The 60,948-nt window shown below is 36.7% G+C and overlaps 6 protein-coding genes across 6 annotated transcripts; 4 read left to right on the top strand and 2 right to left on the bottom strand.

Annotated features, from left to right (window-relative positions):
* Positions 1 to 18,450: 18,450 nt before the first annotated feature.
* On the top strand, positions 18,451 to 19,323 carry LOC110708523 (F-box protein GID2-like). Its single transcript, XM_021886659.1, has one exon. It carries the CDS (start codon positions 18,597 to 18,599, stop codon positions 19,152 to 19,154), a length of 558 nt encoding a protein of 185 aa, XP_021742351.1. The 5' UTR covers positions 18,451 to 18,596; the 3' UTR covers positions 19,155 to 19,323.
* Positions 19,324 to 19,455: 132 nt separating this feature from the next.
* LOC110708522 lies at positions 19,456 to 20,949 on the bottom strand. The gene is made up of 2 exons (XM_021886658.1): positions 20,473 to 20,949; positions 19,456 to 20,384 (listed from the first exon to the last, which is right to left on the bottom strand). Exons 1-2 carry the CDS (start codon positions 20,937 to 20,939, stop codon positions 19,793 to 19,795), a joined length of 1,059 nt encoding a protein of 352 aa, XP_021742350.1. The 5' UTR covers positions 20,940 to 20,949; the 3' UTR covers positions 19,456 to 19,792.
* A 55-nt stretch (positions 20,950 to 21,004) lies between these two features.
* Positions 21,005 to 23,160, bottom strand: LOC110708903. Its single transcript, XM_021887127.1, has 3 exons — positions 22,663 to 23,160; positions 21,138 to 22,559; positions 21,005 to 21,028 (listed from the first exon to the last, which is right to left on the bottom strand). The coding sequence occupies exons 2-3, from the start codon at positions 22,050 to 22,052 to the stop codon at positions 21,005 to 21,007; spliced, it is 939 nt and encodes a 312-aa protein (XP_021742819.1). The 5' UTR covers positions 22,053 to 22,559; positions 22,663 to 23,160.
* A 2,111-nt stretch (positions 23,161 to 25,271) lies between these two features.
* Positions 25,272 to 27,174, top strand: LOC110708521 (60S ribosomal protein L36-2-like). The gene is made up of 4 exons (XM_021886657.1): positions 25,272 to 25,416; positions 26,419 to 26,523; positions 26,647 to 26,846; positions 26,963 to 27,174. The coding sequence occupies exons 2-4, from the start codon at positions 26,422 to 26,424 to the stop codon at positions 26,991 to 26,993; spliced, it is 333 nt and encodes a 110-aa protein (XP_021742349.1). The 5' UTR covers positions 25,272 to 25,416; positions 26,419 to 26,421; the 3' UTR covers positions 26,994 to 27,174.
* Positions 27,175 to 30,330: 3,156 nt separating this feature from the next.
* On the top strand, positions 30,331 to 32,374 carry LOC110708520 (protein MAIN-LIKE 1-like). Its single transcript, XM_021886655.1, has 3 exons — positions 30,331 to 31,529; positions 31,610 to 32,035; positions 32,119 to 32,374. Exons 1-3 carry the CDS (start codon positions 30,777 to 30,779, stop codon positions 32,257 to 32,259), a joined length of 1,320 nt encoding a protein of 439 aa, XP_021742347.1. The 5' UTR covers positions 30,331 to 30,776; the 3' UTR covers positions 32,260 to 32,374.
* A 1,255-nt stretch (positions 32,375 to 33,629) lies between these two features.
* Positions 33,630 to 37,706, top strand: LOC110708519 (50S ribosomal protein L20-like). The gene is made up of 3 exons (XM_021886654.1): positions 33,630 to 33,775; positions 35,170 to 35,390; positions 37,241 to 37,706. The coding sequence occupies exons 2-3, from the start codon at positions 35,205 to 35,207 to the stop codon at positions 37,424 to 37,426; spliced, it is 372 nt and encodes a 123-aa protein (XP_021742346.1). The 5' UTR covers positions 33,630 to 33,775; positions 35,170 to 35,204; the 3' UTR covers positions 37,427 to 37,706.
* The last annotated feature ends 23,242 nt before the right edge of the window (positions 37,707 to 60,948 follow it).

Here is a 60,948-nt window from a genome sequence, read left to right as displayed (position 1 = left end):
GTTTGTTAAGGAGTGGAAAACAATTTTTCAAGGGTGGAAAATTTCATCCTTAATGATGGAAAACATTTTCCTTCCAAAAACTAGGGAAGCCACATTTTCCTCTCTCCTCCTTACCTCTTTTTTTACTTCCCTCTCATTCATCCTTACATTTCCACTCTTATTTTTTTTTATTTTTCTTGGACTTTTCTTGTATGCAACCAAACAAAGGAAAACTAATTTTCAATTGTGTTTTTTCTTAAAAATATGTTTTCCATGAAAACTAATTTTTCATTGAAAATGTTTTACATCAAACCAAACGGGGCCTATAAGCGCTACAAGCTTTCCAAAATGAAAGTTCTCTTTAGAAGATACATTCTGTGTATCATCTCTTGTACTATTTGAGCATTAGATTGTGGATTCCTCCTTTTAATAAATATATATTAGAAAAAGTCAGTGTCAAAATACTACTTAAACTTTTGTAAACACGTGCTATCATTATTGAAACTTAATTAGCTTCTTTGATATAGGTCATTACATATCGACATCTCTCATAATACATTATACGCTACAGTGAAATAACAACCTATTTTTTTCATCATTTATTAACAACATTTCTCCATCATAGAAATTTTAGCTCTTATATCATAACTAGAAGAGCTTATAAGTCTTACTTTGTAATCTCAATCTAATTATTTTACGAGCTCAAGACACCATATTATATTATTATCATCTCTTATTTAGAAGAACAAATACAAATCAAGAATTCTACGTACACGAGATTTTATAAAATAGACCTCGTGTGACTTATGACAACAATTATGTCTTGATAGTTGAATACAGGAACACAATCTTAAGTGGGTACACTTAACCAGGGGTGAAGCCAGGAATAAAAACCTAAGGGGGCCAAGAAACGATAAAGTTAACCAAAAAAAAACTCATAATGGAGAGTCGAACTTGAGACCTCCCTCTCCATACAAAGCTTCAACAACCAAGTAGGCTATCACTAATTGCTATTTATAAGTGACTTTAGGGGAACCAAAATACATATTATATACATCACCACTTGGGGCAATTGGGTATGGTGCAAGCCTCCAAGGTGTGACTAGGAACTTGTTTGGTTCAATTTATTTTAAACTTATGAGGACTAATAAAGCTATCTTATAATGTGAACGATTAGTATTAAATAAGTTAAAATAAGGTGAACAAATATGCTCTAACGTTACTTCCTCCCGATCAATTTGTCAATTTTGTTTGAAATTTTATAAAACCTAATGCAAATCATGAAATGTTGAAGATATATCTAATAACATCTCATTAGAAAGTATACAAGAGAAGAAAATCTTATGTATAGTAAATTGATTTATTTCAAAATTTCATTATATATATATATATATATATATATATATATATATATATATATATATATAAGACTCCTTTGGAAATGGATGAGTAAATCAAATGTCAATGAAGGGTTTGATTACTACAAGTCTACAACGTAACTCTAGAAGAACTACAATTACAGCTACTAATTGGTACTGTAATAAAAGTATTTTTGTATCAATATATCATGATCTATTTTATGGTCCTTTCATTTAATATTGTTATATCTTGTGTGTGTTCTGTTTTGTTTTTCTGTCATCTTGGATTCTTTGTTAGTTTCTTGTAGTGTCCTAGACAAGATGTCTAATACGGATAAGCAAGTATCTTTAGTTTCATATGTTATTGTTTTATTGTTTGGTAAGTCTTGTACCTGTCTAGCCATACGGTGTGGCCACATTGGTTTTTAATCTTTATATGTATGAGTAACCTCATTTTTTTCATAAGAGTAACTTCATATGTCCATAAAAATAATCCAAATTTATCATACGATCTAATAAAATCAAGTTATTTAGAAATAACTCAAATAAATAACCCTATTTGTTAATTTGAGTAACCCCCTATTCTTTTGTTTTAAGAAATGAAAGAATAGTTCCACATTTATGAGAAAGTAACCCATATTTCTCATTTAAGTAACCTATATACGTTAAGGTAACCCAATTCGCTCAATCGTGACCCTTACTACTTAATTAACTGTCATATATTTGATTATATGAAGTGACCACACCATGTGACTAGCCACCTATAAGAATTTGGGTTTATTATTAAATTATTTGTTACAATATACGAAATATACTTTTAAACAATTTTAGATTTTATGTTATATATTTTATTAACATATTACTACTATTAGAGAAGATAAATGTTAAAGTTGTATCTCAACATACATATTTGATTAAAGTGTAACACTTTTTTTTTATAGAAAAAAAAAATAGGGAAAGTATATACTAAAATAAAATACCCCTTAGATTTTGTCTTGTGCAAATGCATGGGCTGCACCGGCTAAGAGTCGGGCCTATATTTCTTTATTCCAATTTTGTCAATTTTTGTAATTTTATCATCTAATAATGGTCTACAACTAAAGTACATAGATATTTTAAAATTTGTGTATTTTTCCTTTACATTATTGATAATTAAGAATAAAAAAAATTGCTGAATAGTGATTTTATAGCAGAAAAATACAAGATCTAAATTGCATCTGAAAAGGAGACGGTTCAATAAATCTCAAAGTACTCTGGGATTTGGCATTTTAGGTTGAGCTGTTTATTTTCAATATTCCAGCTTGACATGCATTATTATTTATTTATGAACAAGATAAGTAACCTGTCTTATACTCACTACTTTGGTGTTTTAACGTGCTAAATTCCAAGCCGCCCATTTTTTATTTTTATTATCGACACATCTCATAATCACACATGTATCAATTATATCCAAGCTTATCAATGAGATTTTTTCTTTTTTTATTTTACTTTTATTGGTTTATTGCAATATTAAAAGAAATATTACACAAAATATTCTTTTTCATGATCTTAATTACTAGTTGAATAACTTTTGTATATATTCGGTGTACAGTAATTTACTATACATATTTTATATCGAGGGTCACTTTATATTAAATTCAGGGTCACTTTCACAAATTTTTAAGTAAAGTTTATCAATAAAGCATAGGAAAAATACACTTTAATAATCCCAACTATTGCCGATTTACCTAAAACAATCCCAACTAAGGTTTATTTTTTAACAATCCTAACTATGCACCCAGTTTTCCTCCAACAGACCCATCCGGTCAACACCAAGTCAATGACTTGCTGTAACAGGTAACCAATACACGTGTCAGCACATGATTGGTCTAAATTAAAAAATTAAAATAAAAAAAAAAAATCCTCACAGCCACCACCCCTCCCTTACGCCACCACGAAACACTAGGGGCAACCCCCAGCCCGTCGGGAAATGGTCGGCCATCTCCCCCGACCCTCGAAAATGGCCGGATGGCCCTTCCCAACCATAAAAATCACCGTCGCCGGCCCATTCCCACCCCCAAACCACCGAATTCGACCTCTAAAAACTCCCATTCCCAAACCACTGAAATCGACCCTTGAAAACAACCTTCCCACCATAAAAAACGACCGTCCTCCCTTCCCCAACCCCCGAATTCGCCCCCCTAGGAGGTTTCGACTTTCGAGGGTGTAGGAAGGGAGGAAGAGCGACATTGATTGTTTTTTTTTTGTTTTCCGGCGAAAGGGGAGCGAAGGGAGGAGAATGGTTTAGGGGGATGAGATGGTTCAAATGTGTGTTCTTGGGGGGTTTGGAGGGTCGACCGACCATTTTAGAGGGGTTAGGGAGGTAGTCGGCCGGTGGCTGGTGGTTTTAAGGGTTGTCTTAGGGTTTCACGGTGGGTGAAGGGAGGAGGGGGTGGCTGGCTGGCTGGGTTGGTTGATTTGGTTTTTTTTTTTTTTTTGAAGCTGATTCGATTTCTCTATTTTTAATACTTTTGTTTTTTTTAAATTAAGCCAATTATGTGATGACATGTGGCATTTAAAAAACAATATTTTTTTTACCCTTTTAGCAGGTAACCGGTTTTTGGGACTGTTGGAGGAAAACTGGGTGCATAGTTAGGATTGTTAAAAAATAAACTTTAGTTGGGATTGTTGTAGGTAAATTGGCAATAGTTGGGATTATTAAAGTGTATTTTTCCTAAAGCATAAATACTTTGTAACTTTTACTTATGTAAGGGTAATTTTTATTCGAGAAGGTTTTGCGTGAGACCGTTTCACGTGAGTCCGGTTATAATGCACACACTCATCCCTACCCACATAAACTTTTAAGCTAATTGTCATTTTAGCTTCAATGGCTAGCTAATAACTTACTATTTAAATTGATCACACCTCCTTAATTTACGTTAATAAATTTCATTTTATTTATCCTAATTTGTTTTATTATAGCAACTTTTTTCCAAGCAAATTGACTTGACAAAGTTAATAATTTGATTGACCAAGCTACTAGCATTTTCTAGCTCCAATGGTTAAACTAGTAACTACTAGCTAGAGATTATCTAATATTGCAAGCGAGTCCCTAACTACAACCATTAGAGTTGCTCTTAGCTTATTTAGTTGTGATTTTGTAGGAAAATTGTCTTAGCCTTCAACTCCTTAATCTTATACGTGAAACAAGGTATACATGCCATGAATTAAAGAAACGTAGTAGGGTAGGAAAGAGAATTTAATTGCACACAGACGATGTTCTTGCAAACACTAGGATTAGATTAGGAGTATTGAGTTCATGTCTTGGCTAAATTGTTAGTCATACTCATATGTATATGATGTGATGTTTTCTTAGTTGTTTGGCAAAATTAAGTATAGTGGACCTATTGACCTAAACTCGTTGTTAATTGGGTTGTACTAGTACAAATCATGGGAATACATGAACGAAAGTTTACATTATTCAATCATTTATGTATTTGTCAATTGTATATATCTATATGAAGAATCGTAATTTAAACCCAGGAAGATGTGCTAATGTTCTCATAATTAAGTATGCTCTTTAAAAAAAGTATGCTCTTTAAAATAGTTAAAACTAAGGGACTGTTTTGTTCACCTTAATTTCAGTTCAATCTATTACATCCCAGAGGGGCTATAATTGGAGATACCATTTGATTAGGGGATTTTGCTCCCACCAATCGGAATGCGCCAAGTGGACCAATCAGGTCCTGCCAAGTGTCTCCTAGTTGGAACTGTCAGGACTTGCCACGTGGCACGCGCTTATTCGTCCACCTTGGACCTGTTATGTCACGACATGTGGCATACTCCATGCCTAATGGAGAACCCGGCCACCCAGGCCCAACTTCCGAGGGAAGCCCAATCAGCCCTAGGTTTACCTAAACCTAGGATGGACACGTTTCCCAAGGTTATAAATACCTCCCTTAATCCTCATTAAGGGGACACGCGAAAAACATTACGGAACACACTAATAACCGGCTGATCTCGCTAACAAAGCAGATTACCTACATTAAACACTCTCACCTAGAGAGACCTTATTACTTTAATTTCCGCATTAATTACTCCTTAATCAGGTACTAACTTGACCGTTGGAGGCGGAGCTCACAGGAGTCTCCGTTATTTTGCAGGTACAGGCGTCCGGTTCCAGTCTCGGAATTGTAACTCTCCCGCAGGACATCAGAAAACCCCGAAACATTTGGCGCCGTCTGTGGGGAGAGTACTTCAGAGATGGCATCCAAGTCTGTACCGACTCCTGAAGAGAGGCGTCCCCTAGACGACCCTCAAGTTCAGTCGGACCATGACACCGAAAGTGAATTTGAAGTTGAAACTCATACAGATTCAGACGGGACCCTAAGGGCCCGACGTACCCGTCATACCGAAAGGAGGGAACGGGAGCATCTTCAAACAGGAAGCGAGCCAGCAGGCGCACCGCCTGTTCGGCAACAGCCGACTGATGGGTTTGCTCCCATCACAAGGAACGAACTCATGACCTTCATGAGGGACTTCAAGGGAGAGATTCAAGAGTTGATCAACAAGAAGTCGACTGCTCCAGTCAAGGAGCAGTCAACCAAGAAACCCTCCACTTCACTGAAGAGGATGTCAGTTCAAGGGCGAGAGGCGACTCCTCATCCTAAATCTAGGAAGCGGGAGCCACCTGCCCTTGATTTCACAAAATTCCGTTATCCTACAGGAAATAGGAAATCGGTTCGTCATATTCAGGCGGACGGGTCGAAGCAAACATTCACAGATGCTCGGCTACTGCTAGAGCAGAAGAAGAGTGACCGATTGTCAGAGTCGGCCTCTACTTCAAACTTTCAAGACAGTTTGCGAAATGCCTCGATGAGGCATACTCAGTCGTACCATGAGAGTCAGTGAGGCGGCACCTCCCGTCAGTCCGGCTTTCATAGTGCCCAGGCGGTACCAAACTTACCATTTGTGCCGCAACAACAGTATTTTTTGCAGCCACCTCCATTTGGTGGACCTGCAGCAAAAAAAGTCCAACCTATGGACTGGCAGCTACGGTTGCTTAGACTTGGTGAACAGCCGTCGGCCTTCTCCAAGGAAATTACTGAAGCCGCTCAGCCGACCAAAGTGAAAAATGTACTAGTAGGCGCCTATGACGGCACTACTAACCCAGAAGACCATCTGATGGCATTCACCAACCTGATGTACCTTCAAGGGTTGGATGATCCCACTTGGTGCAAGTGTTTCCCAGCGACTCTCAAAGGAATCGCACAGCAATGGTTCGGCAACCTGCCGACTGGTTGTGTAAATAGCTTCAGGACGCTTGCTTACTTATTTGCCTCCAACTTCGCCATGAACATCCCTGCGAAGAAAACGACCCTTGATTTGGGAACAATTCAGCAGGGCGAGAAGGAGGGGCTTCGTTCTTACATCAGGCGATTTAACCTGATGAGAATACAGATTCAAGGGTTACCGGATGAGGTAGCTTATACTGACTTTTTCAGAGGTCTCAAAGACGGGTCTACCTTCAAATTTGATTTGGTTCGAAAAAGGGTGGCGACTCTTCAAGAGGCCTTGATTGAAGCAGAAGCCTATATACAGGCGACTGATCTCTGTACGATAAAACAGTCGGACAGGAAAAGGTTCGACAAAAGAGAAGGACGACAGAAGCAGTCGTCTAACAAAGATGAGAAAAGAAAAGAGGTCTGGGCGGCTGATTCCTCTAAACAGCCGGCCTAGAAAAAGAAAAAAGAATTCAAACCATACTCCCCAAAGTATGCGTTTAACAAGGATAACCAGTTTATCCTAAAAGAAATCAAGGGACGGATCTCAATTGAGAAGCCGGTCCCCATGAAGGGTTCTGCAAACAACCGGAACCAAGATAAATTATGTGCTTATCATGATGATGTTGGTCATCACACCAATGACTGCATCAGTCTCATGCGGTATCTAGACCGCCTGGCTGAACAAGGTGATCTTGACACTTATGTCAAGAAATCTACGGGGAACACTTCCTCAAAAAAGCAGTCGGCCAAAAAGCATCAGCAGGCCGACAGCTCCGATACAGATGATGCAGTCGTCTACACCATTGCAGGCGGCTTCTCAGGAGGCGGCCCCACTATTAGGGGCAACAAAGATAATATAAGGCGGTTAGATGTAAATTCCGTTCACCAAGAACGGCCGTCCAAATATACATTTCCTGAGATTGTCATCACTGAAGAGGATCTAGGAGGGGTAAGGGGGCCGCATGACGACCCTCTCGTTATTGAATGTAAAGTGGCCAACCAGAGAGTTGGCCGAATCCTCATAGATACCGGGAGCTCCTCAGATCTCATCAGCAGCAAATGTCTGTCGAAACTGAAATATCAGACTGACTGCATACATCCGGCCTCCCACCCTTTAGTAGGGTTTGGAGGAGGAGTCGTCCACCCACTGGGACGAGTAGATTTACCCATTCGCCTGGGCGAAAAAGGGGAAGGACGACACATGGTAGTCCGGTTCCTAGTAGTAGAGGAACTCTCGGCCTACAACATGATTCTGGGTCGACCAACCCTGAATAATTCCAAGGCTGTTATAATCCCGTCTCTTATGTTGCTCAAGTTTGAGAGGGATAATGGAACAGTCGGCTCCCTAAGGGGAGATTAGAGGATGGCCCGAGAGTGCTATCTCTCGGATGTCAAGCCCACTGTTATGGCCACTGGGTCAAGTGGTGAAAAAACAGACCTTGACAATGTCAAGGAGAGTGCGCCTGTTCAAGAAGCAGGCGGCAAAAAGAGAAAGGCGTCCCAGACAGAGTCCGCAAGAAAAGCAAGAAAATAGCAATCATTGGCAGAGGAGCGGCCGGATGAGTTCCGCCCTCAGCCGGCTTGGTGAGCATGCGGACCTGATCTTAGACGACTCACATCCTGACCGAACAGTCAAAGTTGGGACGACTGCTCTGAGAAACCTTGGTGTCGACTTTCACAACCTATTGAAAGAATACAAGGACATCTTTGCATTTGAAGTCCATGAAATGCCAGGCATTAGTCCTGATCTGGCGGTACATAAACTCGCCGTGGATCCGAAAAAGAAGCCGGTACGGCAAAAGAAGCGGAACCATGGCGAAGAAAGAAGTCAGGCGGCAGCCGCCGAAGTTAAAAAATTACTTGATGCAGGGTTCATTCGGCAATGTTACTTCCCAGACTGGGTTGCAAATGTGGTGCTTGTTAAAAAGCCGAATGGCACCTGGCGAATGTGTGTAGACTACACAGACTTAAACAAGGCGTGCCCCAAAGACAGTTACCCTCTGCCTAAAATTGATAACCTGGTCGACTCAACAGCCGGCCATGCCTTGATGAGTTTCATGGACGCCTATTCTGGTTTCCATCAAATTCCCTTATGGAAGAAAGATCAGGAGAAGACGGCCTTCGTCACTGATCAGGGGTTATACTGTTACACGGTCATGCCGTTTGGTCTTAAGAATGCCCCGGCTACCTTCCAACGAATGATAAACACTGTGTTCTTTGATCAGATTGGGAGAAACGTCGAGGCATATATTGATGATATGATTGTCAAGACTAAACTTCAGAAAGATCATCTGTCGGACCTCCGAGAAACTTTCGCCACACTCAGGCGGCACCATGTCATGCTCAATCCCAAGAAATGTGTATTTGGAGTTGAGTCTGGGAAATTTCTCGGATTCCTTATCAATCAGAGAGGAATAGAAGCGAACCCTGAGAAGGTGCAGGCGGTCATTGACATGCAGTCGCCTCGTACCATCCGAGAGGTTCAGAAGTTAACAGGTTGTCTGGCGGCCTTGGGAAGATTTCTAAGCCGATCAGGCGACAAATGCCTATACTTTTTCCAGGCAATTAAGAAAAAGGCAAGGTTTGAATGGGGGCCGGATGCTGAGGCCGCCTTCCAGAAATTAAAAGTTCACTTGCATTCCTTGCCGAGGCTGGTCAGCCCTTTGCCCAAAGAGGTTCTCTACATGTACCTGGCCGTCTCTGATCATGCGTTAAGCGCTGTTCTCCTTGCTGAAAGGGACGGCTGTCAGCTCCCGGTCTACTTTGTCAGTCACGTACTGAAAAATGCCGAGTTGAGGTATCCCCTAGTGGAGAAATTTGGTCTTGCACTCTTCATGGCTGTTAAAAAATTGAAGCCCTACTTCTTGGCACATACAGTCGTCGTGTATACAGACCAACCTATCAAGCGGCCGCTGACCATCATGGAGTCGTCAGGCCGAATGATCAAATGGGCCATAGAAATAAAGAGCCTCGAAGTTACTTTCGAGCCTAGAAAAGCAGTGAAGGGGCAAGCCTTTGCTGACTTTATTGTAGAGATGACTCGTCCTCCTGACTCTCAAGTTCCAGACCAAGTATGGAAGGTATATGTGGACGGAAGCTCTACTTCAAATGGTTGTGGAGCAGGTGTCATATGTCAGTCGCCAGAGGGCGACAGGTTCGAGTATGCTCTACGCTTCAGTTTTCAGGCTTCAAACAATGAGGCAGAATATGAAGCTTTACTAGCCGGGATCCGCATGTGCAAGGCGGCAGGGGCAAGAAAAATAGACGTCTGTTCTGATTCACAATTGATAGTGAGTCAGTACAATGGCGAATACGAAGCAACCCATCCGGCCATGATCAAGTATTTACAGGCGGTCCGACAAGCAGTCGGCTCCCTTGAGGATTTCCATCTGATCCAAGTGCCGAGATCAGAAAACAACCAGGCGGATGCACTGTCAAAATTAGCATCATCCGCCTCCTCTGATACTCCTCGAACTGTTTTTTGGGAAGTAATGGAGAAGAGAAGCATCGAGGAAAACCCTATTGGAATCCTAGACAGAAGCTCAACCTGGATGGATTCAATCAGGGCATATCTGACAAACGGTACACTGCCGGATGATCCTCAACAGGCGGCAGCACTGAAAAAACGAGCCACCTGTTTTGAAATGATAAAGGGAGAACTTCACAAGAGGGGGTACCTTCAACCCTTCTTAAAGTGTGTTACTCCAGAAAAGGGACGAGAGATACTAGATGATCTTCACTCTGGTTACTGTGCTTCTCATATAGGTGGTAGGATGCTTGCTCAAAGGGCAAGGCGGCAGGGCTACTTTTGGCCTACTTTGGAACCAGATGCAATGGAGATGGTGAAAAAATGTGACAAGTGCCAAAGGTTTGGCAAACTAATTCACCGTCCGGCTACTAACCTCACTACCATTCACAGCCCACTACCGTTTGCTAAGTGGGGCATGGACATTCTGGGTCCATATACGCCTGCTACAGGCGGAAGGAGGTACATACTTGTTGCCGTCGACTACTTCACTAAATGGGTAGAGGCGGAGGCTGTAAAGGGAATCAAGACGAAAGATGTAATTTCATTCATTTGGAAAAACGTCATCACTCGGTTCGGAGTTCCCATGGTTTTTGATAATGGTCCCCAATTTGAGACGCTTGTTCTCAAAAGCTGGTTGGGTGATCAAGGAATTGCAAACTACTTTGCATCTGTCGGCCGTCCACAAGCAAACGGCCAGGTAGAAGCCTTTAATAAAATCATCTCAGACGGTCTCAAGAAAAAGATTGAACGAGCAGGCGGCCTATGGGCGGATGAACTACCACATGTTCTCTGGGCCATTAGGACGACTGAAAAAGGGGCGACTGGAGAAACTCCATTCCTCCTAACTTACGGTGCGGAAGCTGTTCTTCCAATAGAACACTACGAGCCGACTCTTCGAGTGATGCTATATGACGAAGAGGCAAACTGGGAAGCCATGCGCCTGGCATTAGACTCACTTCCTGAAAAGAGGGGCAATGCTGTCTTGCGCCATGAGATCTATCGCCTGAGAATGACTAGATCATACAACAAAAAAGTACACAGGCGTCCACTCAAAGTAGGGGACTTTGTACTTAGAAAAATGGAAGCAGTTGGTAGGGCTAATGAGTCTGGCAAACTAACTCCCAACTGGGAAGGACCCTACCGAATCTATGAGGAAGTCAGGAACGGTACCTACCGTCTGGAGACACCAGACGGACAACCGTTGCCTCGAACTTGGAATATAGATAATCTTAAGAAATATTTCTTTTGAATGATGTAAATAGTCAAGAGCTACTTAATAAAAGTGCACTTGCTATTCAATTTGTACTAAGAGGGGCACGCTTACTAACAAACAGTCGGCTACTCTCCATTGAGTTTTTCACTCTATCTTCAGAGGGGCATGCCGTCTGTACCTTTACAGTCGGCTACTCTCCATTAAGTATTTTACTCACAATACTTGGCTAAAAAGATTAGGGCCTGGCCGACCCTGTGCCTAACAGGCGGCTACCCTCCTTTTACTTAGCACCTACGTTCACCAAGAACTTACCAAGGCCACAGGCCGAATGATCAGACCAGGCGCCAAGCCAACTGATCAAATCTACAAAACTAATACGACCTGTCCCAACATCATAGCAGGCGTCCGACGGCATCCATTCGGATGAAATTCGTCGCAGAGAGCAGCTCCCTTTTGGGTGGAACATTGTTCTATAAACTAATTACACGACACCTATACGACTGTCCCCAAGGGCAACCACGTAGCCGTTTTGAGACAAGGATAACTCTATCACTAACCAAACCAGTGGTAGCAGTTGACATCTGAGTCAGATGACCGCCTGTATTACTTGGGATAAATACAGGGGGTACCTATTGAGTTAATAGCCGACAAACATTGGCGAATCAAGGGGTCTAACCGGCTTCGCTGCCTGGTACCTCTACTTCTCAAACAAAAGTGACGGCGACTGAGTAACTCCAACGTTATCTCATAAGTCACTCCCTCAAATTTGGTATGGAACCTGAAAGGTTTGAGTCGTCCGCCTGTTTTTAACAAACAGGGGCACTCAAACCCCTATTCCTACTAGGTAACCTATTGAGTTAATAGCCAACAAACATTGGCAAATCAAGGGGATCAGTCGTCCTCCGCCGCCTGGTACCTCTACTACTCAATCTAGATTGTGACGAAGACTAAGTAACTCCTATGTTAACTTAATAGTCACTCAAACTTAGTATGGAGCCTAAAAGGTATGAGTCGTCCGCCTGTTTTAACAAGCAGAGGCCCTCAATCACTACTCTTGCTAGGTTAAAAAATTATGAGTTAAAAGCCAACAACATTGGCAATAAAGGGAAACAACCGGTGTCCGCCGCTTGTTTTCTCTACTACTCAATTCCTTGACGACTAGGTAATACTTTATTTACTTGGTCAGACCACTTTCCTACTTGGTTAAAATTACAAAATGACAGGCCCGCCTACCTAAAAAGGATCCAGACAAAATAGTTCGAATACCGATTGGATAAATGGCCGACTGATCGTCTATCCTGGAAACAGACAACCAGTCGTCCAGGGGCATAGGCGGCGTACTAACTATCTGTACCTGTCTGCAACGTTCGGCCATATAAAACAGTCGGTCTAGTAAACAATTGGATATTAGATATGGTATACTTAGACAAATTTGAAGCAAAACAAAAATTCATTAAAAATAAGCCGGTCATTAAAGACCAGCAAAATATTCAAAGCCCCGGCCCCCTGGCCGGGTAAATACAAAGCAAACGGCACGCAGGCCGTGGAAAGAATACATAAAGCTTAAGAAGGGGGCAGTTCAGTATTAGCAGTTGTCGCCTGGTCAGCACTCTTCTTGCTGGACTCGGCTTCAGCTGCATCCTTTTTTGATGCCTTACCCCCAAGCGGCACAAGCGCCACTACCGGCTCCTCCTCCTCCAACGCTTCCCCCAACGCCTCTTCTTCAGCAGCCGCCAGGATCTCTTGATTATATGTATCCGAACACTGGCGGTACGTTCTTTCCCAAGAGGCAAAGTCGGCACTGGGGAAGAGGCGGCCCCAGGTCATGCGCTGGATTTGAGCGGAGTCTTCCATCATCTCCCGGACCAGCTCTTTCTTCTCTTGCTCGGCCTTTTCCGAGAGCTCTTGGGTAAGACTCTTCTCCTGGGTCACCAGGCGTTCCTTTACGCTGGCCAAGGATTTCTCCATGGCTTCGTAAGAGTACATTTTCAGGCGAAGAGGTTTCAGCTCGGCCTTGAGATTTGTGATGGTCGCCTCCAGCTCGTCATTCTTCTTCTGGGCCGCCTCTAACTGAGCCCGAACAGCGGCGGTAGCCTGCGCCTGATAATAAAGAATATCAATGGTCAGTACTTCATTTTGGGCAATTTGAAACATTGCCTTATCACAGTCGGCGGCCATAGCTTTCGCAGCCTTTACCTCTTTGTTTTTCCGATCAAGCGGCTTGCGAAGGCCGTTAACTCGGAGTAGGGCCTAAGTAAAAAAACAAAAAAAAAAAACAGGCGTCAGTTTCCAAACAAAAAAGAAAACAGGCGTCCAGAAAATTCAAATACTCAAAAATATGCTAAGTATACCTCAGCAAGGACCCCTGCAATCCCGTCAAGGTCAAGGGTGCCGACACCCCTGACCGCCTCCCTTTCAGCCGGAGGAACTGCCCTGATCATAGACTTGTCCATCTCTACCAAGTCAGGCCCCTGGGGGCCGGCTGCATCAAGCATAAACAAACGGATTAGACTTAGTAAAAAAAAGAGCAAGTCTAAAATTTACAAGGACAACTTCATACCTCTAGGCGGCCCAGTTGGAGCTTTAGAAGAAGTGGCCGGCTGTTTCTCAGCCGCCACCTGTTTCCTGGCAGAACCAGGAGAGCTCCCAACAGTCGTCTTCCGGGCCTTGGGGTCCGGCTGTTGGGAAGATGAAGCTCTTGGAGCACCCGTCTAAAACAGAAGAAAAAAGTCAGTATATGCATAAACACTCCAAAAAGAGGGTGAAAGGTTCGGAGCTCACCAAGGGTGCCCCCTTTTTGGGGGAGTCGGTTGAAGCTTGTTGCATAATAGAGGCCCGCAACATGGCCGCCGCAGTCTTGGAGGCGGTGATTTTGCTCATGGCGTCAGCTGCAAAAACAAACAGCAAAGTTAATAAAAGATAAACAACAAATGTATGGAACAACAGAGTATTCGACAGGCCGACTACCTCTTGAGCACCGACTGCTGAGGCCACAGGCGGCCAAAAAGTACTCGTCATAGAGCCACTTGAAGCTCGGGACGCAGTGCAGGGGTACTTGCTCTCGTACCCCTGAAGTAGAGTCGACCCTCGACTCTACTTTAAAGAGTCCTTTGTCAAGGATCTCTTTCTTAGCCTTGGGGGGAACAGGCGGCATGCTACGGCCGCCTGCAAGAAGGGGCGGATTCCTGTTCCACCTATTGAAGCGCTTGTTCTGCTCAATGTCAGAACTCTCAATGATGAGGAAGGTGCTCCGCCAGTCCTTCCACTTGTTTTCTTTACCTCTCGTCATGAGGTAGCCCCTGTGGCTTGTCAATTGATACCAGCCGGTACCGCCTGACTTAGGGGTCCGGCTGAGATAGTTCATGTGGGCGAAAGCCTCGAAGCTCGGCTCCACCCCGTGCAGTTCGCACCCGGCCACATAGCCGAGTACGTTGACCCAGGAGTTTGGAGCTAACTGCCATAACCCCAACTCATACCCATCCAAAATCCGCTGAACAGCCGGATGTAATGGGAAGCGAAGCCCTGCCTTGATGGCCGCCTCGTAGCAGCCAAAGCAGGAGCTTTCGTAACTAGAACCAGCCGGCCAGACGACTGTGTCTTCTGGATCCGGCACAAACACTAGAAAATCGGGGCCCATGGTGTGGTTGGCAATAAAGCTCTCCACTTTCTCTTGCATGGCTGTGATTCGGCCCCGAGGTACCGTGCAGTAGTAGGGGGTATTTAGCTCTCGGTAAGAGGCGGATGGTTCCGCCCAATTGTCCCCCTTCTCAATTGTGTGAGAAAGTCTCGCCTCTTGCAGGCGGCTGTTTTTCTCTTCTGTACCCAAAGAAGCATGGCCAGAAGAGCTTGACGAGGAATCGTCCTCGGACGAGTCTGAAGAGGACGACTCCTCCCCTCTCCCGGAGGGGCCCGCCTCCTCTCTTTGAAAAGGAGCAGATTTGTTAACTGTTAAATTGGAAGGGGTCACTATGACTCCCCCCACAGAATTGCCGGCATCCAGGCCGCCTTGTCTCACTTCAACATCTGGCGCCTGGTCAGATGTTTCACTAATCGGCACCCTGTGGGAGGAGCCGTCTGAATTTGAGATCCTAGCTGTCTTTTTCGTTCTGGCCATCCTGCTCTGCATAGACACAGATACAGTCAGACTTTGTATAAAGGGCAAAGATGGGTCCGGAAAAGGGCAGGCGGCACTCCTAGTCCTAGATTCAGCCGTCCCCGGTGACCGGCTGATCACTAACCTAGGTCGTGTCGTGTGCTTCCGTGGTGCCATTTCAGAAAATAAAAAGAAAATTAAGAGTAAGAGAACTGAGTTACCTGAACGAGTGACGGTTGATGAAGTTCTGAAAATCCTGTGTAGTCGGCTTGTCAGAACAGGCGGTAGGCAGAAAAAGTCCAAAATGTCAGAGCAAGTTCAGGGGTCCGAATGTTCTCAAATAGTTCTCAAAGTGTGAAAATGACTCAAGGCAACTCTCCCTTATATAGGCGAAGTGAGAAGGCGAAGGGTCACTTCCAGAATTCAAAATTTGGGCGGGAAAATCTCTCGTCCTTTCGCCGACTAACACCTGTAGAAGGTCGTCGCCCGTTACTGTGCGACACCTGTCACAGGTAACACGTGACCAGTCACGTGCCACCTGTGAGGGGCAAATGATTAGGGGATTTTGCTCCCACCAATCGGAATGCGCCAAGTGGACCAATCAGGTCCTGCCAAGTGTCTCCTAGTTGGAACTGTCAGGACTTGCCACGTGGCACGCGCTTATTCGTCCACCTTGGACCTGTTATGTCACGACATGTGGCATACTCCATGCCTAATGGAGAACCCGGCCACCCAGGCCCAACTTCCGAGGGAAGCCTAATCAGCCCTAGGTTTACCTAAACCTAGGATGGACACGTTTCCCAAGGTTATAAATACCTCCCTTAATCCTCATTAAGGGGACACGCAAAAAACATTACGGAACACACTAATAATCGGCTGATCTCGCTAACAAAGCAGATTACCTACATTAAACACTCTCACCTAGAGAGACCTTATTACTTTAATTTCCGCATTAATTACTCCTTAATCAGGTACTAACTTGACCGTTGGAGGCGGAGCTCACAGGAGTCTCCGTTATTTTGCAGGTACAGGCGTCCGGTTCCAGTCTCGGAATTGTAACTCTCCCGCAGGACATCAGAAAACCCCGAAACACCATTGTTTCTGGTACAGAAGTTCCTATAAAAATGGGAAATGCCCTACCTTTGACCGATATGCCCTTAGGCACGACCATACATAACATAGAAATCACACTAGTTTCGATAAGTTCATTTCAGTAGTTCAGTTCAATTCCAATCAGTTCAATTTAGTTCATAATTTCCTTCTCTCATAAACAATTCATTTCAGCTTTATTCTCAGTTCAGTTCAGCTCCAATCAGTTCAGCTCCAATCAGTTCAACTCCAATCAGTTCATTTCAGTTTAGCCTCAATCAGTTCAGTTCAATTTGGTTGTTTTCAGTAGTATATCTGAACAAGCCCTAAGATTATTGCCCAGAAGCTAATGTTAGAGAAGAAGAAAAAAACACAACACATTAGGGATAAAAAAGGCTTGAAGGCGTGATTGAAACTTAGTTTTCCGCATTTTGTACATGCAAATTATATTAGTACTTGTAATTAGGGATGTTCAAAGTGTGATATGGACCACACCAAACTGCAATTTTACGGTTTGCGGTTTGAAAATTACGGTGCGGTTTCCAAAATATTTTTGATCAAGCCGCACCGCAAACCATATACCAATTTATACTATTTCCTTTTTTTAAAAAAAAAAAAGAATTTTATACTATTTCTATTAAAAAGTATTTAAAATAGCTTAAAATTATAGTGCAAATTTTTTACTATTACCTAATTAAAAGTTTAAAAAAAGTTTAATATTTAAATTATATATTAATAATCACAAAATAAAATAAAAAGTTTTTTTTAAAAAAAAATTATTTACAATTTTTTTTAAAAAAGTGCCTTAACCGCAAACAGCGCACCGCACCGCACCAAACTACATTTTGCGGTGCTGTTTGAAAAAAGGAGTTCAAACCGCAATTTTGCGGTTTGGGATCCAAATCGCACTGCGAACACGTACCCCTACTCGTAATATACTATCACATTCATTTTCTTTTATTTGCCCCATAAATCTATATTATTATTGATAGTATATAAACCGATCTTGAGCCTTAACTATTAGCCTAAGCTTTTAGTTTGAGATGGTCCTTTCACAACTATGTTTACTATATCCATTGCATCACTAGCTAGTATTGTTTATTAATTTGAATAATTTCCAACAAATCCACTTGTACAATATTTTACTCTATTCAATTTAATTCTTCCTATACTAACCCGTTAAATCAAAGCAATTTTTAAACAAAGGACTCGAAGTTTTTTTGGATGAAGGTTAGCATACCCACCTTTTTTTATTACTTCGTATTATATACTACGTACTACGGAGTACATATTTTGCTCATTTAAGCACAATGAATACTCGTAAATGTTAATACTACACCATTAATAGATACAATCGATTGTATGGTACCATGGTGCATGAGGTAAAGATAGCACTGAGCCAAGTTGGAACGAAGCCTGGCACGTCCCAGCACGGAAAAGGCATGGCACGACACAACACGGGCACGAAAAAGGCAGGGCACGACACGAAGCTGTTCGTGTGGGCCGTGGGCCACCTTTATTTAGAAGAAGCATGATAAGACATGACACAATAAAACATGCTAAAATCAATGCAATTTTGCTTAGCATGCAGGCTCGACATGATGACGCGTGGGTCTGGGCCATGCATGGGCCAACTTTTCGACAATTTCGGTTCGGCCCGACCCAACCCGAAAGTCATAAACCGGGCATAGCTAATTGAAAGCACGTGAGTCTGACACGAAGCACATATGGAGTACTAATCTACGGAGTTTCTGTACGAATACTTAATTAATCAAATTTGAAAAAAAAAAATTGATTAACTCAGGGCCTATTTTGATTTACTGAACATGAGAGAAGAAAATTAGAATTTGAACTAAATTGAAAATAAATTGAAGAAAACAGCACTTCAATAGTTGTCTTATTGTTGGAAAGTTGAATGACCGGAAACGCGTGAGGTGGGTTTCCCTCTCACCTATGCCCCCTCTTTTCCACACAACCCACACCCCCTTTTACTCTCTCTCTCTTCATTTTCTCTCTCCTCCCTATCTCCTCACCTTTTACTCTCCTCCCACCCAACTCAATCCAACCCACCATGAAACGAGCAATGAACTCCGATTCCAATCCAAATCCCACCACAACCCCCAAAAAACCCAAATTCATCCCATTAATTCAACACCAAATTCAACAAACCACCAATCCCAATCCCAATTCCGATTCCGATTCCGATTCTCAATTCGCAAAACTCGACGAAAACCTCCTCTACGAAGTATTCAAACACGCCGACGGTAAAACCCTAGCCACAGCCTCATGCGTAAGCAAACAATGGAATCGGACTGCTCAAGATGAACGATTATGGGAGTTGATCTGTACTCGTCAATGGAGTAATAGTATTAATTATAGTACTCGTCAACTTAGATCTGTTGTTCTTGCTCTTGGTGGGTTTCGTCGCCTTCACGCGCTTAATCACGCAAAGACCGCCCCGGCTTCTTCGAGCTCTGCTCAGCCTATTCTGCCTCCGTCGAGTGCGATTCCGGCGCGTGCTGTCAAAGGTGGGAATAATCGGTTGGGGAAGGATGAGGTTCATTTGTCTTTATCTCTTCTTTCTATTAGATTTTATGAGAAGATGAATTCTTCTAATAAACGACCATAATTTTATTTTGATTTGTAATTTGTAATTTTTCTTTCTATTTTTAGGGTTTTTTTTTATGCTAAATTGTTGTTGTTTTTAGATTCTACTATGAGGAATAAATAATGAATGTAATGAGTTTCCTTTGTAATTTGAGTGTTGATTTAATTTAATGTATTTGTTGATTGGAGTATTTTTTTTAAAGGTGATTATGTTTAGTTTGATATGGATTATGGAGTATGTAACAATCGACCCGGATTTGGTTGTCGGATTGGTAGTTCAAATTACACTATCAAACGTGAAAATTAATTCCGGATAACTAATTGAGTACTATGCTGAGCAGATGACAGGTTGTGGCAACCTATGTTGCACGGATACCGACACGGACACGATACGGACACGGGAAAACGGCAATCCTGAAATAGGGGACACGGGTACGGCATATAACAAGGCATATAATATATCAAAAAAACGAGAATTTGACAACCTATTTAATAAAACACTAAATAATTAGCCTCAAAACACACAATTTTGTTAAAACAAGTAAATAAACAAAGTGTACGAACGTAGTCTCATACATATCAAGAAACCATCAAACCAAATACATGTCTTAATAATAGTTTTACAAATCATAAATAAAATAAACAAAAGTACTAATAGTTTCATTCTTCACCATCACCAAGTACATCATCAAAAATCATATTCTCCATCTCGGGTTCATCAAGTGAGAGCTCGGCCATCTCTAGAATACCAACCTCTCCTAGGTTGTCATGCTCATCTCCACCCACATCCCACAACTTAGATCTCCCCTTAGTGTATTCTTCACTTCTCCTAGAAAGTAATCGAAGGTTGTTATGAATGTATACCAAGTCTTGAGCACGTTTAGGAGTAAGCTTATTTCTAGTGCAAGAATGAATAAACTTATAGGTGCTCCAATTCCTTTCACTACAAGAAGAGGAAGAAGGTTGACCTAATAGCTTATAAGCCAAACCTTGAAGCATAGACACTTGGGAACCATAAGTTGCCCACCAATTTTTAGCATCCATCAAAGCCATATCATGCATGCAATCAATGTTGAGAAAGATCCCCTCTGATTTTTGTGAGAATATTGCAAATTCCGTGTTGATCTTGAATCTTTCATCGGGACTTTGGAAAAGCCTTCGAAAGCATTGTAATCTTTGTGTGGAAATTTCATTGTCGGCATTTGGAGCAACTCGTCCCGGGACCTCATTAAGCCATTCTTCCGTGTAAAATCTTTAACAACAAAATAAGAATAGCCATAAGAAATTAAATAAAAAACAAGGAAAAATAAATAAAGATGAATTAAATAAGTAAAACTTACCTTGGATTCAAAGAATGTGCTAATGAATGAAGTGGAGTACTACCCTTACTCCAACGACTACTAAGAATCCCTTTAACTACATTAAAGAAGGTAGATTGTTCATAATCTAGTTTACCCTCTTTCTTGTAGATGGCATCTTTCACCTTTTGAACCATAATGTCCCATCTTTCATAAACCAAATGCAAGGAAGATTTGTCGGTGTCACAAACCCTAATCATCTCATAGATTGGGCGTGTAAAATCAAGAATGTAATCAACTTTTTCCCACCATATTTCATCCAAAATCTTTTCCCTTACATGTGAGGCTTGCCCGCGTCGATCATCCTTGTATAAGGACCAATTCTCACTAATAACCATTGATTGAAGTGATGTTTTAAGGAGTTTCAACCTTTTAAGCATGCACACAATTGAAGCAAAACGAGTGTCGGCAATGCAAAGTAGTTTTAATGGCGAAAACTTATTGAACATTGAAAGCCTCATCGAATGATTCTTTATGTAATTTTTAATGAACAAGGCATCTGCATGAACTTCCGTTATCCAATGACATTCATCATATACTTCAACATTATTCAACACATTCTTAGCTGCACAGATGCTTTTCATTGCAAGATTAAGTGTATGAACAACACATGGTGTCCAATATATATGAGGATACCTACCCTCAACCAGTTCCCCTGCAGCCTTACAATTACTTGCATTATCTGTGATTATTTGAACAACATTTTGATCTCCAATTTCATCAATCACCTCACTTAGTAAGGTAGCAATGAAATCTTTGTCCTTAATCTCACCCGAGCAATCAATAGCTTTCATAAACATAGGACCCGTTTCAGAAGCAATCATAATGTTAATCAAAGGCCTTCTTTGTGGATCACTCCACCCATCACTAACAATGCTAACACCTTTTGTTTTCCATGTGGCTTTCATAGGTTGTAATAACCTATCCACATTTTCTGTCTCTTTACAAAGCAAAGTTGTTCTAAGTTTGTTGTATCCGGGAGGCTTATAACCAGAGAGATTAGAATTGGCAGCCATTGTATATGAACTAACATAGTAAGGGTTTCTAGCAAGATTAAAAGGCAACCCCCCTGTGTAAAACATTCTAGCAATTTCAGAATCCAAGTGGTCACGAGATTTCACATTAAAAGCATCGGAAATTGTATTTTTTGATTTCCTCTTCTTTACATTATCAAATGAACCTAGTCTCATTGATGTAGCTTCAGTTGATGTGTGAGAAGATATGGGTTCATTTGAAAAAGGTGGAACTTTTGGTAACAAAGATTTTTTATAATCCTCGGATTCACGATGAAGCGATCTTAGTTTAGCAAGGTCATCAATTTTCACTTTATTACAAGTTTGAATCCCTTTCCCTTGTTCACCTAGCAAATGAGCTTTCACTCTAGTGTATGAACCATTTTTAACTTCGCCGCAAAAGTTACATTTCCAATTATAATTTCCTCCACCACCCGATATTTTATCACCCTTAACAACAAACTTCCACAAAGGGTAGAGGTCTTTCATTGACTCAGATGAATTACTACTACCACTGACATTGCATGAAGCAGAGGAACTAGAAGACATTCCTGACAATTTCAGCAACACAACAACACATTTCAGCAAGACAACACAGCAAAGTGAGCAACACAACAATACAATTTCAGCAACCAGCAAGTCAACAATACAATTTCAGCAACCAGCAAGTCAGCAATACAATTTCAGCAACCAGCAAGTCAGCAACTCAGCAATACAATTTCAGCAACCAGCAAGTCAGCGAGTCAACAATACAATACAATTTCAGCAACCAGGGCACAATACAATTTGACAGCTGAACCCATCTCACAATTAACATCACAATTAACAATTAACATCACATTTAACAATTAACAATTGCGAATTACAGTGATACTGCCTCCACGGCTCCACCTCACAATTAACATCAGCATTCAGCAATTGAATTTCAGAAAACAAAGTACAGAAGACAGAAGTCACATAACCCTTACCTGGTGGTGGACTGGTGGCTGGCGAGTGGCGACGGACGGTACTGGGTGGTGGACTGGTGGCTGAGGACGAACAACGACAGCCTGAAACCTAGGTTGAGCGAGTTAGCGACTGAATTAATTGAATTTAAAAAAAAAAACAAAGTACAGAAGCCAGTCAAGCCACGGCCTGAAACCTAGGTTGAGCGAGTTACCTGGTGGTGGTCTGGTGGACTGGTGGCTGGCGACACTGGGGTGGTGGCTGAGGACGAACAACGAGCGGCGAGTGAAGTCTGTGTCTCTGTGAGAGTAGGCTGTAGGCGACGAAGCGACGGTGAACTGAGTGACGGTCTGGACCAGCAGCAGCAGGTGAAGCGACGACGGTTATCGGCACGACGGTGAGTGGCTGACGGTCTGGGACTCAGGGAGCTTGAGTAAGGCAGTAGGTTTGTGAATTGTGAATGGAGGAATTGAGAATGTGAGAGAGTCAGAGAGAATGGAGGAAGTTGGGCTTGTAAAGCCGTAATTGCGTGTCCATCACAAAACGGACCGTGTCTGGGTGAGACACGGCCCGTGTCCGTACAGAAGAAATTCAAAAAAAAAAACGGACACGGATTTTCGCGTGTCCAAGACGTATCCCCCCGTGTCCCACGCGTGTCCGTGTCCGACACGCGTGTCGACTCGGACACGCCACTTGGCAGGCGTGTCCGTGCATCATAGGTCCGTGCATCATAGGTGGCAACTGGCAAAGTATTCTATTTCAAAAACCTGTCAACTTGATTACGTTTTGGTTGGGAGTTTAATAGTCAAACAGTACCAAAGAAACAACAATTCTGAAATGAATCATCATTAAATCCATATTTTTGTGACATGGAGAATTTAGTTGACTATACAAAATGTCAGGAGCAATGTTAACACTACCAGAAGTCCAGAATCAATACAGTTTTCCTGCATACATTCCTTAGTTCGAATACTTGAAGACTAAGGGCCAGTTCCGATGAAGCTTATTTTCAGTTTTGCTCAGCTCTAATAAGTTAAGTTCATTTCGGTTCTTAATTTCCTTCCCTCATAAAATATTTAGTTCAACTAAGCTCAGCTTAGTCAATCAGAATAGGCGCTAAGGTTGCCCTCGATATATACACACCTAGATGTACAAAAGACTTACTTTAAAGGAATCCCAAATATGATGTCTCAATATACCTATGTATTGGGTTGTATAATAGACATGTTGTAGATTGTGAGATTGCCGAGAAAGGGGGAAGTGGGATACTGTAGCCATGCCATATGGAAGATCAAGAGGGTGTAATATCTGGCAACTGAATATACTACGTATATATTTGGTTGTATAATAGACATGTTGGGAGTGTAACTAGACGCATAACAGCTATTTATTTAGAATGCATGTAGGAGGGCTAACTGATAGATTCACATTTTTTTTTTATTGTTTTAGTGGTACTTTTAATATACCATTATACTTATAGTGGTAATTTTAATATACTATTATATATGTGATTTATAGTATTAGAGTATAGGTTATTTTAGTAGTACTATTTATAACCATAATAACTAATAGTGGTATAATATTTGTAGCACCGGGAAAAAAAAAATTAATCAGTTTTTTGTCTTATAGCTGTTATGCGCCAATACTTAACCATAGATTGTGAGATCATGAGAAAGATAGATTGTGAGATCATGAGAAAGAGGGGAAGTGGGATTTGATCTTCCATGCCACATGGACATGGAAGATCAAGAGGGTGAAATATCTAGCAACAAAAGCAAGGATTATATCATGATTTGATCTGTGAAATTCACATGTTAACAGCTTATCTGATCATGACTAAAGAGCAGCTAGTCTTCACTTATTTAAAGTTGTGAGATTGGTATACAGATGAACACTTGGTAGGTTGGAGTTGGAGTACATTGACCTGAAATATCTTTGGTACTAATGATGTTGATGTTAGATTTTATGTGTAATCAATTAATTATACCATGATGCTTCTACCAAGTCAATGTGTCTTAATCGAGTCCTCCAAATTGTACAATTTTCTTACATATTTGTTCCATTGCATAGAAATTATATTTAATGTTCATGCTCATAATTTATCAAACATGCTACAAAATTGAATCTTGTAATTATAATCCACTATTAGGAGTATTTTGCGGTTAAAGAGCTATGAAACTCTCGATTAATCTCTAATGTCTCTATTCTTTATATACAGTTCAAAACTACTCCTATGTGGTGAGGAAAAGTTCAATATGTCCTTGTATATATTGGTATACGTATACCTATAAGTAAAAAAAAAAGTCGTATTTCAATAGTCAATTAGATACCCTTTTCGATCTTAGAGATGGATAACTATAGAAGCATTTTTGTACCAAGCAGAGAGAGCATTCAATTAATTTGACGCGGCCACCATGTCAAATTAATTATAGAAGCGTTGCTATAAACGGTTTTACATAAGCACAATGCTACATTATACGATTTAATTACAAGTTTTTCATTTGATTTACACAAATTTATATTTTCTATAATTGATTATAATTTTTTTTTAACATTCAAGTCAAGTTACACAGTAGAGGATGTAATTGTTACTAATTTTTGCTTGAGCTCTACTGCTCTAATAATAATTAGTTGTCTTTACAACTTTTGTCAAAAAAAAAAAAAAAAGACTCGGGCTTTCATGTTTTCCTTAAAAAAATAATAATAACAAAAATAAAAAGAACTAGACTCAACCCATCTTCGATGAATCAATTAACCCAAAAGCCCAAAAGCCCAAACACTCAAAAGTCAATAAACCAACCCTACACTATCATTATAAAGCCATCATAACCGTTGGATAAAGAAACCAATCCGACGGTTGAGAGAAAAACCCTAACAATATCAAAACCACTCGCAGTTGCCTCTACTCTCTTTCTTGTTCTTCCTCATTTCCATTCCCCAGTTCATCCCGAAACCCTTCGTTCTCCAGGTAATCCTTTTTTATTTTTCGAATTAAATTCTTTAGTTCCATTTTAATTTTATATTACTCGTAAGTCTTCTTGTTTATTTCAAATTTAATTTGATATTTGTTTAAAATTGTTAATTGTATGAATGCACTACATTTTTATGAATTATTATTTGGTTGTAGTAGTTTAAAATTGCTTCTGAATAATTTGCTTGTATTTTTTAGTAAATTATTTCGATGTTAAATTTGGACTTGCTCATATTTTTAATGCTTAATTAATTTAGCTTAATTAATTAGCGGTAGAATTAACGATGCAATTATGTAATTAGTGCTTTATTGGGTGATTTAGATAATGAATTTTATAGGGGGTTTATTGTCTTATTCGTAGAAATGAAAAAGTGGGTTTGTTTAGTTGTGGAGAAGAAGAAGGGAATGTGGAAGATTTGAATGTGTTCTTGTTGGAGTGCTGAATGTGGAAAACTTTAATTGGATTGATAATTGTGCTTCTATGTTATATGGGTTATGTTTGGGGTCGAGGGATTGATCTAAATAGATACTTATTTCCCACTTTTATTCAATTGATTATCTTGCTATGCTCTATTCAATTGATTTATGTTAGCCGGCCCCAAATCATTTTGTGACGTAGTCTTTGTTGTATTAAAATTGTTAAACAGATCCCTATATCGCGTTTCGTATGCCCCACGGATACATTGATTATCTTCTATGCATGTGTTCTTAAGTTTCATATGATGTGTGTTAGTTAATGGTGGGCTGGAGGACTAGAAGGCATTGCTTTACCTTTTTTGTATATGGTTTTAGCTCGATGAGTTGATTTTTTAGGTCCAGCAGCGGAATTGTATGTTTCTTAATTCAACTGTTGATTTGGTAGTCTTGATTCTTGATATGTTTATGTTTTGATCTGCTGTGTTATTGGCATTTCATTCAGTGGCGTGTACCCTTCATTTGTTGAGTTCATCTAAGTGTGTTCATTGTTTTGATTTGTGTTTTGTTGCGGTTTCTTTTCAGGTAATGGCTCCTAAACCACCAAACACCGGTCTTATTGTTGGCCTTAACAAGGGTCACATCGTCACCAAGAAGGAATTGGCTCCCAGGCCATCAGACAGAACAGGGGTATGCTATTCTCCTTGATAATCCATTATGAATAAAATGTTTCAATGTTCTATACCTTTGTTACGTTTATCATGTCTGTGACTCATGTAAGTGTTGTGTCTGAACTGGTATTTTGCTTTGCAGAAAACTAGCAAGAGGGTACTCTTTGTGAGGAGTATCATCCGAGAGGTTGCTGGATTTGCTCCATATGAGAAGAGAATCACTGAGCTGTTGAAGGTTGGTAAGGACAAGCGGGCACTGAAGTTGGCAAAGAGAAAGCTCGGAACTCACAAGAGGGCAAAGAGGAAGAGAGAGGAGATGTCAAATGTTCTCAGGAAGATGAGGTACTTGACACTGTTTAATCTATATTCTCATTCAGTTGATAGGTTGCTATTGACTAGAAGAGTATCATATTATCACTGCCTTTTGATTAACCATGTTTAATATGATGTTTGGGCAGGTCTGCTGGTGGTACCGAGAAGAAGAAGTGATCTACGAGGAGTTCAATTTTTATCCTATAATTTTAGTTGTAGTAGTGTGCTCTTTTAGCTCTACAAAACTTGGGAATTAAATTAAAAATTTTGCTGTGTTGGTTTTTGAACGTTTGCCAATTTACCATTAATGAGTGAGGAGTTGTTAAATATCTGCTGAGTATGAAATTCTTATTCCATAGCATATGAAGTGTGCATTATGAACTTTAACTAGCTTTCGCTTCTGCTTCCACATTTTACCCATTCTGCTATATCGTGTGGTTTGCTCTGGAACTCTGCTGGTTTTCCACAAGTTTTTGTTGTTTCATTTTTAATGCCCAGTGATTGTTTTGAAGATAGAATAGAGGTCTAGTGGGAGATTACAATTAACCCTTTCTCTAATCTTTGCCCTTTTGAAAATGATGTGTAGGGTTAACATTTGTTTTAAAGGAGGTACCCCGTGGCGGGTGAAGGTTTTTACATTTTCGAAGGAAAAGGAAAAGATCTCTTCTTAAATATTCCCTTGTGCCAAAATTCTCAAAAACAATGCTAATGCTAAGCAACTTATATTCATTGCATAAATTTCGAATTATCACATAAAAGTATAAAACTAATCCCTAAATTAAATCAAGGTCATCAATTTTCATATTTCGTCAAGTTTAATAAAAAGTTTTCATTAAAGAATAGTCAAAATGGAGAAACTAGACTTTAATGGGGAGATTGTACATGCCAAAGGTTTGTAATCATAATCATACCATTCTTTTCATCCTTTTCGATTAGAGTTTTTCATTTTATCCACCGACAAGGTCATTGAAAATGTGCTAGTGAAAGTGGTGTTCGTGAGCTATTACCATGGAGGAGCAATAATGCAAGAAAAAGATGGAGGAAAAAATTGTTGGATGGAGGAGGAGGAGGAAGTAGGAGGGTTGAAGAAGACAGAGTCAGAAGAAGAAAAGGACAAAAAAAATTACCCTTTTTTTTTTTTTTGTTAATTAATATACGATTCTCCTTATTTACATAAATTCCATTTTGAGAAACACCCTATTGTTTCTCATGTGAGAAATTGAGACTTTCTACAAGTAAATCTCTTTGAAACACCCATTATAATAAATCGAAAAGCGGCAACAAGTCTAATTTAGGTTTGATTGGAGGACGAAAATGGAACCGTTTTGCCCTTTTTTTTTTATTTGTCCTTTTCAACAATAAAAAAAATCCCAAATAAATCTTACATAGAATTGATACAACGTTGGTGTGTGTAGGTTTGACAATATGGTTGGGTTGGGTTGAGTTCGTGTTCAAATCAACTCTATTGGATTGACTATCCCCCCCTTTTTTGTAATAGCAAAAATATTTCATTAATTAAAAGTCATACGACATCTACAATAGAGATTCGACGTTAACAAATACATAAGATATTGAATCAAATAAGATTTTCCTTCATAAAAACTAGATCATCGAGTAGATCTTGCACTGCGGAGCATCTCCCGCTTATATCGCTGAAAATTACAGCCTTGTTGGAGAGACAATCTAACGATCCTTTGTAGCCGTGAGGATATTTTCCTTCTGATTCATCTGTTCGTATTCGAAAACTTGATAACTTTTTCACCAACGAAATAATTTCACGACAATCCATTAGATCTGCTACCATGGATTCAAAACTAAGAAATTTCTCCCTCAAAAAGAGGAGATAAACCTTGTCTTTCGAAGGAGATCGAAAAAACCCTTGTCTTTCGAAGGAGATCGAAAAACCCTTGTCTTTCGAAGGAGATTGGAAACCCTTTCTTTCGAGGGAGAAAAGTTCCTCCCAAAAGGAGGAAGCATTATTATAAACCTAAAAAAACAATAAAGAAACAAGGATTGGGGCTTTCCACTGATTAAAATCGATGAAAGCGTCTACAAAATTCAACAATGGAGGCTAGGTTTTGGAGAGAGAAAGGAGGAAAAAGGAGGAGAGTAATTCATGATATTGACTATCCCCCTTTTTCCAACCCAACCTGTAGGGTTTGTTTGACATCACTATGGTTTTCTATTTTTGGTTTTTTATTTTTCAAAATCATATAATATACAATAAAAAATGAATCAAACTTATTAAAATTATGATAATTTTAAAAACTGACAAAAGAAAAGTGAACAACTTTTTTTTCTTCTTGTTTTCTGTATTTTTTTTAAAAGAATGAAAACAAAAAACGAGGACAAACAAGCGTTTAAAGTTTTCGAGTTTAATTTTTCAATCTTAACCTGACTTGTTTAATTTGGGTTGTGTTCGAGTTGACCCGTCACCCCATCCCTATTTTAATTATAAATGGGTCAACATGAACCCAACTGCTAAACATCGCCCGCAAATCTCCACATAAAGCCCACAAATTAAAAGTGAAATGACTCTTTTGCCCTCGAACTAAAATTATATTCTCTCTACTCTAGTAAAAAACACACTCTCATCTTCTCTTAACTTTGTAGTCTCACTTTCTCTCTCGAAAATATTTTTTCAAAATGTCGAGGCGGCAAGGCAGGGAAGTGGCGACACCGGTGGCCGGAGCAAGGGGGTTTGGAGGAGGAAAGGTATGTTTTTTTTTTTTTGTTAATTTTTTTATTTAAAAAAAAAAAAAAAAAAAAACCGGAAAAGGTGGCGGCCCGGCGGCGACTGGTGGCTGGACGGCGGCGAATGGGCGGCGGCGTTTGGCCCAGACGCCGACACCACGGTTCCGGCGCCTGTCCCAGACGCCATTGCCACGGTGATGGCGCCTGGGCAGGGCGCCGGTACCACAGTGGCGGCGTCCACGTCAGACGCCAACACCGTGGCACCGGCGTCCTGCCCAGGCGCCACCACCGTGGCTCTGGCGTCTGGGACAGGCGCCGGAACCCTAATTTTTTTTTTTTTTTCATTTTCTTTTATTTTTTTTTGAATTATATTTTCAAATTTTTTTTTTGCTTTTTTTTTGTTTTTGTTTTTCCGTTTTATTTTTTAATTTTTTTTTACTTTGTTTTTTCCAATTTGTTTTTTTTGGGTAATTTTTTTTTTTGCTTTGTTTTTTCCAATTTTTTATTTATTTATTTATTAGGTTATTAATTTTTTTATTTTTAGGTTGTTAATATTTTGTAATGTTTTTAATTTATTTTCCATCATATGTATATTGTTTTATTTATTTATTTTAATTACTTTTTTTATGTTTATATTACATGTTTATATTGCATATTACATGTTTTGTTATTTTGTGTTAGGCATCGTATTTTCGTTCTGCGGCTGGGAAGAGTATGAACATTATGAGAAGTACGATCAACTCAATGGAGAGCTCGGGGCCCAGACACGTTAGATCCCGTGGTATTTCGGCCTCGGCTCGTAGAGAACGGGTGCACTATTCTGAGGATGATGAAGATGATGATGGTGATGAGGAGGAGGAGGAGGAGGATGCAGATGAGGATGTGGACGATCAGAGTGGACCATATGATGATTACGGTCCATTCAGTCAGAGGCTTGATGATGTGTATGAGACGCGTAGGGTAGACGTGCGTAAGGGTAGAGATGGTAGATTTGTTAGTAGATCTGGCACATCATCTGCGTCCACTGTGTCTGCGGTTAGCAGAAAACGGTCGAGGGCCGTTAATGATTCTTGGGTGGTGAGGGGCGAGGTGGCTGGGGGACCTATAGACGGGAGTGTGATTCCTAGCTTTCTAGGACACATCGCTACCCGTATTTGGGAGGACCAAGAGCGGGCTTTGGATAGCGGCATTTTGAAATGCCAAACCCGGGAGAGGACTTGTAACTTCTTGTGTAGTTGGGCTGAGGCTTGGCCGGAGGAGAGCGAGATGGTCGGCCGATTGAGGGGCACTAGAGTGAGCCACCTTCCTGCCACCATGCATGAGAGGATTGACTCGACGCTGATCACGGCTTTCGTTGAGCGATGGCAGCCGGACACGAACTCTTTCCACCTTCCGTTCGGTGAGATGACGATCATGTTGCATGACGTCGAGGCCATCCTTGGGATTCCCGTAGAGGGAAACCGAGCATCTGTTGTCACAGATGCGGATCAGGCAGATTTATTGGCGGAGCTGTTGGCGGTGGATAGGGCTGCGCTGTACACAGCGGCACTTGGTGTGTGGGATCACGGCGGTGTTAAGATCGCAGCAGTTTTGCAGCGATGTTTGCACCCCACTTCACGTAGGACGCAGGACACACAGCTGGCTGCATATGTTTTTCTTCTTCTCGGGTGTACCTTGTTTCCGGATAAGAGCGGAAACAAGCTCAGGCCACGCGACATAGTTGACGCGTGTGAGCCCGACAGAGTAGGCCAGTTTTCTTGGGGGTCGGCTACATTAGCGTACATGTATCGCCAGTTAGGATTCTCGAGCCGGGCTGATGCGGCGGGTATCACTGGATGTATGACGTTGTTACAGACGTGGATATACGAGTATTTCCCGGCGTTTCGACCACACCGCGACCCGGTTCCTATTGGGGATGGCCAGCCACGTGCCTGTGCGTGGAGTCCGCGTGTCGAGAAGAAGTCCATTGACCGCCTGCGATCGATACGGTTATTGCTTGACAGGATGTCCCCATTAGAGGTAAAGTGTTTAAATTATTTCTACTTTTATAGTTTGATGTGTTTATTGTATGAATCTTACTAATTTTAAAAAATGTGCAGGTGAACTGGATGCCTTTCGGCCAGAACCCTAGTAATAGGGTACCCAGGACCCTCTACACGGGACTGATTCAGTATCGTGAGATCGTAGAGGCGTACATGCCGCAGCGCTGTCTTCGCCAGCTTGGATATGTCCAAGTTGTTCCTCCTCCACCAGCATGGCCCAGTAAGGCCGTCCGATCTGCGTCGTCGAAGGAGTACGTCGTCCAATGGCCGGCAAGCATGATTGGCACGTGGGAGCAGTTTCCGATGGTTGCCCGCATATGGATTGAGCAGCTGCAGCGGCCGCCAACTGGGGTGGCTGCCATGTGTGACCAGCACTACATGGAGTGGTACAACCGGCACTCGCACCCGAGGTTGATCAGAGACGTCCACCACGGCGACGACGCCGATGATGATGATGTGCCACCGCCCACTGCCGTGGATGCGGTACGTCTCATAAAACATTTGTAGTTGTGTTTTTTTTCATATAATACGTCGTTATTGAATTGTATGTGTTTTGTTATGTGTAGTGGATGGGAAAGATGACGCAGTTGGGACACAGACTTTTTGAGGAGAGGGACAACATGACGACTGCAACAGGCAGAGCTGTTATTGATGAACTGGAACGGGCCCTTGAGCAGTGGCAGTGGGCGTCACAGAGAGATTATTGATATGTCGGCAGTGCATTTATATAACATTTTCCTAGTTGTTTGTAAAAGTTAACATTATCTATTCTTATAATTATTATTTTAAGTTCTTAGAATTTGACATTATATTTTTAGTTTTTATAATTTTTATTTTAAGTTGTAATTAGTGGGCATACGAAAATTAAATACAAGTTCACATTTAAATGGGAAAACTAAATACGAAAATTAGAATCCGAAAATTAAATAAATGGGAAAAACATAGCAATAACAATAGAAGGTCACATAGAAAAGGCAACTAGATTGTTCCACTGCTGCACCCGGTCATGATATAGCGCATCCCAGCCCTCTACGCTTGCTGTACGAATGGTGTACCACGTTGGTATGATCGGTGGGACCGGAAAATCGGGTGACAGGTCCAGTCGGATGAAATGTCTGTATGACGGCCCCAGAAATCCAATAGCAACCTCTCTTACCGGTCTGGTGACGGTCTCACGCGAACACCAAGGCAGAACCGTGGTACATGGATAGTAAGCTCCACCATGCAAACCAAGGCCGAAATGCATCACTGCACACTTGTAGATGTTTGCAACGGCGAAGAGATCAAGTGGCGCGTCGAACCAATGATTTTGACCGCAACGTCCTCCTCCCCACCGGATACGCTGCAGAGACCTATCCAAGTCCTGTCCGTACACGTGGCGATAAACAGCTCGGTTTGAGGCGATTTCACTGTACATCAACTGACGCACTAAACCGTAGTTGTCTTCACCCATCTGAAACACATCAGCCACAACCCGAAATCCGCAGTTACCATCTGCAACCACATCATTCCACCCGTCCAGGAACGGCATCATGATGTTAGGGATCCTGTCTTTATATGGAAAATGTTCAATGTCCATTCTACCTGTTGCACACATCAAAAAACACAATTAACAAGTCAGCAGAAAACTAAACAAACACTCTAAAAAGTAAATTAAACTAAAGTACCGTACCGGTGCCGGGCATATTCACCGACGAAGAAGTTTGTTCTCCCTCCAATTTTAAATACTTGCTCTATTTTCCTTTTACGGCTGCTTTTAAATACTTGCTCTATTTCCTTATTTGGAAAGTTTTTATAATATTTAATTCATTTTTCTCAACTAGTGGGAGCCAATTTGTTACTTTTAGATTCTCTCTTATCTAATTTACCTTCCACTTACTCCACTACCTCTATATTTTACTATTACTTATCCTAATTTATCCGAAAAAGCTCCGCACATGAAGAAATGAAGCAAGTTTTTAAAAATAGAGAGAGTACTCCGGAGATTTATTTCTAATTCAAAACTGTGTTCGTCATTATTACTAATCCATAATTGGATAACTCAATAAAGACCCGCCCAATTCATTAATTGGACGGATCTAACCCATTTATAACTGGGGCGGGTCAGGGGTTTTAGTAATTATCAAACTCCTCCTCTCTCTCACTTCTCCATTGAAGCGCACTTGACGTTCTCCATTGAGGCGCCATCTAATATCTGTATCCTCCATTGAAGCAGCTTCGTAGGTAAGTATTTGTTTCTTTTTGTAATCATCATATCAATTTCACAATCCAGGGTTTACTTTAATTTAATTGTCAGTGTAGTAGATTAGGGTTCGAAATTCTCAACTATTGATTCTAATTAGATTATGAAAGCTCAATATCAGCGATTATGTTGTTATAAAAGAAAATAATGAGCCTAATTGATGATTGAATCTATAATTATGAGCTTTATTTGATGATTGAATCAAATTTGGTTGCTAATGTATTGCATAACCCTTTAATTTTAGGATTGAACTATGAAATTAGACCTCTTCCCCTTCATTTACAAAATACTATCAATTGAAGCAAGAATGTAGGGTTTTTGAGCTGTTGAAGCCGTTGCGATATCATGTTCTGTGTATCATGAGCTGATTCTGCGCGTTTTTGATATTCAGTGGCATTTTTGAGGTGTTCATTCTGTTGAATCATAGGATAAATAACTTCATTGCTTGTCACTCGTGTTGACGCAGTTGCGATATCATGTTCTGTGTAACATTAGCTGATTCTGCGCGTTTTTGATATTCAATGGCATTTTTGAGGTGTTCATTCTTTTGAATCATTAGTATAAATAACTTCATTGCTTGTTACTCGTGCTGACGAAGTTGCGATATCATGTTCTGTGCATCATTATCTGATTCTGCGCATTTTAGATTTTCAATGGCATTTTTGAGGTGTTCATACTATTGAATCATTAGTATGGATAACTTCATTGCTAGCTACTCATAGGCGAGGCGGTGTGAACCTTTTCTAGCTTAAACCCTGTGATTAGGTTTTTAAGGTGTTCTCTTTTGTATGAATTTTGCTTGGCGATTTTCCGGTGTTTCTGGCACTTCTGCCAAACAGTATGATTTATTTCGACCGTCTAAACTTAGCCATAGGTTCTAGTTCCAGAGCTCAATTAGTTGGTCTCCAGTGATCATTCAGCTAGGCTAAATTTCTGAACTCCATTATTCATTTATTAGTAATGAATTAATTCTTAACTTGTCGCTGATGGCTCACCTGTTCTGGTCCTAAGGCTCCTAACGCAGCTTAGGTTACATCACAATTAATCAGGCGAAGTAGCTCTGCTTCTTTCCAATGGATATTCATGTTAAGAATTCTTTATCTTCACCATGTGATTGTTTAGAGCTGCTCATGTCTGCTGCTGTTGTTGCTTGTTGGTTTGTTGTGCTGTTGGTACTATTGCTGTATGCTTGTGATTTTTGTCGCAGCTGCAGTTTTCTTTGCTGTTGTAACAGGCTGCTTTTTTCACTGCTGCAATATCGTCGGTGCTACTGCAATAATTGGTTTTTTTTTTTATTTTTTTTTATTTTTGTTGTTGTTGTTGTTGTTGTTGTTGTTGTTGTTGTTGCTGTGATAATAACCTGTTCTGCAAACAGAGTAAAATCATCTCTGTTGCCCGAGAGAAACAAAAATGAACAAGAAGAAGATATTCAAACTAGCAAAGGGGTTTAGAGGCAGAGCAAAGAATTGCATAAGAATAGCTAGGGAGAGAGTGGAAAAGGCACTTCAGTACTCTTATAGGGATCGCCGCAACAAGAAGCGTGATATGCGCTCTCTTTGGATTGAACGCATCAATGCTGGTGCCCGCCAACACGGCGTAAGTATATTTAATTATAGAGCTTGATCACATCTATGCTTGTATAAATTGATTTAAAATTGTAGCCTGTGTGAACTTGAGAGTATTATTTTGAGATCCCTACCTAAGTTCCAAAAATAATCTTGGGTTTGAGTAAATCTGAAATGTTCAAGGTTTGTTCTTTGTCAATTATATTGGTTAATGAGCTTAAAGACCAGTAACCTAAGATGCAAAGTGAAAAATTTCTTATGGAACTGTTGTTCCATCTTTAAAATTTATTAATTTTTGAGTCATCACTTTAGGAAGTCATACTCTGAGTTATGTTAAATCATTTTGGGTTCTGATCTTCTCTGAAGAGTCATATTGTATATTGGGGTGTCAAACAATAGCAACTGTTTGTATTACTAATCTTCTGAAATTTCAATAAACTTCATGAATCCTATGACCTGTGGAAGAACACTAATAATTTGGTTTCTACGAAATTCGTATTGCCTGCTACTTGGTTTTACTGAGTGGTGTGGTCCAACAACTCACTAGGGTATATAGTGCTGTGTTCATGTTAGTTGTGTTCATCCAACATCTTGGGAAGCTTTTATTTTGGTATTGTACTGATGAACAGTATTGCCTATAACTCTATAAGTGAAGCATTCTATTGTACAACAATCTTTGTTGTCTCCTCATAAACAATATTGTAGATGAATTTTTTGCAGAAAAATTTACTAGGGTTGAAGACTTGAAGGACTCTTAACCTCACGAATAGATTATTTTCTTGAATCTGGATCTTTTGTCTTTTTTCTGGGAGAAAAGTGTGAAATTGTTCCTACACGAATGTCCTTAAGTTAATGGTGATAGATTAAGTATGCTCCACTGGTTGTGTAAGCTAACCCAGGAAGGTGAATTACAGAATGTTGTAATAAGAGATATGGCGCCACAACCTCTATTAAAGATTTTAAGGTGATCAAGGGAAATCAATCTTCGCATCAGACAACCCCAGACACTAGCCGGCGTTCACATTCTACAGAAAGAGCCTTATGTTGGATGTGATTCTCATTAATTTCTTTATCAAATGTGTGTGGAGCTCCCGTCCTAATGTCCTATATCTAGAATAAAATGTGAGGAGTGATGTTCATCTTGGTGAGATAAAGAGTTTTTGTTGAGGCTAACTTTGCTGTGATTTTGGAGACTGGATTTGGCAAAAATTTGTTATATAATGCCAGTCCTTTTGCCATGTCACAATTACAGGCGTCAATTATTCCAGATGGTTTCTCTTGCACAAAGCTGTATTAGGAAATTAAAATAATGGCTGGAAATTGTTGTAACAGAGATCTGGAGTTTGTTCTTTTTTTGGAAAGAGGGAGGGGGGGAAGGGGGGGTTGTCCAATCTACAATAAGTGCAATCACAAGTAGCTATTAGGTAAAGGTAGATCCGTTATTATCTTTAAAAAAAAGTGTTTTTTGGTGTTTAATGGAATGAAGTTAAAGAAACACTGTCTTCCAACATTTGGATTATAATGAATTAAAATAGAATGGCTCATAGTCTTGGTCTCTCTTACATTGAATTGTGAAGCAATCATTGCGCCTGGGTCTCTCTTTCATTGACATATGAAGTGATCAATGCGCACTGGTTTTAGGATCAGCTGGAAACCACCTCTTTGTTGTCGTGTTTTGGACCCCTTTGGCCGTGCCAAAAATAGGAGCATCTGTAGAGGCATTGTAGTATATGTATTTTTGTTTTGGAGTGCTGTCAATGTGCAGGAACAATTTTAGTTCTACTCTTTCAGTGTATGATGATGTATATATCGTTTGAATTGTCATCTGAGTTGTCCTAAAGTATTCTTCATCATTAAATATCCCTATTCTTATGGCTGCAGGTAAACTATGGTAACTTCATGTGTGGGCTGATGAAGGAAAACATACAGCTAAACAGAAAGGTCTTGTCAGAACTGGCCATGCACGAGCCCTACAGCTTCAAGGCTCTGGTGGATGTATCACGCAATGCCAATCCAAAAAACAAAATAGTAGAACCTAAGAAGGTTGGCCTTGCTTCTGTTCTGTGATGGACGGTTAGGTTTGTTGGCTGGAGCATCATCATTGCTGCAACAAAATTTCGTCTATCCTGGAACTAAGACAAAATATACAAGCTGCAAACTTTTTTCTTTACTCGTCTTTTAAAGATGTATTGTGGCCTGTGGGCAGAGAATTTAGAATCCTAGTGCTTAGGTTGGCTTGATTATCCCAGGTCTATTTCTCTGGGTAGTTTATTTTAGGTATTATTCAGTGTGTAAGAAGACAAACTATCTTAATTATAATAATTGGTCTGTTGTGGTAAATTGGCAATGGTTATCAAACCTGGTTATCATACCAGGAGGTCAACGCTTGAGAATAGAGTGAGAAGTTTAGTAAATTCCTACTCCCGAGTATGGTCACTGCACTTGCTTAACTTTTCAAAACTATACTAGAAAAATCCACCAGGTGTACACAAACACAAACCATCTACCCAAGAATTTGCATCTTGATTATATAGCAGACCTCTCACTTGTTTTTTCATGCAGATGGAATCAAACTTTTTCATGGCACTATTTCTAGCTTGCTCTAAAATCTGACCTATTTGAATTGTTTTTTGCATTGTTAAAATAAGTTCTAATAATAATTACATACTAATATTCAAAAGGGCATAAATTACAATGCATCATATGCCTCTTATTAATTAGCTATAAAACAATCCTTCCTATAATCAATCTTAATCTTCTACATTTTGCAATGCCATTAATCTATAAATTAACATGCAAATCACCTTTTACAATCATCTTCCTACAAACTTGATCAATAATAATTATAACAAAGCAAAACTCTCTTTTAATTCACCCATAATATCTTCAAACATGGGAAACAAAGCTGTTCTCTTGGTATTATTTGTAGTTTGCTCTATCATCATTGCTAGTGAAGCAACTCCTCACCATCAAGATAACGGCGTCGAGGCGAACAACGACGTACATAATGGTGCTAACAAGAATAGAATCATGGCTGATTTGAGCCCCAAGGGAAAAGGAAAGAAACCAACTCATTCATCTGGACCTTCAAGAGGTAGAGACACTCGTGGAAATCTTGTTCCTGGCGCTGGACATAATTAATAACAATAATTATTATTATAATAATCTCTTCTAGTATATGAATATATCAGCTTAAGTTGTCTAAAATAATGATTGGTCCATACAAATGTAGCTCCAAATTTTGATGTATTAGTTAGATGTTCTGAGAATTTATCGTATAATTTGTAATATACCCTTTAAAATTGGGAAAAACTCGTCAATTTTAGAGTATATTCATTTTTGCAAATTTTTTTGGTGTGGAGTTTTACGAGGAAGTAATATTTTTTTTATAAAATTATTTTCCCATGCGCCATATATATAGTATCTGAAGAAATGCACCAATATTAGTTAAACAAGAAGATTTTTTTGACAATTACCACCTATAAATATTGGCGTTTTAGCAATTACCACCTATTATTTTTTTAAATCATCAAAACTTTCCACCTATTTGGTTCTGAACTAAAGTGTGATGTCATGTGAGACCCACTAACTACCTTCTCACCCTATTTCCCGCCTTTTCATTCTTTCTCTCACAATTTATCATTTTTCTATGTTATAATCCTTGTAAAATTGAGGAAAAACTTCAAATTAAATTAGCAAATAACGGAGAAATTAAAATTGAATCAAACAAAACAAAGGGTTTACATTATATTTGTTTCACTTGGAGAAATTTCTAGATATACTGAAATACATTGTCTCAAAGTCTTTCCCTAGTCAGTTATACGTTACATGCAACATTGTTTCACAATTATAAATCTAAAATAGTAAATATAAAAAATTTCTCAAAGTATTTTCCTGATCAAAATTCCATCACTAACGAAGCTAAATAAGAGAGTTCATTTCATCCATGTGCCACATCGTCATCGATTGAGAAAGTTTAATTCAAAAGTCCAATGAGTTTTCATCCTAAAATCATATGACAATATGAGGAATGGTCCCTAAACTTTATAAAGTGTTTCTCTCCCTCATCTTTTATAAATGTGGGATACTTACCTGTACTTGTTTGGGAATACTATGCTTCAAAAGTTAAGCCGGCCACTAATTGAAAGAAGATATACCTAATTGTATGTAAATAGATTTACATACAATAAATAAATGGGTAAAAGTCGTAAAACAACAATCTATTTTGCTTGTATTTTACTATATTTATATGTTTATTTTAATAAAAATATTAAGTAATTTCATAATGATGCCGAATGTTGTTAATGCTATTCATTTTTTTATTGTTGTCTATGTAGGTGCTTTTCAACTCATTACCAATGTGATATGCTTTTTATTTATTAATATATATGTTAGTTTGTGCTTTTATTATAATGTTATTACTGTTCTATTATATATTTATATAGTATATACATATGCATTTTGTTACAAGAATATACTAAAATCACTCCATCAATGTGCATGTAGAACTACTACATCTAACCGGGTATGTTGTCTAATTTGTGCTACTAGACCAAAATCTTGCACAGATCAACCTATTCTAGGTGGCACCACTCTCCTATCATAAACTAAATATACCAATAAAGATAGGAGATAAAAATACATATCATATATACTAATATTTTTTTTAACACGTAGTTAATAAGAGTTAGCTAGCGTGATTAGGTTAATTATGATATGACAAATTAAACCGTTAAATTACCTAATTAGTAGTTGCAAATTGTATCGATATGTACAATTATTAATGTTGTTAAAAAATATTTGATTTGGCGTTACATTTTGCATATGCTGTGTATACTTTAAAAAGTAATTGACGGTTAGTTTACCGTTAAATTAGGTTAGCTCGTTGTTGCATATTTAAAACCGTTAATTTAAATTTACCAGTTAGATGAAATCTGACCTGATATAGAAAATTTAAACTACATTATTAGCATATGCATACGTTAATTATCAATCAAAAAATATTAATGTTGTTGTTTTTCATTTTTATTTTTGTATCGAAGTTATTAATGTTGTTAGTTTTGCTTATATTTTTTAATGATTTTATAACCAACTATTTGTTACCTTAATTACTTATTGTTAAACTATTGTTGTATAGTTTTAATTTGATTTGATAAAACAAAAGGTTTCTATTAGCTAGTTCTTGTAAATATTACCAATGTTACCATTATTGTTTATTTATGTGTCCAATTAAAATCTAATTACACTCCCCTTCAAAAAAAAAATAAAAATAAATAATCTAATTACACTCATAATATATTTGCTCCGTATTTAAACAGAAACAAACAATGACAAGAATTGAATCAAACAAAACTGAAAATTTAAAAGGCAAAAACGAGGAAGAAAGAATGAGAGAAGTGTATATGTTTACTTTTTATATGCAACATTGTTTGACAATTTACATTGAAAACTTTAATTTGAAGTGTAACTAACCTATTAAAAGTCTAACACATAAACTAACAAACCATCACTCTTTATTTTAATTTTTTTATTTTTTTTTTACAAAAATTGCCCAATAACCGAATCAGAACCTCACACATGTCAGCCTAATCGATCCAGGTAACCCACTCTCTTTGTCTAGCTTCTAAAATATATACAAGAGTAATCTACGAAACACAATAGTCCACCCAAAAATTTCAAAACAATAAAATTAAACAAAACCTCTCTTTTCTTCTCTCTATATTTTTTACTATATGCATGCAATGGCTTCAAACTTGAGAAACAAAGTTTATTTCTTGGTACTAATTCTAGCTTTCTATATCATTACAAGTGATTCAACCCGCCACCTTCGTGATTCCGCAATCAACAAGGACAACAACGATGATAGCAACGGAGATGACAACATTAACAACAACAACAACAACAACAAGAGAAACATGATGGAAGATAGGCATATATATAGTTATGGTCCTTATTTTTCATATAAGGGAAAACGACTAATTCCGTATTCTGGACCTTCAACACGTAAAAATTCCAACGAAAAAGGTGTTATTAATTAGTAAATGTACTTAATAAAATATTCTATATTCCAAAAATATTATTGAGTGAAGATTTCGTGGATTATTTTACAAATTGGGAAATTAATTTTGTTAAATGTGTTTGTTTATTTTGCCCCCCTTTCCCCCAACAAAAATGTTCGTACATTTGCATTGTATAATATTAGCCTTTTACGTTACTTAGATGTAGTTCTTCTCGCAATCACTAAAGATTAAAATTTTTTTTAGACAATTCACTCTATTTGATTTATTTTAGACAAATAAGTACAATTATTTTTATAAGAGTAACCTTAACTTAAACAAGTATAAAATTATACTTTTGCGAAATTCTAAAGGTACTTTCATATCTAACTTTGTATGTACCAGTACCCTTAACTTTCTAATTGCAAAATGTGACATTGTAACTTTAATTTTGTAAGGTGGTGTTAGTTTTGATGATCAATTTGAGTTACAACTTAAACCACCTTATTAAATGTTGCAAATTTTAATTGTGAATTTTAAGTTTGTTAGGAATTTTTTATCAAAAACTACCTAATATAATTGAGAATTTCTGAGATCCCACCTAATAAAAAAAAAATGTTGTAATGAACTACCCTTTTTTTTTTTTTTTTTTTTTTTTTTTTTTTTTTTTTTTTTTTTTTTTTTTTAACAACAACCTATTAAATAAAAGATATTATCCTGTAAAAAAAATTAAAAGATATTATAAAAGACTACCTCTATCAGATTTCCGCCGTTAACTATTTTCTCTAACGTTGAACCAACCACGTCGCGTGCCCCCCACATGACTATTACAAAACCCTTCCCAAAAGAGCAAAATATCAATTTGAATTGATCCAAACTCCTAACCATCTTAATAGATTATGGGTCTGTTCACATTTACTTAATTTCAGTTAAGCTCCAATCAGTTCAGTTCAATTTATTTCAGCTCCTAATTTCCCTCTCTCATAAAATATTCATTTCAGCTCAGTTCAATTCAGTTTAGTTCAGTTCAGCTTCAATCAGTTTAGTTTAGTTCAGCTCCAATCAGTTCACTTGAGTTCCGTTTAGTTCAGCTCAGTTTAGTAAATGTAAACAAGCCCTAACTCCACCCGCAAATTGAGGGGTTTTATTGAAAGAACAACCCACACACTTCATGCATGATGTCATCGTGACATCCACCCACACGCACATCTTCCATAGTCCTAATTCCTAAACTCCTAAATCATGAGAAAAGTATCAGTAACGCACCATAAAATTGGCTAGTTACAGCTCATGAAAAATCTTGTTTCAACTTCAATTAACTATTTTCAAATTCAATTTATTAAACATAATTTTATATTTTTTTCAAAATCTTTTTTTAGGGAAGAATAGTTGACATATGTAGTGGAATATTCTTTCAAATGTGTTAGACCTTGAGACTTTGAGAGTATGTAGTGCAAGTGTATGTACAACTGTACAAGCAAAACGTTAGTTTAGTTTGATGCCTCATTAAATGATTAAAACACCATATAGTTGTGAAATGTGATGTTTGTTACCATTAATTTCATCAATTTTTACCAATATACTATACTTTCAACGTGAAGTTCTGCGTTTTTTATGTGCTTCTCCACTACTACCATTCGTTACATGCATTATAAGTAGTACAAAATTAAATGCTCTTTGGCATTGACACATTGTACGTAATACTGAATTTGCAATGGTTAGCTTAGCTTAACACGCCTTTAACCAGCTGTTAGGCTGCGTGATGTAACATAGGGCTTAAGTAGTTAGCTAAATATAGTACGTTTAAGTTCTTATATACACTCGAGGATATATAACTTTATTTATTCATAGACCGTGTGTGTGTAATTGTATAATTATTCGCATGATAATACGATACTCCATATATGCAATGCATTACCATTTACCACTGGTGCATGTCTTGAGTGAATGATCAAAGGAGATTTTAATAAATTTATTTTTAGAGGTAAAACCGGATTTTTTTTTTTTTTTTTTTTCGTACTCTTAGTAAGGAATTTTTTTAACTAGAATAATTATATAGCAAAGAGAAAGATTTGTTGAATTATTTAGATTGGGAATCCAATCAGAATAAATTAGTATCTAGATTGGGAATCCAATCAGAATTTTGACCTAAATATTTGTTGAATTTTATGTGCAAAGAGAGAAAGAACTATTTTAGTTTTAATAAAATTAAATAATCTAAGAGTTTTTTTTTAAGGATATAGAGAGAAAATAAGTTATTATTATTATTATTATTATTATTATTAATATTATTATTATTATTATTATTATTATTATTATTATTATTATTATTATTATTTTAAGAGTTTGTTGGTTGAGCTGTGTAAATGCATCATTGTTCTCTGGTACTCCCTCCATTGTTTATTAAAAGAGTTTTTCGTCAATAATTTGTTGTGACACATTGATTCTGCTAATTTGGTTAATTAATTACCTTTTAAATGTATTATGTTATTCCCCCGCCCCTTCATTACATTCTTGTATTCCTTATTTGGTGACCTAAAAATGTTGTGCCTATTTTTCTATATTGATTTCATGTTTAAAGTACCTTCATACTCCCACTTTGGATCATCTCAACCAAAAGTTTAAACTGATGGTTGAAGCCCAAAATTGCTTTATATATTCTATCACGCCCCATCTCATGAGATCTCTTTGAGCTTGAAATGTAGATACGGCAATGAGCCCCTTCATACCCAACACGAATTATTCCACTTAAAAGAAGGGTTGGATGAGATTCGAACTCGTGACCTTTATATCACACTTGCGGATCATTTTAAGCTAATGGTTTAGGCTTAAAAATATGATTTATACTCTATCAAAATACATTAAATTGTACAGACTAAAAAAGTGCATTAAATAATTTTTTCATTAATGTCTCCATAGTTTGACTAGAAAACAAAATATGATATTATTTTTTGTAATCTTTTAAACTATTCACCAAATATTACATAGTATACTAGCTCATCACTTATTTATTCATTTGACAGTCTTGACCACCCTTACACCCGGCAAGTTTTTGGGATGAAAGGGGGTTGGTTGATGGTTCTATATATATATATAAGAAGATGGCAGCTAGGAATGGAATTAACCTAGATGTTCAAACTAATATACAATTTTCACCTTAATCTTAATTTTTATTTGAAAATAGTGTACAACCATGATTTACTATCCAAATAACAAGGTGAAGGTTGTGCTACTTCTATTCATGTTAATTATTTTTTCTTTAACTAGTTTTGGGAGCGGAGCAAGATTCAAATGCCCTATAAAAATTTCAAATACAGTTCTAGAAACCAAAGATTATTATGATCATCATTGGTTGCCACATTCTGGACCATCAAGAAGACACAACGATTGTGTTTTTACAAAGAAAGATGATGCTAGTCAAATTACTCAACGTAACATACCTTGATAACTCAATTACCCCGGTCTTGTTTGTTATTGTTCTTGGTTTTCAAATTAGATTTAGTTGTTTTCTATTTTTTGTTGTCTGTTTTCTAAATTATTATGATTCTAAATTTTAATAGGTATGACTAATACTAGTATTTAAATCTTTATATGACATATATTTGTTTTTTTTTTTTTTCCTTTTTGTTGTTCTTTTATTTCCTTAACTTTAATCCCTTGGTTGCTGGCTTGCTGCTTAGATTAGATGGGATAAAAGTGGTAAAAATTGGAATGAGCAAGTAAGGAGCGATAGATAGATTTAGGGAGTAAAGTTTGGGTAAAAACATTTTTTGCAAAAATAATTTTGGTTTATGGTAGAAATTTAAATCGTTTTTATACGGGAAGTGTTTCAACCCCGATCAATGATAAAAATACGTGCTTGTGTACATATCTTAAATTTGGCTTCTTGTTCACAATTGCTCGTATGTATGTGAGATCTAGCTTTATTTTGTTGAATTAATTTAATTTAAACGAGTATAACTTTTCTTCAGTATTTATCAAAAAGTTTTTGTTGCGTTTTTATTTTTTATTTTTTTTTAAAGATGTTCGAGCCAGATTATCTAGCTTAGATTAGCGAGCAAGGCTCCTTGAGGGTGGGAGGAGGTAGGGATAAGGTAAGGCTATCCATATTCCCTGGGGGTGAGCATAACAGGGTACATACCCTACAATCTTACATCTAAACTAAATATGATCCTACATTCTACAATCTGTTGTGCGTGGGAGAACAAAGATTAGCAAAAGTGATTTTCAACAAGCCTTTGAGATACAATGCACATCCAACCGTTATGAAATATGTGAATATGTTTCCAATCATTAACTTGGTGCTAGCTAGTGTGGTACCACAAATGCAAGATTTATTTTTTCAAAATTGTTCTTTCTATTTACATTGATAAAGGTATCATGGATTCCAAATAGTTCTTCCCATTCGGAATTATTTTCAAATATGTTTGTGGTCAATTATCAGTGCACTTTATCTAAGAGTTTTTGAGGGATATAGAGAGAAAAACATACTTTAAAGTTAAAAAAAAAAAAACAACTAATTTAAAGGCTTGTTTGACATTGTTTTTTGTTTTCAGTTTTCAGTTTTTTTGAAAACAAAAAACCAAAAACAGGAAACAAGAAAAAGGTATTTTCACTTTTCTGTTGTCAGTTTTCAAAATTAGCATGATTTTAATAAATTTGACTAATTTTGAATTCATTATATTACATATATTATACACTTTTAAAATACAAAAAACCAAAAAACTGAAAACCACAACAATGCCAAACGAACTTGAGTTTGTTGATTGAGTTGTGCAATTGCAACATTATTGTTCTCTAGTACATAGGGCCATCTCAAATAATTTAGGAGCCTTGTATTATTTTTATATTAGACCTTTAATGATTTTGAAATGTCCGAATTTGAGGTCTATAATCCCCTCCCAATTGTTATTACGGGAGATCGAACACGCTGTTCTTCCTACCAAGTGTAATCCCAATTACCATTGCACCAACAACTAATTGGTTGTAATTTTAAATATGAAATTATGTTTTATAGTCTTAAACTCATATAATTGTTATTCCCTTTCTTGTTTTACATGATAAAACACATAAAATTTATTTTCGTTTAGTTAAGTTAATGAATTTGATGATAGCATTTCATTTCTAACTACTACCTCCGGATCATATTACATGCAACTTTGGAATTTTTTATATCTCACAAATAATACCCCAAAGTTGCATATAATATAATATGATCCGGAGGCAGTATATATTTCCTTTTTTCGAGAGAATCTCTCTCTCTCTCTCTCTCTCTCTCTCTCTATATATATATATATATATATATATATATATATATATATATATATATATATATATATATATATATATATATATATATATATTAATTAGCTTAGCCCCAGCCCCCCCAACTAGTCGTATGGGGTGGGTGCTTTTGGTCATTTACAGTTTGATTATTCTGTTTACTACATAAAAAAATTAATAAAATTGGTCTTTTTAATTATTTTTTTTTACTAGTAATTTTTTTTTAATGGAAACTGGCCTCTTTGATGACGAAACAAAAAAAAATAAAAATAAATAAACAATAAAAAAATAAAATAGACCAAAATTATAAAACAAAGAAAAAAAAGGAAGAATATTTTAAAAAAAGTAGTCATGGGGACTCAAACCATGGAACAAGAATCCAAAATTGAACAACTTTAAGTTTTTTACTGCTACCACTGTTAGATGATTACCATCCGCTGACCACTAATAGTTGAAATAAAATATAGAAAGCAATGCAATCCTTTGGAAATTTAGGATGCCTAAAATTTTCAAAGGGAGTTGTCAATTTGCTAAATTTAAATAACCATTTTTAGCAATTTTTTTTTTTACAATGGGAAACTTCATAAAATAAAGGACAAATTACAACCTAAGAGAGCTAAAAGTAATGAAAAAACTAATACAACAAACTAAACACACTAACATCAAACAAGCAATCTTGTATAAAGTGGCTGAGGACCAAGAGAAACTTACTGATGCTTCATTGTGGGCCAAGAATTGCCAATTTAAACGGAAAACACGAGATGAACCTAGTGCTGAAGTTTGCAAAAAACCCGAAAACAAAATCAAAAGAAAAGTTGCTGAGACCAACACCAACCGAAAGGCCGCACCTGTTGTAGAAAAACTGACCGTTGACACCATTCCACTCCCAGGGATGGCAAACCATAATTACTTCCTAGGAGTCTGGGAATACAACCAAAAGAGCCATACTTTGTAATGACTCTACCTTGATAAACCTTGCTTGACAATGCAGGTTCTCGTCCTGCAACTCTACTAGCAATGAGTGCTGAACATTGGAGGACTTTGCTTACCCCAAATTTAAAAAATGGGGAGCCTCCTTCAAGATTTGGATTAACAATGATGGCTGACCTTGCCATCACAAACACTAACAATGGGATGATAGTAACCGATTGAATACTCTTTATCATCCCAAAATCAAGAAACAACAAGATAGACCCACAAACCATTACATTCAATAACCCCTTCCTCCTGCAAACTCCAAATGCAGGGAGAACTGTAATCCTGCACCAATAAATTAAAACCATAATAATGATAGCATATACAACAATTGAATATTCATTAATTATTTCATAACAATATTAATCACAATAATGTGTACCCATTTATCACAATACTCATTATCATAATTTAAAAAAAAAAAAAAAAAAAGAAATAGAGATATGAATAAGGTTTATGTATGTTACTTTTTTGAACAAAATGATTTATGCCCATTCACAAATCTCATGCATTACCCTTCTTGTGTATTTTTAATTTGTTTTAATCATGCTAATTAAACAAACTCTCTCCGTCCCATAATGTTGTCACAATTTTAAATATATCAAATTTACAACCATACGTCCACTAGTCCGGCCATATTATACATCATTATCCTAAGACGATCAAAAGTTACACCAGTATAAATAAAAGTAGGGCCTTAGCCTTAGGGGTGGGTCAGGGGATACATGGTCCGATGGTTGAGGTGGCTATTCTTCTTTTCTTAATAATAATGATGATGATGACGACGATGATGGTGATGGTGATAATGATGATTAGAGAAGGATAATAATAACAACAACAATAATAATAATAGTAATAATAATATATAATAATAATAATAATAATAATAATGAAAAATAATAATACTTTTTAGATTTATATATTTATTTATTGTAGAATAAATATAATAGAGAATTTGTAAAATTAAATTCTGTTCAATATAAATAATTTCAATTTAGTAAAAATAACTTCATTTCAGCAAAAGTAATTTTAATTCATTCAAAATAATTTCAGTTCAGTAACTAAAAAGAATAAATATAATAGAGAATAAGTAAATATAATTTCAATTTAGGAAAAAAAAAATTATGTTCAACAAAATTAAGTTATGTTCAGCCAAAAATATTTTAGTTCAGTAAAAATAATTTCAGTTTAACAAAAATAAGCTGAAGAACAGGCCCTTATTGTATAATTTAAGATTAAAAAAAATGATATTACTACCTTTGTTTTTTATTAGATGCATCATGTTTCATGTATGGAAGTTTTAATTTGGATGCATCATTTTCCCATTTAGTTAATAAATTAACTCTAGCTCTCTCATATAACATGATCCCTCTTTATTGTTTCTCTTTATCTCTTTCTACACCAAAAAACTGTCAAAAGTCCGCAATTTAAAAAATGATGCATCTAACAAAATTTTAAAAAAGAAGTATTCAATTTTTTCACATCGGATAAAAAATATTCGTAAGATTTTTTGCAGGCAATAATTTAAGATAAAATATGTTATACACTTTTGTCACATAGGATAAAAAGTTGTAACACCCCCAATTTACTAACTGAAAATAAACAAGAATTAAAGGAAAAATAAACAACCTTTAAATAAAATTGCGGAAGCATACACCTAAATCGGAGGTATCACCGCCACACTCAACAACCTGTCGAGTGTTAAGGCTTACAAATCCCAATAAATACAACCCAATAAATCTAATTGACCTATTTATACAACTTTACAAACTGGTTACAGCATACTACTCGAAACACTTGAGCTCCTTTAGCTACAATCACTTGATCAACCTGCTTAAATAATCTTGACTGCTCACCATTAAGGACAAATTCCAAAATAGATCGTCTCAGGGCCACCATAAGAAAAAGACATGGCCGCAAACACAAATAGCACAACAAAACAATACACACACGTCAGCAAAAGTTGAGTAATCACCACATATCAGAATATGGAGTATAATATAATAATTAACATTACTCGATCAATTAAGCAATGTAGTTTGAAACTACATTACACATTGTACTCAGAAAATAACCTTTAACAACTCAACCTCGAATAATAGTACGAACCTTTACTCAACTCATAACCAATAGTGTGCCATGCTCTTTGTTCTATACCTAGCCTTGGACATGGGTAATTCGAATAAAACCAACAAGTATAAGAACTAGAATACTCCCAATAACCAGAAAACACCTTGAACCAGACCACATACAGGCCAATTCCCACTGTAGGGGACCATAGAAAAACAAATAATAAAGATTGTACCTCATTCTTAACTCATGATCATTATCTCATTACCAACAAGCCAAGGACTAAGGTCTATAACGCTGAGCCTCAAACCAATAACAAAATAATAATCTCAACCTTTTTGATCTCATACATCGATCAAATAATCATAAACTTGATAATAAATAGTATCTCAATAATGGCACGAGTTCCCAAATAACATGACAATTCGATTCATAATATCTCAACTCTTAAAAAAACACTAATAACCCGAATATAATCAAATCTCAACCCAAAAATAATACTCTGCATTAACAACCCTAAAACCTCGATAAAACAATACTCCCTATAACAATAACATTAAAAATCCCAGAAAAAAATAGAACAATCAATCAATACAAGAATAATAACAAGACAATTAAATCAGATCATATCATAAAATTATACACATCAATCATAGCTATAAATTCAAGCATATAAATATCAAATCATACAATAATATAAAGCAATAATTATACAAACAATTCTAAAATTAAATCCGTGTAATTACACATAATAAATAATACAATCAAACATCTTCAAATTGATAAAGTGTGATTACATATAATAATTAATGTGATCAAACAACTCCAAAGGGCTGAGCGTGATTACCTTTCAATGAACTGCAATAGAACTATCATATACGAAGTATGATATAAGGGACGAAATAAATTGGCAATCTTGCAGTTCACGGCTTTGATTTCCCAAATATATTGTGCACCTTCTCTTTTAATCTTATAATACAAATACAATTAATACATATGATAATGGATATTAGAGAATAAAACAAAAAATTAATGAAGAAGAATCAAATAGAATCTTTTTACAAAAATCAATTTTGGGTTTGGTTAACAAATCCCACGCATAAGAACGAAAACGGCTACTTTATTTCTTCTTTTTTTTTTATTCAATAACTTTATTAGGGTTTAAGAATAGTTTATATACGTTTAAAATTGTAGAGTCCTATTTAAATTAAAATAGGGTTTTAAATCTTTCCGAACTCTAAAATAAAAATATAAAAAAATATATAATATAAAATCATAAAATATTCGGGTATTACAAAAGTAGCCGTAAATTATTTTTTTTTGTAGAAAATAAAAATTTCAACTTATATACAAAGTATATATTTGATAATTGCTTTGAATAGAATTGGGTAAAAATGGGCGGGAAAATTTTGAATAGTGTGGAGTGACATGTGGAGCTTTTATATATATAGATACTAGGTTTGAACACGTGCGATGCACGATTTATATAATATCTTTTTTTTTTTTTTGAAAGAAGTCCTAAAGGACACTAAATTTCATTAATATAAGCCATACAACATCTACAATTGACAATGAATGATAATGAAAACAAATTTAACAAAATCAAACAAGAATTAATCGGGGAAGGGCTAAGAATTCAAATACATAAATATAACAATTCGGCATATTCTCGATTTGTTGTCTCATACAACTTTTTGAGTGCATCCGTCGTCGCTTCACAATTTTGTGAGAAAGTAAATTCTTGTGTTGATTCCGTAACCCGAATCTGAGCCATAATCAATAGGAGCCCCGCACAACCGAAGACTAAATTAAGCACAAATAAAACCTTGTCTTTCGAAGGAGTACGAAAAACCTTGTCTTTCGAAAGAGATCGAAAAAACCTTGTCTTTCGAAGGAGATAAACCCTTTCTTTCGAGGGAGAAATTATTGTAACCTAAAACAAAAGGCTTAAAAGAAAATAAAATTGGGGCTTTCCACCGGTGAAATCTGATGGAAACCCCTTTGAAATTGACAATGGAGACTAGATTTAGGAGAGAGAAGAGAGAAAAGGAGGCTAGGGTTTTTTTTTTTTTTAAACATCAACTGTTAAATTAAATATTACGGTTTATATAATATCTACTTGTACATTTAAAAAATGGTTATTATATAAGAGGTCATTTATTAGCGTGCTTTTTAAAATTGATTTAATTTTCTACAATATGTTGATAGATTTTAGTTGTAATGTAGAAGCTTCTAATATTTAAATTTCAAAAATATTAAATATGATAGCGCTACCAAAAAAAATATATTATTTTATTTAGCGCGGAAATTTTTTTATTAAGAGAGTGGCACGTGAGCAGTGGTGATGTCAGCATACTCTGTTTTAGTAATAGTTAACAGATTAGATAAATAGATTACCAAGTCTTTTCAATTGGTGAAAATTTTTACCTACACCCTCCTTTAGCTATTGTTGTCTACCCTCCCCATGTAGCTACGTCGTTTTGATCATTTTTGGCTTTTTTTTTTCTTTCTTTCTTTCTTTCTTTTTTTTTTTTCCTTTTTTTTTTCCTGACTTTCCTTCTTTTCTTTTAATTTTCCTTACTTATTGTTCAAGCTACCTATATATTTCAATTTCAACCTAATTTTTGTATTTTTGTCTCTTTTTTGTTCATTTTCTCTCTTTAGATCGTTCCTTTTTATCTCAATTATGGATGAATTCGTGATTCTAGATGTTGATCGTGATTGTGAAGTTCAGCATTCTTCGATTTCCGAGTTTGATCGTGATTGTGAAGTTGTTTTTCCGTCTTCTACTGGATTGCTGAATTCATTTGTTGATCATTGTAAGTTGTTTTGATCATTTTTTATTTTGATTTGGTTGTTTTATGAATGTAATTAGTTTGATTATGATGAATGTGAGTTGTTTTGATTAATTTTGTTTCTGTTTTAGTTAATTAATGAATTTGATTTGTTTGATTATGATTAATGCTAGTTTTTTGAATTGATTTTGCTTTTGTTTTAGTTGTTTTATGATTTTGATTTGTTTGATTAAATTGTTTTTGTTTTAGATCAATTTAGTCTCTGTTTTAGCTTGATTTTGAGTACTCTGATTTTGATTTCTATTTTATTTTTATTTGTTATATAATTATTTGACTGTGTTTTTGATTTAGTTTTATTTGTGATTTTTGATTTTGATTGTTGATTACGGTACTGTGTATTATTATTTTGAATAGTTGGATAATTTTAAATGATCATTATCAGTTACACTAATATTTAGTAATTTATTTTATTTAAATATTTTGATCATATTGATTATGCTAAATGATCATTTATATATGTACTGCTTTGTATTTGTACATATCTGTTATTTATTTTGTTCATTTTTAAAAACTTATGCAGTGAGTACTAGTGATGAAATTCTGTTTGAAGAGGCAACTAAATCAGAGTTACTTTATAAAGATTTTAATTCTGAAGAAGAAGCTTATGATATTTATAATGAATATGCTTTTAAGCATGGATTTGGGATTAGAATTGATAAAAGTAAAAGTCGAAATGATGGCTCTTTGAAGATGAAAAGATTTGTTTGTTGCAATGAAGGTTAGTTGGAAGGATGAGAAGGCAAAGAATAAAAGGACTTATGAGAGACTTAATATAAGAACTGGTTGTTTGGCTTTTATTCAGTTTAAGATTGATCGTTTAGGTTTATGGACATGTACAAAGCATTACATGAAACATAATCATCATATGATTCCTCTTGAAAAGAGACATTTGTTAAGGTCTCAAAGGAATGTTTCTAAAGAAAATTTGCAATTCATGTCTACATTGAGGTGTAGTGGAGTTAAAATTTCTGCAGCCTTGAGGGCAATGAAGAAGGATGTTGGTGGCTTTCCTAATTTAGGATTTACAGCACCGGATGCCTATAATGCTTTATCTGCTGAAAAACGAGCTTTACTTGATGGTTGTGACAGTCATCAATTGATCAAATACTTTGCTAAAAGACAACTTGATGAAGCTGAATTTTACTATGACTTTGAACAAGATGAGGATGGGTGTTTAGTTAACTTTTTTTGGCGTGATGGTCGGATGAAGAGAGATTATGAGTATTTTGGAGATTTGCTGGTTTTTGATACCACGTATAGGACAAATAAATATGGAATGATTTGTGCTCCATTTGTTGGTATGAATCATCATGCTAATAACCTCATGTTTGGTATGAGTTTTATTTTCAATGAGCGAACCGAGTCTTTTGTGTGGCTTTTTGATACATTCTTGAAATCTATGGGAAACAAAAGTCCTATCACAATTATGACAGATCAAGCTCAAGCTATTGCAGCTGGTATTCGGAATGTATTTCCTCCAAGTGTGCATCATCGTCTTTGTGTTTGGCACATTGAGCAAAATTCAAAGAAGCATATTGGGGCTTTGAGAGCTTTGGATGGATTTACATATTTGTTTGGTTATTTGCTCAAGTATTGTGAAACCCCAGCTGAATTTGAACATTTTTGGAAAAGGTATTGACAATTTTTTTAATTATAATATGTATTTTCAAGTTTTTTTATTTTAGTTATATAATATGATCATTTAGTTTTGTATATATGTACATTTTATAATACAATTTGTTCATTTATACAATATCTAATGATCATATGTTTTATGCAGAATGTTAATGAAATATAAATGTGAAAAAGATGATTGGTTGTGTGATTTGTACAAGATTAAAGAGATGTGGTGTCTACCCTATTCTAAGAAGCATTGGTCTGGTGGTGTTTTATCATCTCAACGAAGTGAAACTACAAATAAATCTGTTTCGGAAAGGCTTAATAAGACCCAAGGTTTGTGTGACTTCTACCATGTTTTTCTTGATGTTATCTCTGAGTGGAGGAGCAAAGAGAATGGAAATGATTTTAATACATTGAGGGGTAATCGTCATCTTGCTTTTGCTCATATTAGCATTTTAGTTCATGCTAAGTCTTTGTACACCATTCAAGCATATATTATTTTGAAGAGGAGTTCATTAAGGGTACTGCTTATGAACATTCTGATGCTGGTCTTCATTTTCCTGAATATTCACACCATTTATGGAGATCTGGTAAAGATAATATTAGGCATGAAGTTGTTTTCAACAAGGAAACTCATGCTATATGCTGCACATGCATGTACTTTAGTGAAATGGGATTGTTATGTTCTCATTCTCTTCGTGTATATCATTTACATTGTGTACCTAAGATTCCGGATGAGTATATTATGAAGCGTTGGACCAAGGCTGCAATGTGTACTCATACTACTGTTGATAAACCTTCTTCAAGAACTAATTTGATGTCCTCTACTGTTTGGAGGTCGCAAACATTAAGGAAGTTTGTGAAGTTGGTAACTAGTTGTCAAAATTCTTTGCCTGCAAGAGCTGAAGTTGACCTCTATTTTGATATTTTAAAAGACAAAGTTGAGAGTGTTAGGGGCACAATTGATTTCAATGAGGCTGCTGAAGGTGTTGAAATTGTTGATCATGAAGTTAATGATCCTCCCAAAAAATGACCTGTTGGTGAGAGAAATGTTAGGCCTAAAAGTACTGTAGAAAAGGAGTTTAATAAAGCTAGGGGTAATTGGAGGAAGAGAAAGTCTTTATATACACCTTACATGAGGGCTAAAGGTCAATCAGGAGTTCGGGTACTATTGAACATAAAGGTTTTTATATTTGATCATTTTATTTGATACTAATGTTTATTTTTTTTGTTTTAGGAATTTGATGATATTGGACTTCCTGTTTCTTATGCTAATTGTATGTGTGATTCTGATGAACTGGTTATATTGAAAAACCCACCTTCTAAGGTAATTTTTTTATAACTTTTTTTTTTTTTCCTAAATTTGTTCATTTACGTTTTTATGAATGATCATATTTCATGTTTTTATAATTTAGGTTGCTAGCAAGGCATCTTCTGTAGAAAAAGATCCTTATTGTTCTAATGACTTAGATGAAAGTATTTTTAATGGTTTTAATCAGGTATTTGTTTTTTAATTCTTTTTATTTTAAAAATTATTGGCATTATGTAAATATAATTTTTGTATTCTTGTTTTGTTGGTTAATTGTAATTTTTTTTTATAGGTTGCTGTTGAAAGTTCTTTTGGATCCAATTTATCTTTTGATGAAGATATTTCTGCTCTTGCTAAGGTTTATTTACTCTTTTTAAATGTCATTTATAATTTTTTTTATGTATATTTATATTTATTATAATGCTTAATATTTTTTATCCAGGAGAAGGATTTAAAATTTTCAAGTAATGCTCATGCTTCTTCAAGTGTTCCTCCAAGAAATGTTCAAGTTCCTCCAAGAAATGTTCAAGTTCCTCCAACAAATGTTCAAGGTCCTTCAAAAAATGTTCAAGTACCTCCAAGAAATGTTCATTTACCTCCAAAACCTGTTCAAGTTTCTGTTCCATCGTCAAGAAGCATTGAAGTTACAGCTTCTTCAAATGATGAACAAGTTCAAGGCACTCAGCGTGGTGGTCAACATGTTTCTTATAAGTATGATAGGTTTTTAGCATTTTTTTATACTAATGTAGCTAAGAGGTTGGCAAAAAATAACAAGTAAAAACTTGTTTTGTTGAACTATTTTGCTCCACTTTAATATTTTGTTGCAAGATATGTAATTGAACATATTTGATTTTTGTAATGATCATATACTCTATTGGTAATGAACATTTTTATTATTTTGTTTTATTAAGTATTTTATATTCAAGAATAAGAGCAAATTTATAAAATTTGCAATTTTCATATAAACTGTATCTTAAAAAGATAAAAATATTGTTTGCATTCGAATAACCATAAGAAATATATCATAGAATACTTTGTGAAAAATAAAAAATCTATATGTCTATATTTAAACATTGATCATATGCATATTCGTAAATGAACATGTCAAATTAATCCTTTGCAAACTTTCTCGCATTTCTTCTATTTATCATTACTTCAGTGTTTTCTTCAAATAGCATCAGCTCTACTACGTATTGTATCCTTAGCTTTCTAATTTGGTTCACCTGTTGAACAAAATAAATTAAAATGGTTATAATTTTGTACCTTTTTTATAAATGAACATTCTATATTATATAATTGAACATTTAGTATACTTACATTGTTTGGTTTTAAATCACATATCCAACTTTCATTAGGATCACCAGTGAAGGTTTCCATGTGCTTCATAATGTATACACCACAGTTTGTAGGATCCTCGTTGCTACGCCATTTCATCTTCTCCAAAACAATTTTGTACTCTTCAATTCTATCAGCATCTTCATACCCAAGGTGTTTCATGTATCCTGCCAATCCCTTCAGCTAATAAAAGCAATAATAGTAAAAAATACTTAGAATTTGGCATTGTGTAGAATACATGAACAAATAGAAACAAAAACTGATCATTTAGCCAAACAAAAATGAACATAATTACTCACCATCATTTTTGGTTGCTCTTCATACTTTGATTGGACTGAGATATGTTGAGGTAGTTTCCTATTGTCAATAATATGAATTTTCTCTTCCATATGATTGATGCACAATAGAAAAAAATGCTCAGAAGTTGAAACTGGGAAGAAAACCTGAACAAATATTATATTGTTATTGATCATTTTACTATTCATAATTGAACATTTTTGTTATGAACTTTATGGCAATACCTGTTTGTATCCAACAAGGCTATCAATCTTATTCATTTTCAACTCATTGTCAATTCTTTCTATGAAGGCATGAATTCTTTTTTCCATGGATGAACCTTCTTTACAAACTCTATTTGTACACATAATGTGCTGTTGAAATAGAAACAATGATATACAAAATTAGTGAACATTTTGTATAAAATAATCATATAAAACAACACTTGTATAAAAAAAGAAGTAAAACTAACGTGAAGCATTGTTGAGAAGTAAATTTTGCTTTTTGGCTTTTTATGATTAAGAACTCTTGCCCAGCCATCTATCACACAATTTGTTACTTGAACATCATCTCCAAGTGTTTTCATTTCTTGTCTATTGATGAGATTCAAGCCATCATAATATAAAAGTATGAGGAATTGTTTGCTTTTCACGTTGAGGTCTTGATGTTCAACGAATGTACTATAGTTATATTAAGAACATTAAATGAACATTTAAATGTATATAAATAAATTTGAAATTATACCTTTCAACTTTTTCCTTTCCAGCCTTTTTACTCTTTTCTGCAATTGGGTTTTTCTTTTCATCATTCCTGAACATATTAAACAACACAATTGAACATAGGGGTGAAAGTAGTTTGGATAAAAACCGAAAACCGAACCAAACCGAACCGAATAAGCAATTCGGTTCGGTTTTGTTCGGTTTTCGGTTTGGATCGGTTTGAGAAAATGAAAACCGAATTATATCGGTTTGGATTCGGTTTTGGGATTTTAAAAACCGAAAACCGAACACCGAACCGAAATGTATAAGCCCCATTTCTCAGCCCATTTTCCTACGTATATATACTCAAACCCTAAATTTATAAGCCCATTTCTCAGCCGTTTCTGATCTCTTTCGGTCTTTCCCTCACTAAAAGTAAAACCCTAGATTTTCCCTCATCTCTCCCTCTCACCACCTCACTCAGTCACTCCGTTCGTCCACCACCACCAATCCACCACCTCACTACTTCCTGCTTTCCTACTTACCACCTGTGGCTGTGTTCCGTTCGAGTGTTCCAACGCCGGCCGCCGCTGACCACCTGTTCGAGTGTTCCGGTATGGCGGTATGCTTTAATTTCAATATTTCATATTTCACTTCTCTTTCGTTTCTGATCTCTTTCCCTCACTAAAACCCTAGATTTTCCCTCATCTCTCCCTCTCACCACCTGTGTTCCGTTCGAGTGTTCCAACGCCGGCCGCCGCTGACCACCTGTTCGAGTGTTCCGGTATGCTTTAATTTCAATATTTCATATTTCACTTCTCTTTTCCTGCTCGAATTGCATGTTTTCTTTGTTATTTTGAATTTCAGATTTCACTTGCACTTCTCTTTTCCTGCTCGAATTGCATGTTTTCTTTGTTATTTTTGAATTTCAGATTTCACTTGCACTTCTCTTTTCCTGCTCGAATTGCATGTTTTCTTTGTTATTTTCGAACTGGTGATAGATTGTTTTCTTTGAATAGTTATTATGCTCGAATTGTATTATGCTCGAATTGATGATATTCCTTCAGAGTTCAGAATATATGTTGTTCTATTATAGTATTATGCTCGAATTGCATGTTTTCTTTGTTATTTTCGAACTGGTGATAGATTGTTTTCTTTGAATAGTTATTATGCTCGAATTGTATTATGCTCGAATTGATGATATTCCTTCAGAGTTCAGAATATATGTTGTTCTATTATAGTATTATGCTCGAATTGCATGTTTTCTTTTTGATAGATTGATTGTTTTTTATAGATTTGCATAAAAATTGTTGGTTATTGAGTGAGTTCTTTTTTCTGTTTTAAATCAGATTATCAGAATGTCCACAAATATGGATAATGTTGAAGGGAATGTCCCTATTGAGGAGCATGAATCTGACAATGAAAAATCCAAACCCAAGAGGAAGAGAATGAAGGATCGTTCCGAGGTTTGGGAGCACTTTATCAAGGAAGAAACACACACTGGAATGGAAGCACGTTGCAAGTACTGTGGTATGAGATACAAGTGTGGTACAAAGAGAAATGGCACTAGTCCATTGTGGGCTCATATAAATAGATGTCGTAAGTACCCCTATAATACTCCTAAAGAATCAAAACAAAGTTTGTTGTCTTTCAAAAGCAATAAAATTGAAAGTGGTTGTACTAGTGGATTGTCTTATGTGAAATATGATCCAACTGTAATTAGAAAAGCTTTATCTGAGATGGTTATAGTTGATGAATTGCCTTTTAAGTTTGTTGAGGGAGTAGGCTTTAAAAAATTTTGTAATGTAATGGAGCCTAGATTTCATGTCCCTTCCAGAATTACTGTGGCTAAAGATTGTTATGAAACTTTTTTAACTCAAAAAAGAAAGCTGAAATTGGTATTAAAAAATTGTAACTCAAGGGTTTCATTAACAACCGATACATGGACATCTATTCAGCAAATTAATTACATGTGCTTGACTGTTCACTTTGTTGATAATGACTGGAATTTGCAAAAACGTATTCTGAATTTTTGTCCTATATCAAGTCATAAGGGGGAGGAAATTGGGAAAGAAATTGAGAAATGTTTGCTTGATTGGGAACTTGAGAAAGTATTTTGCATAACTGTTGATAATGCTAGCTCAAATGATACCGCAATAGGATATATGAGAAGGAAAATAAATGGTTGGAAAGCTGGGGTTCTTAAGGGTCGGTTCCTTCATATGCGTTGTGTTGCTCATATTGTGAATTTGGTTGTGTCTGATGGCTTGAAAATTGTTAATGAGTCTATTACTCGTGTGAGACAAGCTGTAAGATTCATCAAACAATCCCCTTCTAGGTTGGTAAGGTTTAAAAAATGTGTTGTGGAAGAAAAAATCAACTCTAAAAAGTTGTTGTGCCTTGATGTGCCTACTAGGTGGAATTCCACCTTTTTAATGTTGGATGCTGCTTTGGTGTTTGAGTATGCTTTTGAGAGGTACTCTGAGGAGGACCCTCATTATGTGATTGAGTTAAATGAGAGGGAGGGGAAGGGCTGCCCTACTTCTGAGGATTGGGAAACAGTCAGAAGGTTTTCTGAATTTTTACAAGTCTTTTATGATCTTACGTTGCGTGTCTCTGGGTCTTTGCATGTGACTTCCAATTTATTTTTCCATGAATTGGTGAGTGTTGCTGTCCTTTTGAAAGATTTGATGACAAATGATGATGTGGAGATGTGTCTTATGGCTACTAAAATGAAGGAGAAATATGACAAATATTGGGGTGATCCGGAGAAAATAAACATGCTGATTTTTATTGCTGTTGTGCTTGATCCTCGTTATAAGTTAGATTATGTTGAGTGGATGTTAATTGAAATTTATGATTCTAAGCATGCATTTGTTTTGGTGAATAATTTGAAAGAGTCTTTGAATGCATTGTATGAGGAGTATCGTGGTTCTTCTGGTGATGTGATTAGGGAGGAAGTGTCCTCAAGTATGGACAGTTCCCAATTTTCTCCCAAACAAAAGAAGCTTCAGGTATTGAAAAGTAAGTATAAGAAACATAAGTGTGAGAAAGATGGAGAAGCAAAAATTGAGTTAGACAAATATTTAGAAGAGGAAACGGAGGAGGAATGTGAAAATTTTGATATTTTGGGGTGGTGGAAGTTTAATAGTGCTAGGTTTCCAACAATTGG

The sequence above is a fragment of the Chenopodium quinoa genome, unplaced genomic scaffold (assembly GCF_001683475.1).
Source record: "Chenopodium quinoa cultivar QQ74 unplaced genomic scaffold, ASM168347v1, whole genome shotgun sequence".
NCBI lineage: Eukaryota > Viridiplantae > Streptophyta > Magnoliopsida > Caryophyllales > Amaranthaceae > Chenopodium > Chenopodium quinoa.
The sequence above is the reverse complement of the archived record's forward strand: the minus strand, read 5'-3'. Positions and strand labels throughout refer to the sequence as shown.

Excerpts from the sequence above, each read along its gene's own strand:
- LOC110708523 (XM_021886659.1), top strand. The coding sequence starts at position 18,597 with ATGAAACGAGCAATGAACTCCGATTCCAATCCAAATCCCACCACAACC.
- LOC110708522 (XM_021886658.1), bottom strand. The coding sequence starts at position 20,939 with ATGTTCAATAAGTTTTCGCCATTAAAACTACTTTGCATTGCCGACACT. Across the intron at positions 20,385-20,472 it reads GCACATTCTTTGAATCCAAG|ATTTTACACGGAAGAATGGC; the intron begins GTAAGTTTTACT and ends TTGTTGTTAAAG.
- LOC110708903 (XM_021887127.1), bottom strand. The coding sequence starts at position 22,052 with ATGTCTTCTAGTTCCTCTGCTTCATGCAATGTCAGTGGTAGTAGTAAT. Across the intron at positions 21,029-21,137 it reads GTAAGGCTGCAGGGGAACTG|TATATGATGAATGTCATTGG; the intron begins GTTGAGGGTAGG and ends ATAATGTTGAAG.
- LOC110708521 (XM_021886657.1), top strand. The coding sequence starts at position 26,422 with ATGGCTCCTAAACCACCAAACACCGGTCTTATTGTTGGCCTTAACAAG. Across the intron at positions 26,524-26,646 it reads GGCCATCAGACAGAACAGGG|AAAACTAGCAAGAGGGTACT; the intron begins GTATGCTATTCT and ends TTTGCTTTGCAG. Across the intron at positions 26,847-26,962 it reads AATGTTCTCAGGAAGATGAG|GTCTGCTGGTGGTACCGAGA; the intron begins GTACTTGACACT and ends ATGTTTGGGCAG.
- LOC110708520 (XM_021886655.1), top strand. The coding sequence starts at position 30,777 with ATGGTCGGCCGATTGAGGGGCACTAGAGTGAGCCACCTTCCTGCCACC. Across the intron at positions 31,530-31,609 it reads ACAGGATGTCCCCATTAGAG|GTGAACTGGATGCCTTTCGG; the intron begins GTAAAGTGTTTA and ends AAAAATGTGCAG. Across the intron at positions 32,036-32,118 it reads CGCCCACTGCCGTGGATGCG|TGGATGGGAAAGATGACGCA; the intron begins GTACGTCTCATA and ends TGTTATGTGTAG.
- LOC110708519 (XM_021886654.1), top strand. The coding sequence starts at position 35,205 with ATGAACAAGAAGAAGATATTCAAACTAGCAAAGGGGTTTAGAGGCAGA. Across the intron at positions 35,391-37,240 it reads CTGGTGCCCGCCAACACGGC|GTAAACTATGGTAACTTCAT; the intron begins GTAAGTATATTT and ends TTATGGCTGCAG.